The following is a 55,313-nucleotide window of genomic DNA, read 5'->3' on the forward strand; positions in this document are numbered from 1 at the left end:
TCTAATTTACAAATGAAAAATACCCTCAAATAAAAGGTGGCATTCTATAATGTCGCCTCATATTAAACTTTTGATGTCAAATCCAAAAATGATTTGTACATGGTACAGGCTCTAAAGAAGTTATCTCAGCCATCTACACTGCCATCAGCAACGCAGCCAAGGAGTACAAAACTAAACTTAAGAATGGGAAACATAGTAAGCTTACATAGAACAGATCTACTGCTTCTAGACCTGCTTTCAATGACAATGACAGCTCTATAACTCATATTTCTATGTGGATTTGGACGGGTCACCCAAAAAGTTACATATTGCAGCTTTAAATAGTAAATATTTTCTTCATCATTTATCATTACACACACATTTGTTTTAGTTAGTTATTCACACATTTATAAACAACTTTTGTAGTGCTTCATACCCAGTATGTTGAGGTTGAAGTGTTTGCTGCGGTCTCCTGCGCTGTTGTGTTTAATAATTCATGCATAGAGTAGTTATTTATAAATGTGAAAATACCTAGCTTACTAACATTTAACAAATGTGGGAGAAATGATTAATAAATGGTGAGCAAACTGTAAAGGCCTTACAAATGGTTTATTACGGAACACTATAAAGTGTTACCCATGATTGCATATTCTTGCATTTTACCCTCAACTACTTCACAATACACCATTGAGATAGACTTGGACGTTATCTGATATCATGCATTATTGTACATTTCAACTTTACACACTTGATGAAGGCGTTGTGTCCCAATTGAGCCACTAGAGGGAGATGTTAAACAACATATAGAATGAATCTTGACGTCCTCGGAATGTACTTTGGAATACTTCCTTTTTATCATTAAATAACATGGAACAACCACAGACTTTGGTATTTGCGGAATATACAAACCAAATTGACTACAATGTATTTTATAAAACAAGCTTATGCCTTCATATACCTTCTCCAAGTCATTCCATTCCAATCCATCCAAATCATTCTGCATCAACACCACATGTATCTATGATGACAACACTGGAGATGAATAATGTCAGTGTATTGTTACATGAAAGAAGCAATTACAACAAATGTATTACAAAACATATCAAACCTATGTGTGTCATATTTAGGAATAAAAGCATAGGAACTATAAACATCTTAACTTCAAAGTTAAAATAAGTTTAGCTGTTACTTTGAACCATGGTAAAGAAAGCATAAATTATTGGATTAGTTAAAGGAATTAGCAAGTGGCAGACAGTGTGATAAATAATGATAAATTGTCAATGAAAAAAATACATAAAAAATAAAATGGAATCCAACAACTTAGATAGGTGAAAACAACAATAGCTAGAGTTTTTGCTGCTTTTCTCTCTGACTTATTTGCCTGTACAGTTTTAACACCAGACACACTGGCAGCCTCTTTTGAAAATACCTTTCTGGCCTGTGATATGGCCACCACAAATATTTTCAAATAAAGTGTTATAATAATAGAGCACGGGGCAACCATTGTAATTACAAAGTCAATTCTATTACCCAAGACTGACCCTTCTACAGTAAAACATTCTTTCAAACACCTACTGGGTACCTGTACATTTACAAATATTTTTGCAATAGCAGCAATGTATATGATACAACAACACCAGTTAATGGATGTACAATACATAATTCTTGTCATTGTTATTTTAGAGTGGTACATTAAGGGATCACACACAGCAACATAACGGTCAATAGATATCAAGACCAAACTGCCCACAGATAAAGAAGAACACAAACAAGTGAAATAGAAATAAAACCCACAGAAATGTTTCCCAAAATTCCAGCATGGTTCCATTAATGCTACAGTCGTCAATGGTATCACAATCAGTCCCACCAGGAGATCTGCCACAGCCAGAGAGAGGATGAGCAGGTTGGTTGGAGTGTGGAGCTGCTTGAAGTGAGAGATGGAGATGATCACCAGTATGTTCAAAAATACTGTAACTGCTGAAATCAATGCCAAGAAGATGTACAGTGTTATGTAGATAGATGTCGATAGCAAAGCCTTTCTGCAAGAAGAGTTTCTGTCTTGAAAACAGTATTGAACATCTTCATGTGTCTCCATTTGTAATAAATGGTCCAAATGCTGAGGTCCTGCTCCTGCTTGGTCTTGTGTGTGACCCTGTCAGGTCAGCCTTCTGACAAACTCTGAGCTCTGCCTCTCTATTTATCTCTGAATGACTTAGACACACACTCCCCCTCCCCAGCGTCTCTCTGCACACTACACACACACACACACACACACACACACACACACACAAGCCCACAAATGAACAAATGGTTGGATAAACAAATGATTTGTCAAAACATGATGTAATGTATTACATGTTTGTATGTTATGGCACCTAGCCTGTCCTTCACTCTTACTGATAGTTAGAGATGAGAGAAAAAGGTACGTTTTATCAACTGAGGATTTAAATGGGGAAAATATAGTATGGGTGATGATTTGGTCACCCAAAGGCTATTTACATGGGAAATAGGATAACTGTTCAAGACTAACTGTTTTGATTAATGTCAGTGCTCAGATTGGACCATAATCCACAGCCTCAGGAGACATAGCCTCGAAGCTCGAGACTCCAAACAGAGGTTGTGTTTCTGATAAATGTTCTGACTTGCAACAAGCTAGCTATCATAAGACACAAAACTAACGGTGAGTGTAAGCAGCCAGCCAGCACCTCCCCTTCAAACCCCATCCTTAAACTCCTCCATCCTTCCAGTCGAGAGAACCAAACAAGATTTGGAAGGAAGGCCTTGAGAAACTACAGGACAGATCACGGCATATGTCATTTGGCCAGTGCATAAGAAAATTGATAGTCAGGCAGTTGATGAGATGGCATATCTTTATGGTGGATGCACTAATGGCATTTCCATAAGAACATTACATAGACTTGTAAAAATGTCCATCTAAACTGAATTATGAAGTAATTATTCAGGTTGATGGAGACAGTCACATTGTAGGGGACACATAATATTTGGCAGACATCACCTACAGTATTCTGACCCAGTCATCCCCCTTGATGTTTTTCAGCCAGCCTGCTACCTTGAGAGTAATGCCCCATGTAACTCTCACCGTTACCAATAAAGGGGAGGTTAGCAGTTTTGGGAGGTATGATCTTTGACCCTCTGTAACTTTCTCACTCATCACCCTGAGGACCAACCTGTATAGTCCACCACACCCTCTCTCATTAGCACCACCAGCTGTAGAGAGTTTTCTCCTAATTGTCTAATTGTGTTCCCGTACCCTATGTGAACTTGTCCATTCCCTTTGTGTGATTATTCTGATGAAGGCCATTGAAGGCTGAAACGTTTACCTCTTAACCTTGCTTAAATAAAACAAATCATTTTTAATGGCGAGGAAGTGTTGTGCCTTTTCCTTTGCAATGATGATTATATTTTTGCACCTCGACTCACGTTGGTTGGCCTCCTCTTCTTTCGATACAGTCATTATTTCTCAGCTTCATCAAGGTTGTCAAACATTTGATTAGATTTTTATTTTATAAATCTAGTTAGTTGCTGTTCTGTCAGATTCCAGAGGGTCCTGTTTGCGCTTACGATACCATATACTTTATTGTTCATTTACATGGAAATTCATTTAGAGACGTCAGCATAGAAATACACAAACACAACCCAATATATAACATGACGTAGGGAAAACTGGAACATTAGTACACAAGTCACACATTAACATATTCACATATTGAAACATACAGGGCTCTGACATAATGACACTTATATCACTCTACCAATGAAAGGTGTCAACCACACACTCAAATACATCTACTACATTTATATATATATACAGTGGGGGAAAAAAGTATTTAGTCAGCCACCAATTGTGCAAGTTCTCCCACTTAAAAAGATGAGAGAGGCCTGTCATTTTCATCATAGGTACACGTCAACTATGACAGACAAATTGAGAAAAAATTATTATTATATATTTTTACTTTTATTTCTACAGGGTGGGTCACCATTGAGACCAGGGTCTCATTTGCAAGAAGCCCTGTGAACATGAACATACAATAAATACAACAATATTAATCAAAACAAACACAATTCTCAAAAACTGGCCTAGCGGTTAAAATGTTGGGCCAATAATTGAAAGGTTGCTGGTTCGAGTCCACGAGCCAACTAGGTGAAAAATATGTTAACGTGCCCAAGGCACTTAACCCTAATTGTTCTTGTAAGTCGCTCTGGATAAGAGCGTCTGTTAAATGACAGACCAAAAATATATGATTTCACCTCTGCATGATTCCTAAAGAGCCTATTACATCAGCAAAACTCAACCTGTTACTGGGACTATATTGTCTCTACCGTAAGTGAACATCTCTTCAATGATATTAGTTTGACTTGTTTAAGTTTCTCACATCGAGGGTCCTGTTATTACTTGTAGTAATCATGGTCAAATTACCAACAGGGGTACCCCCATTGATTTTGTTAGGCACTCTAACTCAGATATCATATTCAAAACTGCAAACATTTCTCTTCACCCCTACGACAAAATGAGTAGAATTGCAGGAAACTTGCTTTAAAACTGCAACATTTTCTTTACTTCCCATGGCAAAATGTAGAATTGCAAGAATTTACAGTGCATTCGGAAAGTATTCAGACCCCTTGACTTTTTTCACATTTTGTTACGTTACAGCCTTATTTTAAAATTGATTAAATTGTTTTTCCTCCTCATCAATCTACACACAATACCCCATAATGACAAAGCAAAAACAGGATTTTTTTTTTTTATGTATAAAAATATAGAAATAGAAATATCACATTTATATAAGTATTCAGACTCTTTACTCAGTACTTTGTTGAAGCACCTTTGGCAGCGATTACAGCCTCGAGTCTTCTTGGGTATGACGCTACAAGCTTGGCACACCTGTATTTGGGGAGTTTCTCCCATTCTTCTCTGAGATCCTCTCAAGCTCTGTCAGGTTGGATAGGGAGAATCACTGCACAGCTTATTTTCAAGTCTCTCCAGAGATGTTAGATCGGGTTCAAGTCTGGGGTCTGGCTGGGCCACTCAAGGACATTCAGAGACTTGTCCCAAAGCCACTCCTGCGTTGTCTTGGCTGTGTGCTTAGGGTTGTTGTCCTGTTGGAAGGTGAACCTTCGCCCCAGTCTGAGGTCCTGAGCGCTCTGGAGCAGGTTTTCATCAAGGATCGCTCTGTACTTTTGCTCCGTTCATCTTTCCCTTGATCCTGACAGCTGAGTTCCAGAAATCAGACAGGGAAGCTATTCTGAAGTTGCCCATACCTGTATTCCAGCTGTCTCTTCAGATGTAGAAGACATACAGCAGTATGTGATCAGCTGAAGTGTGTACATGTGCACACTAAAAACCAAATGGTTCTACATGGTGCCAGATTAGGGTTCTTTGTCTTGTAACCATAGCGGATACCTTTTTGGTGCTATATGGAACCATTTTGGAAGGTTCACCCTATTTCTTTTTTAAATATTTTTTTCACCTTTATTTAACCAGGTAAACCAGTTGAGAACAAGTTCTCATTTACAACTGCGACCTGGCCAAGATAAAGCAAAGCAGTCGCGAAAAAACAACAACAACACAGAGTTACATATGGAATAAACAAAACGTACAGTCAATAACACAATAGAAAATCTATATACAGTGTGTGCAAATGTAGTAAGTTATGGAGGTAAGGCAATAAATAGGCCATAGTGCAAAATTACAATTTAGTATTAACACTGGAGTGATAGATGTGCAGAAGATGATGTGCAAATAGAGATATTGGGGTGCAAATGAGCAAAAATAAATATCAATGTAAATAACAATATGGGGATGAGGTAGTTGGGTGGGCTAATTTCAGATGGGCTGTGTATAGGTGCAGTGATCGGTAAACTGCTCTGACAACTGATGCTTAAAGTTATTGAGGGAGATAAGAGTCTCCAGCTTCAGAGATTTTTGCAGTTCGTTCCAGTCATTGGCAGCAGAGAACTGGAAGGAATGGCCCAAAGGAGGTGTTGGCTTTGGGGACGACCAGTGAGATATACCTGCTGGAGCGCATACTACGGGTGGGTGTTGCTAGTGATGACCAATGATCTAAGATAAGGCGGGTTTGCCTAGGTGATTTATAGATGACCTGGAGCCAGTGGGTTTGGCGTGAATATGTAGTGAACCTGTTCTCAACCAGCTTGTAGGGCATGTTTTGACAATAGATTTAGAAGTGGATATGAAAAAAAACATCACTTGAACCTGATTGGTCAACTCCCCCAGCCCTCCTGCATCAATTAACATAATATGTATGATTTTGGGTTGCTGCAGATCAGTGTTGTGGCACTCTAACTTTGCCCATTCAGAGGGCTGGAAGAAAACTCAAAATCAGTCACCAAAGTTGTTGTACAAAAGTCAGGAATTCAATTAGTGAGGGATTAATATAGCACCATTCCTGTCAGTAGAGACCTTGAATAGTAGGAATATGTAAATACAAAAGTTTCAATGTAAAAGGTTCAAAAGCAAGAATTTCGTAAAAATGTGCTTAACCAGCGGTTGATACAGTGCATTGGGAAATTATTCAGACCCGTTGACTTTTTCCACATTTTGTTAGGTTGCAGCCTTATTCTCAAATGGATTAAATAAATGTTTTTCCTCATCAGTCTACAAACAATACCCCATAATGCCAAAGCGAAAAACAGTTTTTTGCAAATTGTGGCAGATAAAAAAACAAGAACCTTATTTAGATAAGTATTCAGACACTTTGCTATGAGACTCGAAATTGAGCTCAGGTGCATCCTTTTTCCATTGATCATCCTTGAGATGTTTCTACAACTTGATTGGAGTTCACCTGTGGTAAATTCAATTGATTGGACATGATTTGGAAAGGTCCCCAAGAACACAGTGGAACAACCAAGACTCTTCCTAAGAGCTGGCCGCCCGGCCAAACTCAGCAATCGGGGGAGATTTGCCTTGGTCAGGGAGGTGATGGTCACAGAGCACCATAATTCCCCTGTGGAGATGGGAAGAACCTTCCAGAAGGACAACCATCTCTGCAGCACTCCACCAATCAGGCCTTTATGGTAGAGTGGCCAGACGGAAGCCACTCCTCAGTAAAAGGCACCTAAGGGACTCTCAGACCATGAGAAACAAGATTCTCTGGTCTGATGAAACCAAATTGAACTCTTTGGCCTGAATGCCAAGCGTCACGTCTGGAGGAAACCTGGCACCATCCCTGCGGTGAAGCATGGTAGTGGCAGCATCATGCTGTTGTGGGGATGTTTTTCAGCGGCAGGGACTGGGAGACTAGTCAGGGATCAAGGGAAAGATGAACGGAGCAAAGTACAGAGAGATGAAAACCTGCTCAAGAGCTCTCAGGACCTCAGACTGGGGTAAAGGTTCACCTTCCAACAGGACAATGACCCTAATCACACAGCCAAGACAACGCAGGAGTGAAGCCGGGATAAGTCTATGAGTAGCCCAGGCAGAGCCCTGACTTGAACCTGATCGAACATCTCTGGAGAGACCTGAAAATAGCTGTGCAGCGACGCTCCACATCCAACCTGACATGTGCGAAAAACCTCTCCAAAACACTGGAGGGAAGTACGTAGCTCAAACACCAAAACAGAAGAGCAATCACACACAAACACAGACACACACAACGAGAACTAAATAGGACACTAACGAGGACTAACTAGACACAGGTGTACAACATCAAGACAAAACCAAACGAACATGAAACATAGATCGGTGGCAGCTAGTACTCGGGGACGACGACCGCCCGAAGCCTGCCCGAACCAGGAGGAGGAGCAGCCTCGGCCCGAAACCGTGACAGTACCCCCCTTGATGCGCGGCTCCAGCCGTGCGCCGACCCCGGCCTGGGACGACCAGGAGGACGCGGAGCAGGGCGCGCGGGATGGTCCCGGTGGAACTCCGACAGGAGAGATGGGTCTAGGATGTCCCTCCGCGGCACCCAGCACCGCTCCTCCGGGCCGTACCCTCCCACTCCACGAGATACTGGAGACCCCCATCCGGCGTCTTGAGTCCAAGATGGACCGAACGGTGTACGCCTGGAGCCCCTCGATGTCCAGTGGGGGCGGAGGAGTCTCTCCTATCTCACCTTCCTGGAGTGGACCAGCTACCACCGGCATGAGAAGAGACACATGGAACAGGGGTTAATATTCTTATATTCAACAGGTAGATGTAACCTATAACACACCTCGTTCAATCTTCTCAGGACTTTAAAAGGCCCCACAAACCGCCGACCCAGCTTCCGGCAGGGCAGGCGGAGGGTAGGTTTCTGGTAGAGAGCCAGACTCGATCTCGGGTGCGTACACCGGCCCCTACTGCGGTGGAGATCGGGTCTGGCACTTTGCAATATGTGTTGAGATGAGTAAAAATGCTATGCAAATTGCCATTCTAATATGGTATCGCTGGTACGACCCTCTTGACTTCTCAAGTGCCTGGTAGAATAAACAGCAAGTTAAAGAAAAACACTATTGGAAATTCCTGTTTGAGTTGTTAGTAACAGGAATTTAAGATGAAATAATTGTTTCTACATGTTTTTCTAGAAGAGACAGTTAAAGAGATAAAGAACCATGATCGGAAGGTTCTAATTGAAACCTTTATGGTGCTTTAAAGAACCCTTTCCTAAGTTTCTATAAAGGTTCTGGGAACTAGTGACAGGTTGCCACTTATCAAACCCATCAAATATTTTGCATAGATGGAGCTCCAAACAGAGGTTGTGTTTCTGGAAAATGTTCAGCAATAAGCTAGCTATCATAAGATACAAAACTACCGGTGAGCGTTAAGTGCCAGCCCCTCGATTCAAATGCAAAATCTTATACTGAAGTTCTTTAGACTTCCAATACTCAAGACAATGAAATTAGATTTGGAAGGAAGGCCTTGATAAACTACAGGACAGATGACGGCATATGTCATTTGGCCAGTGCATAAGAAAATTGACAGTCAGGCAGTTGATGAGATGGCATATCTTTATGGTGGATGCACTAATGGCATTCCATAGGAACATTACATAGACTTGTAAAAATGTCCATCTGAAGTGAATTATGAAATAGTTATTCAAGTTGAGGGAGACAGTTACATCATTGGGACACATATTTGCCAGACATGACCTTGCAGTATTCTGATCCAATCATATTTTTTGTCTGGTTTGTTTTTCTCTCAGATTCCAGAGGGACCTGTTAGCACTAACATGCAAGGCTCTGTAATAACGACACATATATCACTCTACCAATTAAAGGTGTCAAACAACACACACACACACACACACACACACACACACACACACACACACACACACACACACACACACACACACACACACACACACACACACACACCACACACCACACACACAGTCAGTCAGTCAGTCACACAAACACACACACACACACACACACACACACACACACGATTCTCAAAAGCATATTGCATCAGCAAAACTCAACCTGTGCTTTGTGACTGATGTCACTGGGACTATAGTGTCTCTAGTGGGTACGTGAACAACTCTTAAATGATGTTAGTTTGACTTGTTTAAGTTTCTCACACCAGAGGGTCCTGTTATCACCTATATGCAAGGCTCTGGAATAATGAAATCTACCAATGAAAGGTGTTGGAGACACACAAATGCTTTACTCCAGGGCCCCAATAAGGCCCCAATACAACATAAACATTGGAAGTGAACCTGTGCACACCTCTAGTGTTTTTGTGTGCATGAACATGAGTACAACTTCCATTAGGACCCCCAGTCAGCCTGAGTACAACCCTCACCCCCTAAACAAGTCCCCCTGCACAGGTCAAGAATCCCACCTCTGAGTCATGACCCTGTCACAGATAGGATCTGAACCCTGGTATCCTGAGTGGAAAACAAACATCTGAACCAATTGGCCAAGAAGGAAGTACCTCTTGGACCGAGGGTGACACTGATTTTGAAGTACCAGGCAGGGCTACCTCATCACGAGAGCATGAGTCTGACTCACCTCTGTTACACATTTACATTTTAGTCCTTTAGCAGATGGGGGGGGTTGTGGCATTAATCAAGACACTCATGAAGAAGTAGGTTTTCAGACTACACCTCCCCCTAACCTCACTCAAGTCTCTATGCTAAAACCCTCTCTATAGTGTTTTAGACAAATAACAAACAATTCTACAAATACCGTTTTTATATGGACTCAGTGGAACATCCTGATTTCATGGGGGCATGATCCAGGATTAATACAGCTAAACAACGATCCAGGATCAACACTGTTATATGACGATCCAGGATCAACACAGATATATGACGATCCAGTGTTAACATTTACATCATTTAGCAGATGCTCTTATCCAGAGCGACTTACAAATTGGTGCATTCAACTTATGATAGCCAGTGGGACAACCACCTTTTTTTTTACTGCAGAGTGAAACAGAGAGGACAGAGAGGGATAACTTGTATGTCTGTTCTATGAAGTCAATTTCTAGCGGAACTTTCTGTGTTAGCTGATAGGTGTGTCTGTATTAAACTGAGTAGAGACCATCTGTCTAAATAATGCAGGAGACTCCTAAATATATCGGTTTTATTTATGAGTGATGAAATAAAAATAACATGGCAAATGAAACTTTCCTAAAATCCACCTCCACCAACCACTCTCTTAAATGTTATATAAATCCCCTTTTCACACCTCCTAATGTATTTCATCTGCAGCCACATTCATCCACCTCCATGTCCTGGTAGTGGCATAGGACTATGTTGTTGTTGTTGTCGTAGTAGAGCATGGAGACAGGTGACAGGTGGATGGGTACACTGCAGGGCTGGGGCGTGCTGCGGGGGTCCAGGGACTGTACCAGTGTCTGCAGGACGGCGTGGTTGGTGCAGTTCAGGCTCTCAGCGTGCCAGTAGTTGGCCAGTAGCTCTGCGGAGTGATGGTCCAGTCCTGCCAGCCCTTGAAGTCGATGTAGAGGCGGCTGGGTTTACACACATTGCTGGGCGTCACCGGGAGGTAGACGGCGCTCCTCTTCCGCCAAGAGCGGCACTGCAGAGGGTTCAGGGATACAGCCACCAGTGAGGCCTGGAACTCTGGGAGGGTTACGGTCGGCCTGAACGGGGCAACGTTCCCCCGGGTGGTGGGACATGAAGGTATCCGTGGTCAGGGTGTGGCTGCAGCTTCAGTACCAGTCCGTGTGACCCAGTTTACGCCAGTTCTCTGCCAGGGTTGTGAGGTCCAGGGTGAGGGATTTGGCTCTGGATCCTGCTGCGCCAACTAGGACAGCACCAGCCTGCAGTTGGCCTTGTGTCTCACTCCCCTCAGGGTTGCATGCAGCACCTTGTACAGGGACACACTGAGGACCTGTGGGAGTGGAACTTGATTTCCAGCTGCGCCAGAGAGAGTTGCTCCACTGGCTGCAGGACGGACATGTTGAAGAACAGATGTTTCTCCACACAGCCGTGGCAGCTGCCACTTCATCCTGACACCAGTCTACCTGCAGGGGACAGACAAAACAAGACATATTAGCTTTGGACTCTAGAACTAGGACCTAGATTTCAAATAACGGTATTTGGAATGTCACAGTCAATATAGGCCCAAAAAATGTTGGGGCACAAAAACAATGGGAGTGAATGAACTCCAGATGCAATTGTTTTCAAAAACCAAATGGAATCTCTTAAATACCATATTCAATACCATGTTCAAAAATGGATTGTGTATGCTTATGTATCTCAATAATGACTTGATATCAAATTGTAATTTTGAGAATATTTAAAATCCAGATATTCCTCTATCATCCACTGATCTTAAAGGGGCAATCTGCAGTTCAAACAACAACAAAGCGGGTACCACGCCACTTTTTTAGGTAAACAGCTTAAGGATGGGCTCGGGAAATGTAACCATTCTCACATTCATAAAATGGGCTATGCAAGGACTGACCATCCATGAAATCAAAATCATAGTTTTAAACCACATTCCAAAAATTACTGGGGGAGGGTGGGTACAACTCGAGATGCACACCCCTCCCCAGCATGAAACATATTTTCACATGACCCCTCTCCTTTTACTTGAAAAGTTACAATACCCTCCACCTTCATTGAATTAACTCAATCATGATTATGACCAGTAACAGTGAGACAGTAGGCCTACCTCCTTACTGTGATCAGGGTGAAAAAAATAAAATCACCTTTATAATAGAGCATTGCATCCATCTATCATCGTATTTGTGGGTCCTGGAAAAAAGGCCTTTTCTAAACAGATTTCATGTAATTCTGAAGAAATTAGCAGAATGTATTTTTTTAATACCACAGTTTTATCTGAACTAATAGTCGGCGGGCCAGAACATAATACAGTAACAGTGCAATTCATAGACCTAGACTGTTTTGAACAACATTTTTAACATATCTGGTTAAAACATAATCAATTCAATGACAATTACATAATCATTTATATAAAATCACAATGTCTCTAGGAAATGAGTTTTGTGCATTGATTGGGTAAAAACAGGGACCATATCCTACTTTTTATTAGTTCAAAACAATCAGCTTGTTGGCGCTCACAAAAAGACCCAAAAGAAAGGCGGATTTAGAAAACAGAAGTTTGAGGGAAGAACGGACAGAGACACATTACCTTTCCACCATAGACAGAGGCCCCACGCAGAACAATTTAAACTTAACTGATGGCTACTCTTCTGTGGCTTAACCCAACAAGAGGAGGTCACAAGTGCGTCCCTAAAAGCTGCCTGGGTTTAAAGATCGTCTCTTTTTACAGAAAGTGAATAGCTCAATTGATAGCGACAGAGTTACACATTGTAGACATATTAGATCACTTTCCAATAAAGGTAATTTGCTCAGCCTCTGAATGTCATGGAGATGAAACAGATAGAGATACCCTCATGAGCATCGGAGTCACGGCTTTCTTGCGCATTTTGCAGCTCATTTCTAGCAGAAAGCATCACGGAGGAAAGCGTCGTTATAGATCACTTTATATAATCAGAATCCGTTTTAGTTTCTTCAAAACCTTAAGCTAACAAGAGGTTGCTTTTGACATTTTCTTTATCAAAACGTAGGCTATGGCATACCCTCACATAGACCTACCCCCTCATTAGAACCCTGGTTTTAACTTCACACACCAAGCCCTTCATGGACACAGAGGTATTTAAGGAGTGGAGACACTATTGGAGGAATTGACCGACAAATCTATTGATAGTGTATAATTTCATCTGTCAAACAGGTAGGCATATCTCTTATTTCTTATATAGGCAGAAATAGGTTCTGAAACAAAGACCTCTTGTTGTTAGTTAATTCAAATTAAAATGAAGACAGTTGAAATGAATTACTCGACTTACCTAGTTTCAGCACATCGTCAGGACAGAACGGCTGACTCCAGTAAGACAAGAGGTGGCGGTCTGTGTATATTTGTAAACAACAGCTGGTGCATAAAATCTAATACTAAGGAAGTCTCAAGGTTTTGCTCGCCTGAGGTAGAGTATCTCATGATAAGCTGTAGACCACACTATTTACCAAGATACTTTTCTTCTATATTTTTCATAGCTGTCTATTTACCACCACAAACCAATGCTGGCACTAAGACTGCACTCAATGTATAAGGCCATAAATCAACAGGAAAACGCTCATCCAGAGGCAGCGCTCCTGTGGCCGGACTTTAATGAAGGGAAACTTAAATATGTTCTACCTCATTTCTACCAGCATGTTAAATGTGCAACAAGAGGAAGAAAAAAAAAACTCTAGACCACCTTTACTCCACACACAGAGACGCATACAAAGCTCTCCCTCGCCCTCCATTTGGCAAATCTGGCCATAATTATATCCTCCTGATTCCTGCTTACAAGCACAAACTAAAGCAGGAAGCACCAGTGACTCGGTCAATAAAAAAGTGGTCAGATGAAGCAGATGCTAAGCTACAGGACTGTTTTGCTAGCACAGACTGGAATATGCTTAGAAGAAATCCCGCTTAGAAGAAATCCCGCTATGCCCTCCGACGAACCATCAAACAGGCAAAGAGTCAATACAGGACTAAGATTGAATCGTACTACACCGGCTCTGACGCTCGTCGGATTGGCAGGGCTTAAAAACTATTACAGACTACAAAGGGAACACAGCCGCGAGCTGCCCAGTGACACAAGCCTACCAAAACTAAATCACTTCTATGCTCGGCTCGAGGCAAGCAACACTGAAGCATGCATGAGAGCACCAGCTGTTCCGGATGACTATGTGATACGCTCGTAGTCGATGTGAGTAAGACTTTTAAGCAGGTCAACATTCACAAGGCCGCGGGGCCAGACGGATTACCAGAACGTGTACTCCGAGCATGTGCTGACCAACTGGCGTGTCTTCACTGACATTTTCAGCATGTCCCTGACTGAGTCTGTAATACCAACATGTTTCAAGCAGACCACCATAGTCCCTGTCCCCAAGAACACTAAGGTAACCTGCCTAAATGACTACCGACCCGTAGCACTCACGTCTGTAGCCATGAAGTGCTTTGAAAGGCTGGGCATGGCTCACATCAACACCATTATCCCAGAAACCCTAGACCCACTCCAATTTGCATATAGCCCCAACAGATCCACAGATGATGCAATCTCTATTGCACTCCACACTGCCCTTTCCCACCTGGACAAGAGGAACACCTACGTGAGAATGGTATTCATTGAATACAGCTCAGCGTTCAACACCATAGTGCCCTCAAAGCTCATCACTAAGCTAAGGATCCTGGGACTAAACACCTCCCTCTGCAAATGGATCCTGGACTTCTGACGGGCCGCCCCCAGGTGGTAAGGTAGGTAACAACACATCTGCCACGCTGATCCTCAACGGGGGCCCTCAGGGGTGCGTGCTCAGTCCCCTCCACTCCCCTGTTCACCCACGACTGCATGGCCAGGCACGACTCCAACACCTTCATTATGTTTGCCGACGACACAACAGTGGTAGGCCTGATCCCCGACAACGATGAGACAGCCTATAGGCAGGAGGTCAGAGACCTGGCCGTGTGGTGCCAGGATAACAATCTCTCCCTCAACGTGACCAAGACAAAGGAGCTGATTGTGGACCACAGGAAAAAAAAAGAGACTGAGCACGCCCCATTCTCATCAGACGGGGCTGTAGTGGAACAGGTTGAGAGCTTCAAGTTCCTTGGTGTCCACATCACCAACGAACTAACATGGTCCAAACATCACTCGCAAGACAGTCGTGGAAGAGGGCACGAGCAAAGCCTATTCCCCCCTCAGGAGACTGAAAATATTTGGCGTGGGTCCTCAGATCCTCAAAAAGTTATACAGCTGCACCATCGAGAGCATCCTGACTGGTTGCATCACTGCCTGGTATGGCAACTGCTCGGCCTCTGACCGCAAGGCACTACAGAGGGTAGTGCGTACGGCCCAGTACATCACTGGGGCCAAGCTTCCTGCCATCCAGGACCTCTATACCACGCGGTGTCAGAGGAAGGCCCTAAAAATTGTCAAAGACTCCAGCCACCCTAGTCATAGACTGTTCTCTCTGCTACTGCACGGCAAACGGTACCGGAGCGCCAAAACTAGGTCCAAAAGGCTTCTCAACAGCTTCTACCCCCAAGACATAAGACTCCTGAACAGCTAATCATGGCTACCCGGACAATTTGCAATGCCCCCCCACCCCCACCCCGTCCTCCTTTTTTACTCTGCTGCTACTCTGTTTATTATTTATGCATAGTCACTTTAAATCTACCCACATGTACATATGACCTCAACTACCTCAACTAGCCGGTGCCCCCGCACATTGACTCTGCACCGGTACCCCCCTGTATATATAGCCTGCTACTATTATTTTATTTTACTGCTGCTCTTTAGTCATCTGCTTTCATTTTTTGCTTAACACTTTTTCTCCTTTTTTTTTCTTTGCATTGTTGGTTAAGGGCTTGTAAGTAAAGCATTCCATTGTAATGTCTACACCTGTTGTATTCGGGGCATGTGGCAAATACAATTTCATTTGATTTGATTTGATGTCTTGTCCACCTCCCGTTTGATTGTGCCGTAGCTGTGGCTTCACATTTCAGCACCACAAAGTTGTCACGGTTACTCAAATCTGGCTTATTGTGAAGTCAATAATTCTGATAAAAAAAGCCTCTATCATGGGCAATGAAACATGTTGGTTCTTGGCCTTTGTAGAGGCAAACATCAAAGGTGTGAGTGTTATGAAAATGAGCCCAGAGCAGACAGTGGCAACCCATGTGGGTACTGTGGCGTAGGCTAGTGTATAAGGAGAGTAGCCTACCAAAACCCCTTAATAGGGGAGACGATACAAGCAGACTGGGAAAGTTGTCTTCGATGGAATAAATTATATAGGAAAACCTGCAAAACGGCGAATGTAAACCAGGGAACAAACCACACTCCCCTGTGCCCACTAAATATCCACACAACCCTCCCCCAAGCAAAAAATAAGTTACACCCTCCTCCCCTATTTGGGGAGTAGCAGGGGGGAGTGGGGATCAGGTAGCTGACTAGTGGTGGCTCCAGGGGGGAGGAGGGAGCAGGTAGCTGACTAGTGGTGTCTCCAGGGGGGAGGAGGGAGCAGGTAGCTGACTAGTGGTGTCTCCAGGGGGGAGGAGGGAGCAGGCAGCTGACTAGTGGTGTCTCCAGGGGGAGGAGGTAGCAGGTAGCTGACTAGTGGTGTCTCCAGGGGGAGGAGGTAGCTGACTAGTGGTGGCTCCAGGGGAGAGCAGGTAGCTGACTAGGGTGGTGTCTCCAGGGGGAGGGGGGAGCAGGTAGCTGACTAGTGGTGTCTCCAGGGGGAGCAGGTAGCTGACTAGTGGTGTCTCCAGGGGGAGGGGGGCAGGTAGCTGACTAGTGGTGTCTCCAGGGGGGAGCAGGTAGCTGACTAGTGGTGGCTCCAGGGGGAGGGGGGAGTAGGTAGCTGACTAGTGGTGTCTCCAGGGGGAGGGGGGGGAGCAGATAGCTGACTAGTGGTGTCTCCAGGGGGAGGGGGGAGCAGGTAGCTGACTAGTGGTGTCTCCAGGGGGAGGGGGGAGCAGATAGCTGACTAGTGGTGTCTCCAGGGGGAGGGGGGGCAGTTAGCTGACTAGTGGTGTCTCCAGGGGAGGGGGGCAGATAGCTGACTAGTGGTGTCTCCAGGGGGAGGGGGATTAGGTAGCTGACTAGTGGTGTCTCCAGGGGGAGGGGGGGCAGATAGCTGACTAGTGGTGTCCCAGGGGGGAGGGGGGGGACAGGTAGCTGACTAGTGGTGTCTCCAGGGGGGAGGCAGGTAGCTGACTAGGTGGTGTCTCAAGGGGGAGCAGGTAGCTGACTAGTGGTGTCTCCAGGTGGAGGGGGGAGGAGGTAGCTGACTAGTGGTGTCTCCCAGGTGGAGGGGGAGTAGGTAGCTGACTAGTGGTGTCTCCGGGGAGAGCAGGTACTGACTAGTGGTGTCTCCAGGTGGAGGGGGGAGCAGGTAGCTGACTAGTGGTGGCTCCAGGGGGGAGGAGGGGCAGGTAGCTGACTAGTGGTGTCTCCAGGGGGAGGGGGGAGCAGGTAGTTGACTAGTGTGTCTCCAGGGGGAGGCGGGAGCAGGTAGCTGACTAGTGGTGTCTCCAGGGGAGAAGGTAGCTGACTAGTGGTGTCTCCAGGGGGGAGAGAGCAGGTAGCTGACTAGTGGTTTCTCCAGGGGGAGGGGGAGCAGGTAGCTGACTAGTGGTGTCTCCAGGGGGAGGGAGGAGCAGGTAGCTGACTAGTGGTGTCTCCAGGGGGGAGGGGGGAGCAGGTAGTTGACTAGTGGTGTCTCCAGGGGGGAGGCGGGAGCAGGTAGCTGACTAGTGGTGTCTCCAGGGGGAGAAGGTAGCTGACTAGTGGTGTCTCCAGGGGGAGAAGGTAGCTGACTAGTGGTGTCTCCAGGGGGGAGGGGGGAGCAGGTAGCTGACTAGTGGTTTCTCCAGGGGGAGGGGGAGCAGGTAGCTGACTAGTGGTGTCTCCAGGGGGGAGGGAGGAGCAGGTAGCTGACTAGTGGTGTCTCTAGGGGGGAGGGGGGAGCAGGTAGCTGACTAGTGGTGGCTCCAGGGGGGGGCAGGTAGCTGACTAGTGGTGGCTCCAGGGGGGAGCAGGTAGCTGACTAGTGGTGTCTCCAGGGGGGAGGAGGGAGCAGGTAGCTGACTAGTGGTGTCTCCAGGGGGGAGGAGGGAGGAGGTAGCTGACTAGTGGTGTCTCCAGGAGGAGGGGGGAGCAGGTAGCTGACTAGTGATGTCTCCAGGGGGGAGGGGGGAGCAGGTAGCTGACTAGTGGTGTCTCCAGGGGAGGGGGGAGTAGGTAGCTGACTAGTGGTGTCTCCAGGGGGGAGCAGGTAGCTGACTAGTGGTGTCTCCAGGGGGGAGCAGGTAGCTGACTAGTGGTGGCTCCAGGGGGGAGGAGGTAGCTGACTAGTGGTGGCTCCAGGGGGAGGAGGGAGCAGGTAGCTGACTAGTGGTGTCTCCATGGGGAGGAGGGAGCAGGTAGCTGACTAGTGGTGTCTCCAGGTGGAGGGGGGAGCAGATAGCTGACTAGTGGTGTCTCCAGGGGGGAGCAGGTAGCTGACTAGTGGTGTCTCCAGGTGGAGGGGGGATTAGGTAGCTGACTAGTGGTGTCTCCAGGGGGGAGGAGGGAGCTGACTAGTGGTGTCTCCAGGGGGAGCAGGTAGCTGACTAGTGGTGTCTCCAGGGGGAGGAGGTAGCTGACTAGTGGTGGCTCCAGGGGGGAGCAGGTAGCTGACTAGTGGTGTCTCCAGGGGGGAGGAGGTAGCTGACTAGTGGTGGCTCCAGGGGGAGCAGGTAGCTGACTAGTGGTGTCTCCAGGGGGGAGCAGGTAACTGACTAGTGGTGTCTCCAGGGGGAGGAGGGAGCAGGTGGCTGACTAGTGGTGGCTCCAGGGGGAGAAGGTAGCTGACTAGTGGTGTCTCCAGGGGAGGGGGAGCAGGTAGCTGACTAGTGGTGTCTCCAGGGGGGAGGAGGGAGCAGGTAGCTGATTAGTGGTGTCTCCAGGAGGAGGGGGGAGTAGGTAGCTGACTAGTGGTGTCTCCAGGGGGGAGGAGGGAGCAGTGGCTGACTAGTGGTGTCTCCAGGGGGGAGGGGGGAGCAGGTAGCTGACTAGTGGTGTCTCCAGGGGGGAGGAGGGAGCAGTGGCTGACTAGTGGTGTCTCCAGGGGGGAGGAGGGAGCAGGTAGCTGACTATTGGTGTCTCCAGGGGGGAGGCGGGAGCAGGTAGCTGACTAGTGGTGTCTCCAGGGGGGAGAAGGTAGCTGACTAGTGGTGTCTCCAGGGGGAGGGGGGAGCAGGTAGCTGACTAGTGGTGGCTCCAGGGGAGGGGGAGCAGGTAGCTGACTAGTGGTGTCTCCAGGGGGAGGGGGGAGCAGGTAGCTGACTAGTGGTGGCTCCAGGGGGAGGGGGGAGCAGGTAGCTGACTAGTGGTGGCTCCAGGGGGAGCAGGTAGCTCTGACTAGTGGTGGCTCCAGGGGGGAGCAGGTAGCTGACTAGTGGTGTCTCCAGGGGGGAGGAGGGAGCAGGTAGCTGACTAGTGGTGTCTCCAGGGGGAGGCGGGAGCAGGTAGCTGACTAGTGGTGTCTCCAGGGGGAGAAGGTAGCTGACTAGTGGTGTCTCCAGGGGGAGGGGGAGCAGGTAGCTGACTAGTGGTGTCTCCAGGGGAGGGGGGAGTAGGTAGCTGACTAGTGGTGTCTCCAGGGGGAGGGGGAGCAGGTAGCTGACTAGTGGTGTTTTCAGGGGGAGGGGGAGAAGGTAGCTGACTAGTGGTGGCTCCAGGGGGAGCAGGTAGCTGACTAGTGGTGGCTCCAGGGGGAGCAGGTAGCTGACTAGTGGTGTCTCCAGGGGGGAGGAGGGAGCAGTGGCTGACTAGTGGTGTCTCCAGGGGGGAGGAGGGAGCAGGTAGCTGACTAGTGGTGGCTCCAGGGGGGAGGCGGGAGCAGGTAGCTGACTAGTGGTGTGTCCAGGGGGGAGAAGGTAGCTGACTAGTGGTGTCTCCAGGGGGAGGGGGAGCAGGTAGCTGACTAGTGGTGGCTCCAGGGGGAGGGGGAGCAGGTAGCTGACTAGTGGTGTCTCCAGGGGGAGGGGGGAGCAGGTAGCTGACTAGTGGTGGCTCCAGGGGGAGGGGGAGCAGGTAGCTGACTAGTGGTGGCTCCAGGGGAGCAGGTAGCTGACTAGTGGTGGCTCCAGGGGGGAGCAGGTAGCTGACTAGTGGTGTCTCCAGGGGGGAGGGGGGAGTAGGTAGCTGACTAGTGGTGTCTCCAGGGGGGAGGGGGGAGCAGGTAGCTGACTAGTGGTGTCTCCAGGGGGGAGGAGGTAGCTGACTAGTGGTGTCTCCAGGGGGGAGGAGGTAGCTGACTAGTGGTGTCTCCAGGGGGGAGGGGGAATAGGTAGATAATAGTGAAGACATCAAAACTATGAAATAACACATATGGAATCATGTAGTAACCAAAAAAGTGTTAAACAAATCAAAATATATTTTATATTTGAGATTCTTCAAATAGCCGCCCTTTGCCTTGATGACATATTTGCACACTCTTGACATTCTCTCAACCAGCTTAATGAGGTATACACATGGAATGCATTTCAATTAACAGTTGTGCCTTCTTTAAAGTTAATTTGTGGAATTTTTGTATTTCTTAATACGTTTGAGCCAATCAGTTGTGTTGTGACAAGGTAGGTGGGTATACAGAAGATAGCCCTATTTAGTAAAAGACCAAGTTCATATTATGGCAAGAACAGCTCAAATAAGCAAAGAGAAATGACAGTCCATCATTACTTTAAGACATGAAGGTCGGTCAATCACGGAACATTTCAAGAACATTGAATGTTTCTTCAAGTGCAGTCGCAAAAACCATCAAGCGCAATGATGAAACTGGCTCTCATGAGGACCGCCACAGGAATGGAAGCCCCAGAGTTACCTCTGCTGCAGAGGATAATTCATTAGAGTTACCAGCCTCAGAAATTGCAGCCGAAATAAATGCTTCACAGAGTTCAAGTCACAGACACATGTCAACATCAACTGTTCAGAGGGGAGACTGTGTGAATCAGGCCTTCATGGTCGAATTGCTGCAAAGAAACCACTACTAAAGGACACCAATAATAAGAAGAGACCTGCTTGGGCCAAGAAACACGAGCAATGGACATTAGACAGGTGGAAAGTCCAAATTGGAGATTTTGGTTCCAACCGCTGTGTCTTTGTGAGACTCTGCATCAGATGACCTGGCCTCCACAATCACCCGACCTCAACCCAATTGAGATGGTTTGGGATGAGTCGGACGGCAGAGTGAAGGAAAAGCAGCCAACAAGTGCTCAGCATATGTGGGAACTCCTTCAAGACTGTTGGAAAAGCATTCCAGGTGAAGCTGGTTGAGAGAATGCCAAGAGTGTGCAAAGCTGTCATCAAGGCAAAGGGTGGCTATTTGAAGAATCTCAAATGAATCCCATGATTAGCTGTTCAGGAGTCTTATGTCTTGGGGTTAGAAGCTGTTAAGGAGCCTTTTGGACCTAGACTTGGCGCTCCGGTACCGCTTGCCGTGCAGTAGCAGAGAGAACAGTCTATGACTTGGGTGACTGGAGTCTTTGACCATTTTTTGGGCCTTCCTCTGACACCGCCTGGTATAGAGGTCCTGGATGGCAGGAAGCTTGGCCCCAGTGATGTACTGGGCCGTACGCACTACCCTCTGTTGCGCCTTGTGGTCGGATGCCGAGCAGTTGCAATAAAAGGCGGTGATGTAACCAGTCAGGATGCTCTCGATGGTGCAGCTGTAGAACTCTTTGAGGATCTGGGGACCCATGCCAAATCTTTTCAGTCTCCTGAAGGGGAAAATATGTTGTCGTGCCCTCTTCACGACTGTCTTGATGTGTTTGGACCATGATAGTTTGTTGGTGATGTGGACACCAAGGAACTTGAAACTCTCGACCCGCTCCACTACAGCCCTGTCAATGTTAATGGGTCCTGTTCGGCCCTCCTATTCCTGTAGTCCACGATCAGCTCCTTTGTCTTGATCACATTGAGGGAGAGGTTGTTGTCCTGGCACCACACTGCCAGGTCTCTGACCTCCTCCCTATAGTCTGTCTCATCGTTGTCGGTGATCAGGCCTACCACTGTTGTGTCATCTGCAAACTTAATGATGGTGTTGGAGTCGTGTTTGGCCATGCAATCGTGGGTGAACAGGAAGTACAGGAGGGGACTAAGCACGCACCCCTGAGGGGCCCCAGTGTTGAGGATCAGCGTGGCAGATGTGTTGTTACCTACCCTTACCACCTGGGGGCAGCCAGTCAGGAAGTCCAGGATCCAGTTGCAGAGGGAGGTGTTTAGTCCCAGGGTCCTTATCTTAGTGATGAGCTTTGAGGGCACTATGGTGTTGAATGCTGAGCTGTAGTCATTGAACAGCATTCTCACATAGGTGTTCCTCTTGTCCAGCAGGGAAAGGGCAGTGTGGAGTGCCATTGAGATTGTGTCATCTGTGGATCTGTTGGGGCTATATGCGAATTGGAGTGGGTCTAGGGTTTCTGGGATGATGGTGTTGATGTGAGCCATGACCAGCCTTTCAAAGTACTTCATGGCTACCGAAGTGATTGCTACGGGTCGGTAGTCATTTAGGCAGGTTACCTTTGCTTTCTTGGGCACAGCGACTAGGGTGGTCTGCTTGAAACATGTTGGTATTACAGATCAGTCAGGGAGAGGTTGAAAATGTCAGTGAAGAAACTTGCCAGTTGGTCCGCGCACGCTCTGAGTACACGTCCTGGTAGTCTGGCCCTGCGGCCTTGTGAATGTTGACCTGTTTAAAGGTCTTGCTCACATCGGCTACGGAGAGCGTGATCACACAGTCATCTGGAACAGCGGGTGCTCTCATGCATACTTCCAGTGTTGCTTGCCTCGAAGCGATCATAAAAGGCATTTAGCTCATCTGGTAGGCTCGCGTCACTCGGCAGCTCGCGGCTGGGTTCCCCTTTGTAGTCCGTAATAGTTTGCAAGCCCTGCCACATCCGACGAGCATCAGAGCCGGTGTAATAGGAAAATCATTGCTCCTATCATTGCTACGCATACGACACAATTAATCTTCTCCTTTCCCCCTTCTGATAACCAGGTGGCGAATCGCATCTCTGCATGTCTGGCAGACATATCAGTGTGGATGACGGATCACCACCTCAAGCTGAACCTCGGCAAGACGGAGCTGCTCTTCCTCAAGGGGAAGGACTGCCGGTTCCATGATCTCGCCATCACGGTTGACAACTCCGTTGTGTCCTCCTCCCAGAGTGCAAAGAGCCTTGGCGTGACCCTGGACAACACCCTGTCGTTCTTTGCTAACATCAAGGCGGTTACCCGATCCTGTAGGTGCATGCTCTACAACATTCGCAGAGTACGACCCTGCCCTTACACAGGAAGCGGCACACGTCCTAATCCAGGCACTTGTCATCTTCCGTCTGGATTACTGTAACTCGCTGTTGGCTGGGCTCCCTGCCTGTGCCATTAAACCCCTACAACTCATCCAGAACGCCGCAGCCCGTCTGGTGTTCAACCTTCCCAAGCTCTCTCACGTCACCCAGCTCCTCCGCACACTCCACTGGCTTCCAGTTGAAGCTCGCATCTGCTACAAGACCATGGTGCTTGCCTACAGAGCTGTGAGGGGAACGGCACCTCCGTACCTTCAGGCTCTGATCAGTCCCTACACCCAAACGAGGGCACTACGTTCATCCACCTTTGGCCTGCTGGCTCCCTACCTCTGTGGAAGCACAGTTCTCGCTCAGCCCAGTCAAAACTGTTCGCTGCTCTGGCACCCCAATGGTGGGAACAAGCTCCCTCACGACGCCAGGACAGCGTGGAGTCACTCACCACCTTCCGGAGACACTTGAAATCCCACCTCTTTAAGGAATACCTGGGATAGGATAAATTAATCCTTCTACCCCCCTTACCCCAGCCCCCCCATTTAAAAAATAAATAATAATAATAATAATTGTAAAGTGGTTGTCCCACTGGCTATCATAAGGTGAATGCACCAATCTGTAAGTCGCTCTGGATAAGAGCGTCTGCTAAATGACGAAAATGTAAATGTAAATGTATCAATTGACCAATTCGGGACATTTGGGCAGACTTGATACAAAATAGTCCAGTATTGCAATGCGTCACTGGATCAATCTGAAACTTTGCACACACACTGCTGTCATCTAGTGGCCAAATTCTAAATTGCGCCTCAACTGCAATATTATATTGTGGCCTTTAACTTGCAAAGACGATGGAACAAAAAAAAAAAAACCTCATGTTTTTTTGATTGATTTATCTTTTACCAGATCTAATGTGTTTTATTCTTCTACATTAATTTCACATTACCACAAACTTCAAAGTGTTTCCTTTCAAATGGTATCAAGAATATGCATATACTTGCTTCAGGTCCTGAGCTACAGGCAGTTAGATTTGGGTATGTCGTCCTAGGCGAAAATGGAAAAAAAGGGTCCGATCCTGAAGAGATTAAACAGCATGATCATTACACAGGTGCACCTTGTGCTGGGGACAAAAAAGGCAACTTTAAAATGTGCAGTTTTGTCACACAACACAATGCCACAGATGTCTCAAGTTTTGAGGGAGCGTGCAATTGGCATGCTGACTACAGGAATGTCCACCAGAGCTGTTGCCAAATAATTTAATGTTAATTTCTCTACCATAAGCCGCCTCCAATGTTGTTTTTGAGAATTTGGCAGTACGTCCAACCGGCCTCACAAACGCAGACCACATGTAACCACTCCAGCCCAGGACCTCCACATCCGGCTTCTTCACCTGCGGGATCGTCTAAATGGGGGATCGGGGGTGCTGAGGAGTATTTCTGTCTGTAATAAAGCCCTTTTGTGGGGAAAAACTCATTCTGATTGGCTGGGCCTGGCTCCCCAGTGGGTGGGCCTATGCCCTCCAAGGACCACTCATGGCTGCACCCCTGCCCAGTCATGTGAAATCCAAAGATTAGGGCCTAATTACATTTACAGTTGAAGTCGGAAGTTTACATACACCGTAGCCAAATACATTTAAACTCAGTTTATCACAATTCCTGACATTTAATCCTAGTAAAAATTCCTGTCTTAGGTCAGTTAGGATCACCACTTTATTTTAAGAATGTGAAATGTCAGAATAATAGTAGAGAGAATGATTTATTTCAGCTTTTATTTATTTCATCACACATTCCCAGTGGGTCAGAAGTTCACATACACTCAATTAGTATTTGGTAGCATTGCCTTTAAATTGTTTAACTTGGGTCAAACATTTCGTAGCCTTCCACAAGCTTCTCACAATAAGTTGGGTGAATTTTGGCCCATTCCTCCTGACAGAGCTTGTGTAACTGAGTCAGGTTTGTAGGCCTCCTTGCTCGCACACGCTTTTTCAGTTCTGTCCACACATTTTTTATAGGATTGAGGTCAGGGCTTTGTGATGGCCACTCCAATACCTTGACTTTGTTGTCCTTAAGCCATTTTGCCACAACATTGGAAGTATGCTTGGGGTCATTGTCCATTTGGAAGACCCATTTGCGACCAAGCTTTAACTTCCTGACTGATGTCTTGAGATGTTGCTTCAATATATACACATAATTTTCCTTCCTCATGATGCCATCTATTTTGTGAAGTGCACCAGTCCCTCCTGCAGCAAAGCACCCCCACAGCATGATGCTGCCACCCCCGTGCTTCACGGTTGGGATGGTGTTCTTCGGCTTGCAAGCATTCCCCTTTTTCCTCCAAACATAACAATGGTCATTTTGGCCAAACAGTTCTATTTTGGTTTCATCAGATCAAGGACATTTCTCCAAAAAGTACGATCTTTGTCCCCATGTGCAGTTGCAAAACGTAGTCTGGCTTTTTTATGGCGGTTTTGGAGCGGCTAAATCAAATACTAATATGAGTATGTAAGAAATCTACAGTTGTGCTTTGCTTTCAGCAAGCACATCTAATAATGTATTTCTTATTGAACGTACTAGACCCAATGCGTGTCGGAGGCTTCCATGGAAATAAACTAAGCTGGATGTAATTAGCTAAACCAGTTGGAGAAATCTGACCAATAATAGGAGGCCATGTTAAAATGTAGAAAATCCTGGTTATTTTTCCTACCTGTAAAACTGACCCTGATAAAGGCGTTTGGTTTTGCTTTGAACAATAGGGCCTAAATCATTTGTTTGTTTTACTTTCAGTCTTCAATTGAACCCCCTTGGTCGGACAGCGAGCAGCAGCATTCCTCCACAGGTGAGAACTAGGCTACCTGTGGAAAAACTGTAGGCTACTTACCCTCTTTTTATGTCCTTCTCCACGTCCCCTCTCTCTTCCTTAGTGATGTTCACTTCCTCACTGACATTAATGATGGCGTCTTGAAGTTGTTCAACCAACCTCTATTATATTTCGAAAAGAATGGTTCGATTAACTCTAGCATACCTGCAACTGCTAGTAGCCTGGTCTAATTGCTGTTGACGAGTAGCACTGGAAGAATTTGTCGACTACTTTACCTCAAGTTGTTTTTCGCTCAGGGAAGAAACGTCGGAGGGTGAAGTCAGGTCAGACAAACGCATCATGCTTCTCCTCGTGGTGGTTTCAGCTGTTTTCGAGCTGTCTTCAGTGTAGGGTCCTACGACTGTCTTCAGTGTAGGGTCCTGCGACTGTCTTCAGTGTAGGGTCCTGCGACTGTCTTCAGTGTAGGGTCCTGCGACTGTCTTCAGTGTAGGGTCCTGCGACTGTCTTCAGTGTAGGGTCCTGCGACTGTCTTCAGTGTAGGGTCCTGCGACTGTCTTCAGTGTAGGGTCCTACGACTGTCTTCAATGCTACAGGAATGTTAAATGCACCTGGAAGTTTTTGGAGGCATTCTGCACATTCTTAAACGTACCTGTATGCGGCGCTAAAAGAGCATCCTTACACACACACTATCTACTTGTTGCCAGAGCACATTTCATAGTGCATACCTTTACTGAGTTAGATTTGTATCTTTATTCTGTACGTGTGTCTACCACGATCTGTGCGTATATTAAACGTAACTCACAAATAAAACTACGATCTGTGAATATATTAAAATATTTTGTAAATAAAACCATAATCCGTAAATATGTCAAAATATTTCTCAAATTCACCATAACAAAGAAATACACCATCACAAAGAAATGCATCATTATTTTAAGGCAGGTCTTTAGAAACATAAAAAACCCTGAATTAATTGTATTTCAAAAGAACATCATATCGTATTTTAAGTTGTATTATGTTACTAGTCTGTTGCTTAGTAACCTATGGCTATGCTGCCGCAAATGCTCACATGTAGAACGCATTGAATAGCGGCTGTAATATTCAAAAAAAAAAAAAGGTGATCTTTTGAAATAGAGCCCATGCCTTAATTAGAAGTTGATTTAGAAACCATAGAACCTGCTCTTTCTTTCTTTCTTTGGGGGAAATCAAAGCGTCTAACCTGCATGAAGGACGATTTGAAGCGTCTTACCTGCATGAAGGACGATTTGAACAAGTTGCTTTTTTGTTAAGCTCTTACCCACGCTGCACTGCAGTCTCTTCATTCACAAGTCAATTGATAATATTGTCACCCATCAGACTATTGTCAATTTAATCAATCTTGTCTTTAGACTACATCTATTATTATATAGGCCTATGTGAAATGAGTTATGATATAGTTCAGGTGTAGTTTCTATGGGCCATTGTCAGATGGCAGCCAACTGGTGAAGGAAGGGGGGTCAAGGACAGGGGACATGACTTTGAAAATGGCTGAGTAGTTAACATTTTAAATTCATATGACCTCAAAATGATGCTCTCTCTTGAGTTTTTAGTTAGTTAATCTATGATGAATCTCTCCTCGTTCATCTTTCAGATACCCACGTGGGGGTTGTATGCTCCCTGAAAACCAATGAGTAGATGGAAGAGGCGGGACTTCCGGCGCATCAGGCGTCTCAAATAGAACCAAGTTGTAATGTTAGAGCTTTGCTGTTCACGCACGGTGTGGTGAAATGATTGAATAACACATAGGTTTGCAAGTCTGTCCTGTACTGTCCTCTATCCACCATTCATAGTGACAGTAGTGCTAGGTGGATAGTTTGTCCAGATCTGCAAAATGCTGACTAGCACGCATACCACACATCGAATCATTCAGGAACTGCACCACCTTTCAATATAGGTGGAGAGGCCATGGTGTGGCGTTGCGCATGAAAGAACAGTGAAGCCATGAGACACGCAGTTTAAAAAAACTCCCCTACTGATCTTGTTTAGGGGCAATACAGTTATCCAACCTAGACTAGCCTAATAACTGCATTATTGTTTTCAAGTGAGTACAAAATTCTACTCTAGGCTGTAAACTGCAGTGAAAATGTCATTTGAATAACGGTGCAAAAGCCCTGTGATTTGATTATTTAATTTCATTCGTTCCATTTGGATCAGTTGTGGGTCTACTCTTGACAGTAATAATTATTAATATAGCATCAAAATGTTGAAAATCTGATTTCCACCTAGATGATCTTTGTCTGCAGCCGGCTCTGACCGTAGTCCTAATGAAACAGGCAGGGAGAGCTGTGAGCTCGTCCGTGGTGGTCAGCTGAACCCTCAACCTTCTGGCCCGTAGCACTGCGTGTCATCGACTGTGCGACAAAAGCATGCTGAATAGACAAAAGTTGATATCCACATTCATAAACACAGGGTCACTACAGTTATTGTTATTTGTGATCGTGAAACATTATTCTGAGTTAATTATATGAGGGGGGAGGGTGTGCTCTTTGTTCTACGGTACAAGGGGAGTGTCGTGAAAATATGTTTTATGTTGGGGAGGGGGGTGCTTTTTTAAAATGACACGTCTAAACCCAACAATGCAGTAAGCAATATCCCTGTAGTAATAAAAATATCAAGGTAGAACAAAAACCCACAGTAAATAAAAAGCTAAATACAGGGTCAGTTCAAAAACCATATTAACAATGTGCAGGGATACTGGAGTGATGGAGGTAGATATTTATAGGGGTAAGGTGACTATATACAGGGTCAGTTCCAGTACCATATTAACAATGTGCAGGGATACTGGAGTGATGGTTTGGAGTGTTGGGTTGGAGTGTTGGGTTGGAGTGTTGGTTTGGAGTGTTGGGTTGGAGTGTTGGGTTGGAGTGTTGGTTGGAGTGTTGGGTTGGAGTGTTGGGTTGGAGTGTTGGTTTGGAGTGTTGGTTTGGAGTGTTTGGTTGGAGGGTTGGAGTGTTGGTTTGGAGTGTTGGTTTGGAGTGTTGGTTTGGAGTGTTGGTTTGGAGTGTTGGGTTGGAGTGTTGGGTTGGAGTGTTGGTTTGGAGTGTTGGTTTGGAGTGTTCGTTTGGAGTGTTGGGTTGGAGTGTTGGTTTGGAGTGTTGGGTTGGAGTGTTGGGTTGGAGTGTTGGGTTGGAGTGTTGGTTGGAGTGTGGTTTGGAGTGTTGGTTTGGAGTGTGGGTTTGGAGTGTTGGTTTGGAGTGTTGGTTGGAGTGTTGGTTTGGAGTGTTGGTTGGAGTGTTGGTTTGGAGTGTCTGGTTGGAGTGTTGGTTGGGTTGGAGTGTTGGTTGGAGTGTGGTTTGGAGTGTTGGTTTGGAGTGTGGGTTTGGAGTGTTGGTTTGGAGTGTTGGTTGGAGTGGTGGTTTGGAGTGTTGGTTGGAGTGTTGGTTTGGAGTGTTGGTTTGGAGTGTTGGTTGGAGTGTTGGTTTGGAGTGTTGGTTGGAGTGTGGTTTGGAGTGTCGGTTTGGAGTTGTCACGCCTGACCTCTAGAACTCTAGTTAGTTTGGTCAGGGTGTGCATGTTTAGTTCTAGGTTGTTGTATTTCTATGTTTGGCCGGGTATGATTCCCAATCAGAGGCAGCTGTCGCTCGTTGTCTCTGATTGGGGATCATACTTAGGGCAGCCCTGGATGCAGTCCTTGTTTGTGGGATCTTGTTCCTGTTCGGCTGGTCCTCTGTAGCTCAGCTGGTAGAGCACGGCGCTTGTAACGCCAAGGTAGTGGATTCGATCCCTGGGACCACCCATACACAAAAATGTATGCACGCATGACTGTAAGTCGCTTTGGATAAAAAGCGTCTGCTAAATGGCATATTATTATTATTATTATTATATTATTTCTATAGCCCATAGGACTTTCACGTCACGTTGTTTTGTATGTTTATTCTATATAATAAACATGTACGCTTCACGCTTGCACCTTGGTCCGACCCCGTCTCTCAATGTGGGTGACAGGAGTGTTGGTTTGGAGTGTCGGTTTGGAGTGTTGGTTTGGAGTGTTGGTTTGGAGTGTTGGTTTGGAGTGTTGGTTTGGAGTGTTGGTTTGGAGTGTCGGTTTGGAGTGTCGGTTTGGAGTGTCGGTTTGGAGTGTCGGTTTGGAGTGTGATTCACAAGCAAGGATGTTTTTTTGGGGTCTGGAAGATGGTGAAGGACGAACTGGGAAAAAGTGGAACCGGTCAGAGACCAGGAGCTGTATGATGTTGATTTTGTGTGTCAAAAGCGTAAAAGGAGAAAGCTCTGTGGCTCAACAAGATGGCGACGTATGATGTTTTCAGAGTAGGGCACCGGTTAAAGGTGTCATCTCTGGTGTCTCGTTGGACATAGAGGCTGTGTGGTTTAGGGTTAACATTCCAGGAGGGGTAGACGCACGTCGCTTCAATCACATGATAGACGGAAAGAAGGAGCAAAGCCTGTCAGTTTTACTGTCGTTTGATGAAATTGTTCTCCCAACTTAGTTAAAACTTCGTTTTTTATTTTTATTTCATCTTTATTTAACCAGGTAAGCCAGTTGAGAACAAGTTCTCATTTACAACTGCGACCTGGCCAAGATAAAGCAAAGCAGTGCGATAAAAACAACAACACAGAGTTACATATGGGGTAAAACAAAACATAAAGTCAAAAATACAACAGAAAATATATGTACAGTGTGTGCAAATGTAGTAAGTTATGGAAGTAAGGCAATAAATAGGCCATAGTGCAAAATAATTACAATTTAGTATTAACACTGGAATGATAGATGTGCAAGAGATGATGTGCAAATAGAGATACTGGGGTGCAAATGAGCAAAATAAATAACAATATGGGGATGAGGTAGTTGGGTGGGCTAATTACAGAAGGGCTGTCTACAGGTGCAGTGATCGGTAAGCTGCTCTGACAACTGATGCTTAAAGTTAGTGAGGGAGATAAGTGTCTCCAGCTTCAGAGATTTTTGCAGTTTGTTCCAGTCATTGGCAGCAGAGAACTGGAAGGAATGGCGGCCAAAGGAGGTGTTGGCTTTGGGGATGACCAGTGAGATATACCTGCTGGAGCGCAGACTACGGGTGGGTGTTGCTATGGTGACCAATGAGCTAAGATAAGGCGGGGATTTGCCTAGCAGTGATTTATAGATGGCCTGGAGCCAGTGGGTTTGGTGACGAATATGTAGTGAGGACCAGCCAACGAGAGCGTACAGGTCACAATGGTGGGTAGTATATGGGGCTTTGGTGACAAAACAAATGGCACTGTGATAGACTACATCCAATTTGCTGAGAAGAGTGTTGGAGGCTATTTTGTAAATGACATCGCCGAAGTCAAGGATCGGTAGGATAGTCCGTTTACGAGGGCATGTTTGGCAGCATGAGTGAAGGAGGCTTTGTTGCGAAATAGGGAAGCCGATTCTAGATCTAACTTTTTATTGGAGATGCTTAATGTGAGTCTGGAAGGAGAGTTTACAGTCTAACCAGACACCTAGGTATATGTAGTTGTCTACATACTCTAGGTCGGACCCCCGAGAGTAGTGATTCTAGTCGGGTGGGCGGGTGCAAGCTGCGTTCGGTTGAAGAGCATGCATTTAGTTTTACTAGTGTTTAAGAGCAGTTGGAGGCTACGGAAGAAGTGTTGTATGGCGTTGAAGCTCGTTTGGAGGTTTGTTAACACCGTGTCCAATGAAGGGCCAGATGTATACAAAATGGTGTCGTCCGCATAGAGGTGGATCCGAGCATCACCAGCAGCAATAGCGACATCATTGATATATACAGAGAATAGAGTCGGCCCGAGAATTGAACCCTGTGGCACCCCCATAGAGACTGCCAGAGGTCCAGACAACAGGCCCTCCGATTTGACACATTGAACTCTATCTGAGAAGTAGTTGGTGAACCAGACAAGGCAGTCATTTGAGAAACCAAGGCTATTTAGTCTGCCAATAAGAGTGCGGTGGTTGCAGCAAAGGGTGCAGAGCTGGTGGCCGGGGTAGTGGTAGCCAGTGGAAAGCATGGCCAGCCGTAGCAAAATGCTTGTTGAAATTCTTGATGGTGACAGTGTTTCCTAGCCTCAGTGCAGTGGGCAGTTGGGAGGAGGTGCTCTTATTCTCCATGGACTTTACAGTGTCCCAAAACTTTTTGGAGTTAGTGCTACAGGATGCACATTTCTGTTTGAAAAAGTTAGCCTTTGCTCTCCTAACTGATTGTGTATATTGGTTCCTGACTTCCCTGAAAACTTGCATATCGCGGGGGCTGTTGATGCTAATGCAGTATGCCACAGGATGTTTTTGTGCTGGTCAAGGGCTGTCAAGTCTGAGGGAAAACCAGGGGCTATATGTTCTTAGTTCTGCATTTTTGAATGGGGCATTATTTTTAAGATTGAGAGGAAAGCACTTTTAAAGAACAACCAGGCATCTACTACTGACGGAATGAGGTCAATATCCATCCAGGATCCCCGGGTCAGGTCAATTAGAAAGGCCTGCTCGTTAAAGTGTTTTAGGGGTCGTTTGACCGCGGACCCATTACGGATGCAGGCAATAAGGCAGTTATCGCTGAGATCCTGGTTGAAGACAGCGGAGGTGTATGTAGAGGATACATTTGTCAGGATGATATCTATGAGGGTGCCCATGTTTACAGATTAAGTGTTGTACCTGGTAGGTTCCTTGATAATTTGTGTGAGATTGAGGGCATCTAGTTTAGATTGTAGGTTGGCTGGGGTGTTAAGCATATCCCAGTTTAGGTCACCAAGTAGTACGAACTCTGACGATAGATGGGGGGCAATCAGTTCACATATGGTGTTCAGGGCACAGCTGGGGGCTGAGGGGGGTCTGTAGCATTACATTTAACATTTTAGTCATTTAGCAGACGCTCTTATCCAGAGCGACTTACAGGAGCATTTAGGGTTAAGTGCCTTGCTTAAGGGCACATCGACAGATTTTTCACCTAGTCGGCTCGGGGATTAGAACCAGCGACCTTTCGGTTACTGGCACAACGCTCTTACCCACTAAGCTACCTGCCGCCTAGGAGGTCCTGTCCGGTTGACAGAGAGGTAGATAGCCGGGAGATGGGCCTGGCTCGAGGCTAGCTCAAGGCTAACTGGTGCTTGCTAAGGGGCAGCGGTAATTAGCCAATGACAACAGCCATTCGGTTGCCTCTAGCTAGTTGCGATGATCCGATATGCTCTGGGTCGATTGCACGCTGTGCAGACTGGCCGACAAATTGTCCAGGCTAGAACTAGAGCTGGCTGGTGGGTAGTGCAGGCCACGGACAATGGTGAAGACGCTAACAGTGGCTAATAGTAAGTAGCTAGCTAGCTGGCTACAACAGCCATTCGTTTGCAGCTAGCTAGTTGCGATGATCCGGTGTTAGAGGTCCAGTGATTCCGGCAGAATATCCGATATGCTCTGGCCATTCGGTCTACCACAGCCATTCGGTTGCAGCTAGACTAGTTTCAGTTTAAGGTTCTTGATAAAAGTTATAAATAAATAATATAATCCTTTCCACGTTGGGTGAGGCGGGTTGCAGGGAAGTATATTTAGTTAAAGAATGAAAAGTAAAAAGTAAAATTGAGAAATATATACAAAATAGACAAATAACAAAAAAAACTGTCTATTTACACGAGGACACGACAGAAATACGACCGCACTGCTACGCCATCTTGCATACAACCTGGTGCGTGTTTGGGAGGGGGATGAGTGGAAGACAGCATTATGAATACCTGGTGATGCCGTACGGGTTGATGAATGCTCCATCTGTCTTCCAGTCCTTTGTGAACGAGGTGTTTCTGGACATGCTTGGTCGCGGTGTGGTGGTCTACATCGATGACATCCTGGTGTATTCCGCTACGCGTGCCAAGCATGTGTCCCTGGTTCACAAAGTGCTGGCCCGACTGTTGGAAAATGACCTTTATGCCAAGGCAGAGAAGTGTATGTTTTTCCAGCAGTCCGTCTCCTTCCTCGGATACCGTATTATCACCTCAGGTGTGGAGATGGAGGGAGATCGCATTTCAGCCGTGCGTAATTGGCTGACTCAACCACGGTTAAGGTTGTGCAGCGTCCTTGGCTTCGCCAACTACTATCGGAGTTTATCCGGGGATTTGGCAAGGTCGCAGCTCCCATTACATCCCTGTTGAAGGGTGGGCCGTCCCGGCTCACGGTCTGCTGAGGCTGACCTGGCCTTCAGCAAACTGCGGGGGTCTGTTCACCTCATCCCCAGTACTGGCCCACCCCGATCCATCACTACCGTTCAGTAGTGAAGGTGGATGCGTCCGAGGTAGGGATAGGCGCTGTCCTATATCAACGCTCGGGCACACCACCCAAGCTCCGCCCCTGTGCCTTCTTCTCTAAGAAGCTCAGCCCGGCGTAGCAGAACTACGACGTTGGTGATCGGGAGCTGTTGGCTGTTGTCCGAGCTTTGACCGTGTGGAGGCATTTGGCTCGAAGAAGCGAAACACCCTTCCTCGTCTGGTTGGACCACCGTAACCTGGAGTACATCCGGGCAGCGAGGAGGCTGAATCCTCGCCAGGCCAGGTGGGCCCTATTCTTCACCCGGTTTGATTTTACACTGTCATACATTCCGGTACGAAGAATGTGAAGGCAGACGTACTGTCCTGGCTGTATGACACAGAGGGAGATGCCCAGAGACAACACCCCCATACTCCCGGCCTCTTGCATTGTGGCCCCGGTAGTGTGGGCGATGGAGCGGATATAGAGCAGGCATTACACACAGATCCATCTCCACCTCAGTGTCCAGCTGGAATGCGGTACGTGCCTGCTCTTATCCGTGATCGTCTGATCTTCTGGGCACACAAGTCACCCTCCTCTGGTCACACAGGTATCAGTGCGCTGCCTGATCGGAAAGTACTGGTGGCTTACCTTGGCTAAGGACATGAGGGTGTACGTCTCTCTAGGGGTGCCAGAGGATATAGTGTCCGACCGAGGTCCCCAGTTCACGTCCAAGGTTTGGAAGGCATCATGGAACGTCTGGGGGGTCTCGGTCAGCCTGACCTCTGGGTTCCACCCATGCTGTGATTTTGGGAATATTTCTGTGGGTTTTATTTCTATATCAGTTGTTTGTGTTCTTCTTTATCTGTGGGCAGTTTGGTCTTGATATCTATTGACCGTTATGTTGCTGTGTGTGATCCCTTAATGTACCACTCTAAAATAACAATGACAATAATTATGTATTGTATATCCATTACCTGGTGTTGTTGTATCATATACGATGCTGCTATTATAAATTGTTTGGTAAATGTACAGGTACCCAGTAGATGTTTGAAAGAATGTTTTATTGTAGAATAATTAAATTGGGTTAAAATCATTGGCCTTGTATTTTCAATGGTTGCCCCGTGCTCTTTTATTATAACACTTTATTTGACAATATTTGTGGTGGCCAGATCACAGGCCAGAAATGTATTTTCAAAAGAGGCTGCCAGTGTGTTAAAACTGTACAGGCAAATAAGTCAGAGAGAAAAGCAGCAAAAACTCTAGCTATTGTTGTTTTCAGCTTTCTAAGTTGTTGGATTCCATTTTTGTTGATACATCTTTTTTTGTGTGTGTGTGACAATTTATTATTGATCACCGGCTTTCTGCCACTTGTTAATTCCTTAATTAATCCAATAATTGATGCTTTCTTTTATCCATGGTTCAAAGTAACAGCTAAACATATTTTAACTCTGAAGTTAAGGCATATATTCCTATGTTTTTATTCCCTAGTTTGACATAGTTATGTTATACTGTTTTGTTGTAATTGCTTGTTTCATGTAACAATACACTGACATTACTCATCTCAGTGTTGTCGTCATACATATATGTGGTGTTGATACAGAATGATTTGGATGGATTGGAATGGAATGACTTGGAGAAGGTATATGAAGGCATAAGCTTGTTTTATAAAAGACATTGTAGTCATTTAGGGTTGTATATTCCAAATACCAAAGTCTGTGGTTGTTCCATGTTTTTTAATGATAAACAGTATGTAAGTATTCATTTTGAGGATGTAATGTATCATTATGCACTGAGTGTACAAAACATTAGGAACAAGTTCTTAATATTGAATTGCACCCCCTTTCGCCATCAGAACAGCCTCAATTCGTCGGGGCATGGACTCTACAAGGTGTCGAAAGCGTTCCACAGGGATGCTGGACTATATTGACTCCAATTCTTCCCACAGTTGTGTCAAGTTGGCTGGATGTCCTGTAGGTTGTGGACCATTCTTGATACACACGGGAAACTGTTGAGCGTGAAAAACCCAGCACCGTTGCAGTTCTTGACACACTCAAACCAATTCCCTGGCACCTACTACCATACCCCTTTCAAAGGCACTTCAATACTTTGTCTTACCCATTCACCCTTTGGAATTGCACACATACACAATCTATGTCTCAATTGTCTCAAGGCTTAAAAATCCTTATTTAACCTGTCTCCTCACCTTCATCTACACTGATTGAAGTGGATTTAACAGGTGACATCAATAAGGGATTATATAAATTTCACCTTGATTCACCTGGTCAGTCTAAATCATGTTCTGTACACTCAGTGTATATGTTGTTTAACATCCCCCTCTAGTGGCTCAAATAAGACACAACACCTTCAACAAGCGCAGTAAATATGAAATATACAATACTGCATGATATCAGATAACGTCCAAGTCTAACTCAATGGTGTATTGTAGTAAGTAGTTGATGGTCAAATGTATGAATATGCGTTACACTTTATAATACTCTTTAGAAGTAAACCATTTGGAAGGCATTTACAGTTTGCTCACCATTTACATTTTAGTCATTTAGCATTTACAGTTAGTGAGTGCATACATAATTTATTTTTCATACTGGCCCCCCGTGGGAATCGACCCACAACCCTGGCGTTGCAAACGCCATGCTCTACCAACTGAGCTACATCCCTGCCGGCCATTCCCTCCCCTACCCTGGACGACGCTGGGCCAATTGTGCGCCGCCCCATGGGTCTCCCGGTCGCGGCCGGCTACGACAGAGCCTGGATTCGAACCAGGATCTCTAGACCATTACGCCACTCGGGAGGTTATTATTAATAATTACGCCCACATTTGATAAATGTTAGTAAGCTGTAGGTATTCTCACATTTTTAAATAACTACTACAGCATATGCATTAATTATTCAACACAACAGCGCAGGAGACTGCAGCAGACACTTTAACCTCAACATATTGGTTACTTTTTTGTAACTTTTTTATTTTTTTTAACTTAAGTTAATTTAGTAAATATTTTCTTAACTCTATTTTCTGAAAAATGCATTGTTGGTTAAGGGCTTGTAAGAAAGCATTTCACGGTAAGGCCCACGCCTGTTGTATTCGGCGAATGTTACAAATACAATATTATTTTATTTTATTTGATATGAACACTACCAGTACTCTCCTACCACTACTCACAACATCCCTGCTGCCAGGTCAGGGGTCAGGGGTCACGCCAGAGCAGCTCCCTCTGACGCTGTAGAGTCTGAATGAATATAGAGATCGGGTAACACTTTATAATAACACCTAGTAGTAAAGTATTTATAATGGATTAGTAAATAGTTTATTCATCATTCATTTATCATTACTCCCACATTTGTTTTATCAAGCTAGTTATTCAAACATTTAGAAACAACTTTTATAGTATGTAATAATGATTTATAAGATCATTCATAAGATGTTTAATAAATGTCCTTATAAACCATTTACAAATCATTAAAGTATTTTTGCAGACCCTAATCTAAAGTGAGGACTATTCATACTTTCTTAATGCTTTATAAATGTTTTGAGTGACCAGTGTAATTTCTCACAAAAAGATGGACATGCCATTGGTAGACATTCCAGCAGTACCTGATGCTCCTTAAGGTCTCAAAATGACCTAGAACATATCAATGGTTAAACAATAAGCACACAACACAGAGGATGTTAAAGGAAATATAGTGAATTTTTTTCCCCAAAACAGTCACACTGTTGTAGTAGTGTGCTGAAAGTGGTAGAAGTAACATGTTTTGTCTGAAATGCTAACGTTTGTGTTTGTTGGCAGTGTCTACCAAAACCAAAGGGTGGATTGTAGTCACTCATTAGAGCAGTTCATAGACTGCTTACAGGGTAAGGGAACCAATATCTAAATACATAATTTAACTGAACATTATGTTTAAAAGGTTACTAGTTTTAATACACTACAAGTGAAGTTGTCCACATACTTATGACTTCTTCAAATGGGGGGACTAGATACATAAGGTGTTTTCGTTTTTTAATGGTAAAACAGATATGTATGAATATACCCTCAAAATAAAGGTGACATTCTATATTGTCGCCTCATGTTAAACATTTGATCTCAAATCCAAAATACTGGAGTAAAGAGCCAAATGTAAAAACCGTTTTACTGCAGAGTTTTACACCCACTGGGCACACACTGGTTGAATCAACTTTTTTTCAATGAAATTACGTTGAACCAACGTGGAGTATACATTGAATTGACATCTGTGCCCAGTGGGCAGAGATTTCTTTCAGTATGTGCAGTGGCCATAGGAAGGCAGTATAATTCACAATCTGAAACAGAGGGATAACTTGACTCATTCTACATGAAATAGAAGTATGTCTGTTCTATGAAGTCAATTTCTATCTTCACTTTCTGTGTTCGGTGAAAAGTGTGCCGGTATCAAACTGAGAAGAGACCATCTGTCTGAATAATACCAAAGCCTTTTCATCACAGGAAACAACCAGAATTTATGGCTTTTATTATGAATGATCAAACTTTACTTAAATGTACTCCACCAACCAGCCACTTTCTTCAAGTTAATGTTAATCCCCTTTTCACACCTCCCAAAGTATTTCATCTGCAGCCACATTCATCCACCACCATGTCCTGGTAGTGACGTAGGACTATGTTGTTGTTGTTGTCGTAGTAGAGCATTGAGACAGGTGACAGGTGGATGGAAACGCAGCAGGGCTGGGGCATGCTGCGGGGGTCCAGGGAGTGCACCAGTGTCTGCAGGACGGCGTGGTTGGTGCAGTTCAGGCTCTCGCTCAGTGGGAACGGGCACTCTCCGTGGCAGTAGTTGGCCAGGTAGCCCTGCGGAGCGATGATCCAGTCCTGCCAGCCCACATCCTTGAAGTCGATGTAGAGGCGGCGGGGCTTACACACGTTTCTGGGCATCACCGGGAGGTAGACGGCGCTCCTCTTCTGCCGAGAGCGGCACTGGAGCGGGTTCAGGGATACAGCCACCAGTGAGGCCTGGAACTCTGGGAGGGTTACAGTCGGCCTGAAGGGGACAGCCTTCCCCCGGATGGTGGGACATGAAGGTGTCTGTGGTCAGGGTGTGGACTGGATGTGGCTGCAGCTCCAGCACCAGTCTGTAGTTATGACCCAGTTTACACCAGTTCTCTGCCAGTACCGTGAGGTCCAGGGTGAGGTATCCGGGCTCTGGTTCCAGCTGCACCAACTCGGACAGCACCAGCCTGCATTTGGCCTCGTGGCTTTCTGCCCTCAGTGTGTCCCTTGTACAGGGACACGCTGCGGGCCTGTGGGACCAGGGGGAACCTTGGCGTGCGGAACACGTCCCACTGGAACTCTATTTCCAGCTGCGCCAGAGAGCACTACTCCACAGGCTACAATACAGATGTTTCTCCACACAGCCCTAGAAGATGCTGCCCCAGCCTGACACCAGCAAACCTGCAGGGGACAGACAAAACAAGACATATTAGGTTTACACTCCTGAAGTAGGACCTAGATTTCAATTGACAGTATTTGGATTGTCACAGTCAATATAGGCCTTTATCTACAATAAACAAACCAAATGCTCTCTGACTTTGTCCCCCTCGTTTCTTTTTCATTTATTTAAATGTTGGCCCAAAAACAACAGGAGTGAATGAACTCCAGATGCAATTGTTTTCAAAAACCAAATGGAATCTCTTAAATATCATACATGTTCAAAAATGGATTGTGTATGCTTATGTAGTTCAATAATGACTTGATCTCAAATTGTAATTCGGAAAACATACAAAAAAAAAAAAAAAAAAGATATTCCTCTGTCATCCACTGATCTTAAAGGGGCAATCTGCAGTTCAAACATCAACAAAGCGGACATCCCGCCAACTTTTTAGGTAAACAGCTTAGGGATGGGACTGGGGAAATGTAACCACTCTCAAATTCACAGAGGGTCTATAGATGCAAAGACTGACCTTCCATGAAATCAAAATGATAGTTTTAAGGGACCAACTCAAGATGTTATTTTAAAAAATGCAACTCCCTCCCCAGCGTATTTTTTTTTTTTTACATGACCCTCAACTTGTACTTGAAAACAGTTACAATACCTCCCCCTTCATTGAATTAACTTAAAATCGTGATTATGACCACAGTAGACAAAGTAGGGCAACTCATTACTACGATCAGGGGGTGAAATAAAATCACCTTTAAAATATCATCATCATCGTATTTGCAGGTCCTGGAAAAAAGTTGTTTTATTAACTGATTTCATGCAATTTTTGTAATTTTACATGACAATATATATATATTTTTTATACCACCGTTTTTCTGAGCTAATAGTCGGTGGGCCAGAACAATACAGTTGAAGTCGGAAGTTTACATACACCTTAGCTAAATACATTTAAACTCAGTTTTTCACAATTCCTGATATTTAATCCTAGTAAACATTTCCTGTCTTAGGTCAGTTAGGATCACCACTTTATTTTAAGTGAAATGTCAGAATAATAATAGAGAGAATGATTTCTTTCAGCTTTTATTTCTTTCATCACATTCCCAGTGGGTCAGAAGTTTACATACACTAAATTAGTATTTGGTAGCATTGCCTTTAAATTGTTTAACTTGGGTCAAACGTTTTGGGTAGCCTTCCACAAGCTTCCCACAATAAGTTGGGTGAATTTTGGCCCATTCCTCCTGACAGAGCTGGTGTAACTGAGTCAGGTTTGTAGGCCTCCTTGCTCGCACACACTTTTTCAGTTCTGCCCACACATTTTCTATAGGATTGAGGTCAGTGCTTTGTGATGGCCACTCCAATACCTTGACTTTGTTATCCTTAAGCCATTTTGCCACAACTTTGGAAGTATGCTTGGGGTCATTGTCCATTTGGAAGACCCATTTGCGACCAAGCTTTAACTTCCTGACTGATGTCTTGAGATGTTGCTTCAATATAGCCACATAATTTTCCTTCCTCATGATGCCATCTATTTTGTGAAGTGCACCAGTCTCTCCTGCAGCAAAGCAACCCCCAGCATGATGCTGCCACCCCGTGCTTCATGGATTGGATGGTGTTCTTCGGCTTGAAAGCTTCGCCCTTTTTCCTCCAAACATAACGATGGTCATTTTGGCCAAACAGTTCTATTTTTGTTTCATCAGACCAGAGGACATTTCTCCAAAAAGTATGATCTTTGTCCCCATGTGCAGTTGCAAACCGTACTCTGGCTTTTTTATGGCGGTTTTGGAGCAGTGGCTTCTTCCTTGCTGAGCGGCCTTTCAGGTTATGTCGATATAGGACTCGTTTTACTGTGGATATATATATACTTTTGTACCTGTTTCCTCCAGCATCTTCACAAGGTCCTTTGCTGTTGTTCTGGGATTGATTTTCACTTTTCGCACCAAAGTACGTTAATCTCTAGGAGACAGAACGCGTCTCCTTCCTGAGCGGTATGATGGCTGCGTGGTCCCATGGTGTTTATACTTGCATACTATTGTTTGTACAGATGAACGTGGTACCTTCAGGCGTTTGGAAATTGCTCCCAAGGATGAACCAGACTTGTGAAGGTCTACAATTTTTTTTCTGAGGTTTTGGCTGATTTCTTTTGATTTTCCCATGATGTCAAGCAAAGAGGCACTGAGGCCTTGAAATACATCCACAGGTACACCTCCAATTGACTCAAATGATGTCAATTAGCCTATCAGAAGCTTAAAGGCACGGTCAACTTAGTGTATGTAAACTTCTGACCCACTGGAATTGTGATACAGTGAATTATAAGTGAAATAATCTGTCTTTAAACAATTGCTGGAAAAATGACTTGTGTCATGCTCAAAGTAGATGTCCTAACCGACTTGCCAAAACTATAGTTTGTTACAAGAAATTTGTGGAGTGGTTGAAAAACAAGTTTTAATGACTCCAACCTAAGTGTATGTAAACTTCCGACTTCAACTGTACTTCAACAAAGTACTGAGTAAAGGGTCTGAAAACGTATTTAAATGTTATATTTCAGTGTTTTGTTTTTAATCATTTTTTTAAAATATAAAAACTGTTTATGCTTTGTCATTATGGGGTATTGTGTGTAGATTGATGAGGGAAAACATGTTTTAAAATCAATTTTAAAATAAGGCTGTAACGTAACAACATTTTGAAAAAGTCAAGGGGTCTGAATACTTTCCGAATGCACTGTAATTTCTTGCAATTCTACACATTTTGCCATGGGGAGTAAAGACAATGTTGCAGTTTTAAAGCAAGTTTCCTGCAATTCTACTCATTTTGCCATGGGGCTGAGAATATTTTTTTGCAGTTTTAGAGCTAATTTCCTGCAATTCTACTAATTTTGTCGTAGGGTGAAGATAAATGTTTTCAGTTTTGAATATGATATCTGAGTTAGAGTGCCTAACAAAATCAATGGGGACCCCCAGTTGGTAATTTGACCATGATTACTACAAGTTTAGACTGCTGGCTATACTAATTTACAAATCTAAAAATTTTTTTAACTGACATAACAAGGGAAAAACTGCTGATGCACAACGAAATTTCACAATTTTATGAAATATTTATTTTATATTATTTAATATTTTTATTTTAATGTGTATTCTACTATTCTGACTCTTACCATCAAGTTGAGACCCTGACTGAGTTCTGTGGGGATTTATTTTCTCATAACTGGATGGGATGACTAACTTAGAAAGAATGCATTAATGATTAAAACGTAGAAGGTTTGTACTGTGCTGATATGGATTGTTTCACATAACAAGCTGTGATTCATGTGAGGAACGTTAGGGGGTAGGGATGAGATAAGAACTTGTGTCTCAAAATACTAGACTACACTGCTTCTTTGTGATCTGTGAACCGTCCAAGGGCGTGTACTGCAAAAGTGCTGACTTTCTGGATAAGTTGCAAAACAACTTATGCCTGGCAACAGTGGAGCGCCAAGGGGATGGGACCAGCCTGTGCGCCAACGGATTGGCTGAGTAAGTCTAAACCACGCTCAGTCTCTACTCTGATTGGCCAGCAGGGGAGCGGGAACTATCTCTGTCAGAGTATTTTAAGAAGAACTCATAACAATGGCTTAGTTCTCTGAGTGCCCTGCGACGTATTTCAGTGGACCCGTATATACGAACATCATATTTACCATTCAAGTGGTTTGCATTAATTAAAATCCTAGTCTATTTTAGAAGACGTGTATTGACCTCTTTTGTTCCTAATACCAGATTTGAATTGACGCAACTCAACAGTTCCTAATCATATAATGAAATAATATATATATATATTTTAAGATGAGATCCGCATAAGGTGAAACAGAACCATTGAGGAGCATCCTGCATCGTGGTAAAAAAAAATGCATAGTACATACTGTTCAATGATGTCTGAGGGGGAAAAACGAACTTCCTTGTTTGAAGTAACTTTGTTGTTGTAATATCGCAAACGGAGTTGGCAGTTTCACCGCTATGGTTTCCAGCTTTAAAGGATAATTTCACTGGAAAACATGAATCAAAGTGTCACCTGCCACATCATCATATGATGCAAAATTAATCATATGATGCAAAAACGCATCATCATGATGATGTGGCAGGTGACACTTTGCTTCTTGAAAGTCCACTATCTTAGAAACTTGACAACAGACATGCAAAAACACACCCGCCCAGCGGTCACATGGTTGAAGGACGGTCGACTAATCACAGGCCAGTGTGGGGCTCAAGTGCTGAACAAGGGGCGTCTGCTGCAGATAAAGGACGCCAAGGTGTCGGACACAGGACTCTACACGTGTGGCTGTGAATGTGGCGGGACAGGCCAACTGCAAGCATGACATCAACATACATGGTGAGACTCACCAACGTACCATAACATAACATAGAGAGTGGGAGGGGCTATCCTCTATGAAATGGAGTATATGTCAGAAAATAAAACTTCAAATCACCTACACCTGCTAATCTGATCTATAGTATGATGTCTTCATGCCTTCATGTTTATCTGCCATTTGGGTCCACATTCTGTACGTGATGTGTTTGTATATGTGTTGTGACGTCACGAGAGGCTACACAGCTTTCAGCGGGATTGCTCAAGTAGTGCAAGGAGACAAGGTTCAAACAAAACAAGGATTTTATTATAGGTCTGGGGAAATTAACGAAAATATAACAAAATTCTGTTCTCTTGTGGCTCTTTAAGGGTTAACAGTTCAGGGATGTCTCTTCCACATCCAAAATCATAATTCTCACTCGCTCAGATAACTTTTCCCCCAGCCTTACTGTAGTCCACGTTGCAGCTAGTGGCCAACCCAGCAAAAAGTCCTTCCAAATGTCTCTCACGTATTTCCACAGGTGCATATATCCAAAGGTGAGTATTTCCCAAAGGTAAGTATCTCCAAATCCTTATATTCCTCATGGAAGTGGACGTGCAGCACTCTTGTCCTCCAGAGAGCCCAGGTTGGAGACTGTGTCTCTTCACCCCCACACACACTCTCAGTGTGTCTCTTCCTCCCAAACCTTCAGCTCATCAGCTCCTCATTTGTTTCAGCTGCGTGGGAAGATTGGCCATAGAGGGGTGGAGTTCCCGACCATACCAGCAGATGGAGCCATAGCTGTCTGGGTTTGCAGCCACCTCAGGGGATGTAACGTCCCTCCAGGACACAGCCTCTCGTGACATCACACATCCCCCTCCTCGGGACCGACGTCCTCGTCGGGGTAAAGGCAGCGAAGAAGGCATCACGCCGGGAGAGGCGTCCGCATTGCCGTGGTGCTTGCCAGACTGCTCTCTCTTCAACTCCTCCAACTCTAGGACCAGGGACTCAGCCTCCTGTTGTCTCTCCTTGAGTTTCTTACTGAACGCATCAGCCTTGGTTTTAGCAGAGTTTAGCTTCTGTTGAGCAGCTTTCAGTTCCTTCTCTCTCTCTGCCTCCGCATTCTTCATCTTGTTCTCCAACACCTTGTACTTCTCCTCTGCCTTCTTCTGGACCTCCTTACTCCTGCGCAGGGTCTCCTCACACTCCTCGATGGTCCTGCGCAGCCTCTCCAGCTCCTCCTGTTGCTTAGGGAAGGAGCTCTGTTGGAGTTTAGCCTGGAGGATATCTAACTCTTCTGTCTTCATGTCTAACTGTTGCTTTAACAAACGCATACCTCTCAGCGGTCCCCTTCAGACCAGACAGTTCTTTGTCCAGATTCTGTAGCTCCGTCTCTGTGTCGGTCTGGGCACCTGCCATCCCTATCAGAGCCCGGGCGGGAGTGAGTAATTCGGAGGATTGCACGGAGCCTTCCCAGGATGAGTCTTGCCTCTCCGTTTCCGAGGTACTCGGGTTATCCTCTCCTGAGACTCTCTCCAGAGTGGGTAAAAGGCTGGGCAGTCTCGTCCAATTAGGGACAGGGACGGGGAGGGGAATCAACCACCCCCGCCGTCGTGTGTATGGTTCCCCGTGTGCTGGTCATTGTAAGTTCAGTAATGGGGTATTCTCTGGTGTCCCCATGGACACAGGAAACTGGGAGGACTTTCCCCGGGGTCAGACCACGTTGGGCCCACCAAATCCTTACGCACCAGGGTGGCCCGGCTACCAGAATCCAGTAAGGCCTCCACATCATGGTGATTCACAGTTACCGGGCAGGTGGGGGGGTCGATCTGGGCCGCCATCTCACGACTCCCAAGAGCGAGGCAAAACGGTGTGTGGGTGCTGAGCTGGAGGACTCCGCAGTGGGCATAGGTTCATCGGCTGGTTTCCCACACTGCCAGGAGATATGTCCCATCTCCCCACACCGGTAACACTGTCGAGTTTCCCCCTCCTGGTGTACTCTTCTTGGACCCGCCTGGTTTCTGGCTCCCCCTGGAGCCGGGATAAGTCCTGACGTGGCTGAGTTCGAGACCTTGGGGTCCTTTGGACGGGTTCTTCCCATTTGTGGTGGGGCCGCACTCCTGGGGTCTTTTCGGGAAGCATTCAGCATCTCCGCTGTGGCCTGGTACTTTTCCACAGCTTCCACGGTCAGATCAGCCGTGGTCAAGGCCTGTTGACTGATGAACCGTTTTGCCTCATAAGGCAGGGGCGCGTAGGTAACGATCCACCACAACGGCCTCCACCACCGCCGCTGCTGTATTCCTCTGCGGATCCAGCCATTTCCTTGCGATTCGGACAAGTTCATGCATCTGCGCCCGAGGAGGTTGGTCTGGTTGGAAGGTCCAGCTGTGAAAGCGCTGGGCCATACCAAACTTTGTGAGTCCATATCTGCTGAGGATCTCAGACTTCAGGGCATCATAGTCAGTAACCTGGTCAGGGCCCAGGTCCCGGACAGCATTCAGCGATTCCCCGGTTAGAAAGGGGGCTAACAGACCAACCCACTGTTGCTTGGGCCAGGCTTCCCCTAGTGGCCGTGGCCTCAAATGCATGCAGGTATGCCTCAATGTCATCGGTAGCTCCCATCTTAGATATAAAGTCACTTGCCTTTATTGGGCGGGTATTTTGGACCACCCTCTGTCTCTGCAACTGCAATTCTCTCTGCCTTCAGAAGGTTGGCTTTCTTTTGCTCCTCCAAGAGAGCCACGTTTGCTTGCATCTGGGCTTGCTGGCCAGCAACAAGGGCTTTCAATATGTCCTCCATTTCAGTCGCGGGGAGCCTACGGCCAACTTGGAAAACTGGGTGATCAAACCTTCGGTATCCTCCTCTGACATGCACTATTAACGCTTGAGCGTGCCCGTATTCTCCACCATCTGTGACGTCACGAGAGGCTACACAGCTTTCAGCGGGATTGCTCAAGTAGTGCAAGGAGACAAGGTTCAAACAAAACAAGGATTTTATTATAGGTCTGGGGAAATTAACGAAAATATAACAAAATTCTGTTCTCTTGTGGCTCTTTAAGGGTTAACAGTTCAGGGATGTCTCTTCCACATCCAAAATCATAATTCTCACTTCGCTCAGATAACTTTTCCCCAGCCTTACTGTAGTCCACGTTGCAGCTAGTGGCCAACCCAGCAAAAAGTCCTTCCAAATGTCTCTCACGTATTTCCACAGGTGCATATATCCAAAGGTGAGTATTTCCCAAAGGTAAGTATCTCCAAATCCTTATATTCCTCATGGAAGTGGACGTGCAGCACTCTTGTCCTCCAGAGAGCCCAGGTTGGAGACTGTGTCTCTTCACCCCCCACACACACTCTCAGTGTGTCTCTTCCCTTCCCAAACCTTCAGCTCATCAGCTCCTCATTTGTTTCAGCTGCGTGGGAAGATTGGCCATAGAGGGGTGGAGTTCCCGACCATACCAGCAGATGGAGCCATAGCTGTCTGGGTTTGCAGCCACCTCAGGGGGATGTAACGTCCCTCCAGGACACAGCCTCTCGTGACATCACAGTGTGTTAATATACGAATGTGTTTTGTCCCTCCAGACTCCCCCAGGATCTGTGGTCAGAACCAGGTCCCAGAAAATGTGAGTGTGGTGGTGAACAACCCCGTGTCTCTAACCTGTGAGGCCTCTGGCATCCCTCTTCCTGCTATCACCTGGCTGAACGATGGAAACACAGCAGCACAGGAGATCCGCAGCAGACACTTCCAACCTCAACGTACTGGGTATGAACACTACCACTGCTCTCACTACCACTACTCTCACTACATCACTGCTCTCACTACCACTGCTCTCACCACTACCACCTCACTACCACTGCTCTCACTACCACTACTCTCACTACCACTGCTCTCACTACCACTACTCTCACTACCACTACTCTCACTACCACTACTCTCACTACCACTGCTCTCACTACCACTACTCTCACTACCACTACTCTCACTACCACTGCTCTCACTACCACTACTCTCACTACCACTGCTCTCACTACCACTACTCTCACTACCACTACTCTCACTACCACTGCTCTCACTACCACTACTCTCACTACCACTGCTCTCACTACCACTACTCTCACTACCACTACTCTCACTACCACTACTCTCACTACCACTACTCTCACTACATCACTGCTGCCAGGTCAGGGGTCACACCAGAGCAGCTCTCTCACGTGCTGTTGAGTCTTTTGGTATGTAAGATATGTCTAAATTGATTCTTGATCATAATATATATGTGTCGATCCTGGATCATGCCCCATGAAATCAGGATCTGCCAACTAAGAGAGGATATAAAAAAAAAGAAAAGACATTTCAGTTCTGTACTTGTGAAAATGTCTTGTTATTTGTCAGAACACTATAGAGAGTGGTGTAGGATTGAGACTTGAGTGAGGTTATGGGTAGGTGTAGTCTGAAAACCTACTTCTTCATGGTAGCCCTGCCTGGTACTCAAAATCAGTGTCACCCTCGGTCCAAGAGGTGCTTCCTTCTTGGCCTATTGGTTCAGATGTTGGTTTTCCACTCAGGATACCAGAGGTTCAGATCCTATCTGTGACAGAGTCATGATTCAGAGGCAGGATAACTACAAACTAAAGCAGGAAGCACCTGACTCGGTCAAAAAAAAAGTGGTCAGATGAAGCAGATGCTAAGCTACAGGACTGTTTTGCTAGGACAGACTGGAATATGTTCTGGGATTCTTCAGATAGCATTGAGGAGTACACCACATCAGTCACTGGCTTCATCAATAAGTGCATCTATGACGTCGTCCCCACAGTGACTCATGCGTACATACCCCAACCAGAAGCCATGGATTACAGGCAACATCCGCACTGAGCTAAAGGGTAGAGCTGCCGCTTTCAAGGAACGGGACTCTAACCCGAAACTTATAAGAAATCCCGCTATGCCCTCCAACGAACCATCAAACAGGCAAAGCGTCAATACAGGACTAAGATCGAATCGTACTATACGGCTCCGACGGCTCGTCCGGATGTGGCAGGCTTGCAAACCACACAAAAGACAATAGAGGTGTACTCAGGTTCACTTTGAATGTTTATGCTGTATTAGGACCTTACTGAGTAAAGCATTTGTGTTTCTCCAACACCTTTCATTGGTAGATTTCCTTAGAGTTTTGGACCTCATTATTCCAGAGCCTTGCATACAGGTAATAACAGGACCCTCGATGTGAGAAACTAAACAAATCAAACTAATATCAATAAAAAGAGATGTTCACTTACAGGTATAGACAACCTGTAACAGGTTGAGTTTTGCTGATGTAATATGCTCTTTAGGGAATCATGCAGAGGTGAAATCATATTTTTTTGGTCTGTCATTTAACAGACGCTGTTATCATTATTTTTTCACCTAGTTAGCTCATGGATTCGAACCAGCAACCTTTCCAATTATTTGCCCAACATCTTAACCTCTAGGCTACCTGCCGCCGGTGTTTGAGAATTGTGTTTGTTTTGATTAATATTGTTGTATTTGTTGTATGTTCATGTTCACAGGGCTTCCTTGCAAATGAGACCCTGGTCTCAATGGTGACCCACCCTGTATAAATAAAAGTACAAAATATATACTTATTTTCCACCATATTTGCAAATAAATTCATAAAAAAATCCTACAATGTAATTTTCTGGATTTTTTTTCTCAATTGTCTGTCATAGTTGACGTGTACCTATGATGAAAATGACAGGCCTCTCTCATCTTTTTTTAAGTGGGAGAACTTGCACAATTGGTGGCTGACTAAATACTTTTTTTCCCCCACTGTATATATATATAAATGTAGTAGATGTATTTGAGTGTGGTGGTTGACACCTTTCATTGGTAGAGTGATATAAGTGTCATTATGACAGAGCCCTGCATGTTTCAATAGTGAATATGTTAATGTGTGACTTGTGTACTAATGTTCCAGTTTTCCCTACGTCATGTCATATATTGGGTTGTGTTTGTGTATTTCTATGCTGACGTCTCTAAATGAATTTCCATGTAAATGGACAATAAAGTATATGGTATCGTAGCGCTAAACAGGACCCTCTGGAATCTGAGAGAACAGCAACTAACTATATTTATTAAAATAAAAATATAATCAAATGATTGACAACCTTGATGAAGCTGAGAAATAGATGACTGTATCGAAAGAAGAGGGAGTGTGCTCAACCAACGTGAGTCGAGGTGCAAAAATGTAATCATCATTGCAAAGGAAAAGGCACAACACTTCCTCATGGCATTAAAAATGATTTGTTTTATTTAAGCAAGGTTAAGAGGTAAACGTTTCAGCCTTCAATGGCCTTCATCAGAATAATCACACAAGGGAATGGACAAGTTCACATAGAGTACGGGAACACAATTAGACAATTAGGGGAGAGAAAACTCTCTACAGCTGGTGGTGCTAATGAGAGAGGGGGTGGTGGACTATACAGGTTGGTCCTCAGGGTGATGAGTGAGAAAGTTACAGAGGGTCAAAGATCATACCTCCCCAAAACTGCTAACCTCCCCTATTATGTAACGGTGAGAGGTTACATGGGGCATTACTCTCAAGGTAGCAGGCTGGCTGAAAAACATCAAGGGGGATGACTGGGTCAGAATACTGTAGGGTGATGTCTGCCAGAGAAAAGCAGCAAAAACTCTAGCTATTGTTGTTTCACCTATCTAAGTTGTTGGATTCCATTTTATTTTTTATTTACTTTTTTTTTCATTGACAATGTATCATTATTTATCATCAGCTGTCTGCCACTTGTTAATTCCTTAATTAATCCAATAATTTATGCTTTCTTTTATCCATGGTTCAAAGTAACAGCTAAACTATTTTAACTTTGAAGTTAAGATGTTCATAGTTCCTATGTTTTTATTCCTAAATATGACACACATAGGTTTGATATGTTTTGTAATATACACTGCTCAAAAAAATAAAGGGAACACTTAAACAACACAATGTAACTCCCAAGTCAATCACACTTCTGTGAAATCAAACTGTCCACTTAGGAAGCAACACTGATTGACAATACATTTTCACATGCTGTTGTGCAAATGGAATAGACAACAGGTGGAAATTATAGGCAATTAGCAAGACACCCCAATAAAGAAGTGGTTCTGCAGGTGGTGACCACAGACCACTTCTCAGTTCCTATTCTTCTGGCTGATGTTTTGGTCACTTTTTGAATGCTGGCGGTGCTTTCACTCTAGTGGTAGCATGAGACGGAGTCTACAACCCACACAAGTGGCTCAGGTAGTGCAGCTCATCCAGGATGGCACATCAATGCGAGCTGTGGCAAAGAAGGTTTGCTGTGTCTGTCAGCGTAGTGTCCAGAGCATGGAGGCGCTACCAGGAGACAGGCCAGTACATCAGGAGACGTGGAGGAGGCCGTAGGAGGGCAACAACCCAGCAGCAGGACCGCTACCTCCGCCTTTGTGCAAGGGAGGAGCAGGAGGAGCACTGCCAGAGCCCCTGCAAAATGACCTCCAGCAGGCCACAAATGTGCATGTGTCTGCTCAAACGGTCAGAAACAGACTCCATGAGGGTGGTATGAGGGCCCGACGTCCACAGGTGGGGGGTTGTGCTTACAGCCCAACACCGTGCAGGACGTTTGACGCATTTGCCAGGAGAACACCAAGATTGGCAAATTCGCCACTGGCCCTGTGCTCTTCACAGATGAAAGCAGGTTCACACTGAGCACATGTGACAGACGTGACAGAGTCTGGAGACGCCGTGGAGAACGTTCTGCTGCCTGCAACATCCTCCAGCATGACCGGTTTGGCGTGGGTCAGTCATGGTGTGGGGGTGGCATTTCTTTGGGGGCCGCACAGCCCTCCATGTGCTTCGCCAGAGGTAGCCTGACTGCCATTAGGTACCGAGATGAGATCCTCAGACCCCTTGTGAGACCATATGCTGGTGCGGTTGGCCCTGGGTTCCTCCTAATGCAAGACAATGCTAGACCTCATGTGGCTGGAGTGTGTCAGCAGTTCCCTGCAAGAGGAAGGCATTGATGCTATGGACTGGCCCGCCCGTTCCCCAGACCTGAATCCAATTGAGCACATCTGGGACATCATGTCTCGGTCTCCATCCACCAACGCCACGTTGCACCACAGACTGTCCAGGAGTTGGCGGATGCTTTAGTCCAGGTCTAGGAGGAGATCCCTCAGGAGACCATCCGCCACCTCATCAGGAGCATGCCCAGGCGTTGTAGGGAGGTCATACAGGCACGTGGAGGCCACACACACTACTGAGCCTCATTTTTGACTTGTTTTAAGGACATTACATCAAAGTTGGATCAGCCTGTAGTGTGGCTTTCCACTTTAATTTTGAGGGTGACTCCAAATCCAGACCTCCATGGGTTGATAAATTTGATTTCCATTAATAATTTCTGTGTGATTTTGTTGTCAGCACATTCAACTATGTAAAGAAAAAAGTATTTCATAAGATTATTTCATTCATTCAGATCTAGGATGTGTTATTTTAGTGTTCCCTTTATTTTTTTGAGCAGTGTATTTGTTGTAATTGCTTCTTTCATGTAACAATACACTGACATTATTCATCTCAGTGTTGTCATCATAGATACATGTGGTGTTGTTGCAGAATGATTTGGATGGATTGGAATGGAATGACTTGGAGAAGGTATATGAAGGCATAAGCTTGTTTTATAAAATACATTGTAGTCAATTTGGTTTGTATATTCCAAATACCAAAGTCTGTGGTTGTTCCATGTTATTTAATGATAAAAAGGAAGTATTCCAATAGTACATTCCGAGGACGTCAAGATTCATTCTATATGTTGTTTAACATCACCCTCTAGTGGCTCAATTGGGACACAATGCCTTCATCAAGTGTGGTAAAGTTGAAATGTACAATAATGCATGATATCAGATAACTTCCAGGTCTAACTCAATGGTGTATTGTAGTAGTTCATGGTGAAATGTAAGAATATGCATTTATGGATTAAAACTTTAATGTTCAGTAATAAACCATTTGTACGGCATTTACAGTTTGCTCACCATGTATTAATCATTACTGACAGATTTGTTAAATGTTAGTAAGCTAGGTATTTTCACATTTATAAATAACTACTAAAATGCATTAATGATTCATAGTGTCAGATTGCTGCCAGGTCAGGGGTCAGGGGTCATGCCAGAGCAGCTCTCAGATGCTGTTGAGTCTGAATGAATATAGAAATTGGGCACCACTTTATAATAACACCTTGTAATAAATAATATTTAATGGATTAGAAATAGTTTATTCATTTATTCATAATTACTCCCACATTTGTGTTAGTAAGCAAGTTGTTGACACATTTATAAATAACTTTATAGTATGTAATAACATCCTTCATAAGATGTTTGATAAATGTCCTTGTAACCCATTACCAATCATTGGCAAAGTTGTGTTGCAGTCCCTAAAGCGAGGACTATTCATCCTTAATAAACGTTGAGTGACCATTGTAAATTCTCACAAAAAGATGGACATGCCATTGGTAGACATTCCAGCAGTACCTGATGCTCCTTAAGGTCTCAAAATGACCTAGAACATATCAATGGTTAAACAATAAGCACACAACACAGAGGGATGTTAAAGGAAATATACTGAACATTTTATTCCAAAAACAGTCACACTGTTGTAGTAGTGTGCTGAAAGTGGTAAACGGTGTTTTGTCTGAAAATGCTAACATTTGTAGTTTGTTGGCAGTGACTACCAAAACCAAAGGGTGGATTGTAGTCACTCATTAGAGCAGTTCATAGACTGCTTACAGGGGTAAGGGAACCAATATCTAAATACATAATTTAACTGAACATTATGTTTAAAGGGTTACTCCCTTTAATACACCACAAGTGAAGTTATCCAAATTCTTATGCTTCTTCAAATGGGGGACTAGATACATAAGGTGTTCTAATTTACATATGAAAATACCCTCAAATAAAAAGGTGGCATTCTATAAAGCGCCTCATATTAAACATCTGATGTCAAATCCAAAAATGATTTGTACATGGTACAGGCTTAAAGAAGGTAACTCAGCCATCCCCTACACAGCCGTCGGCAACGCAGCCACAAGGAGTACAAAACTAAACTTAAGAATGGGAAACATAGTAATAGCTTACATAGAACAGATCTACCGCCAGACCTGCTTTCAATGAGAATGATGTGTCTATAACTCATATTTCTATGTGGTTTGGACCGGGTCTATGCAAAAAGTTACATATTGCAGCTTTAAAAATAGTAAATATTTTATTCATAATTTATCATTAAACACACATTTATTTATAGTAGCAAGATTCACCACATTTATAAACAACTTTTTTGTAGTGTTCATACCTAGTAGTGGAGGTTGAAGTGTTTATACATCTCCTGCGCTGTTGTGTTTTATCATTAATGCATAGAGTAGTTATATATCAATGTGAAAATACTCAAAGCTTACTAACATTTAACAAAATGCGGGAGTAATGATTAATAAATGGTGAGCAAACTGTAAATGCCTTACAAATGGTTTATTACGGAACACTATAAAGTGTTAACCATGATTGCATATTCTTGAATTTTACCCTCAACTTCTTACACAATACACCATGAGATAGACTTGGACGTTATCTGGTATCATCATTATTGTACATTTCAACTCTACCACACTTGATGAAGGCGTTGTGTCCCAATTGAGCCACTAGAGGGAGATGTTAAACAACATATAGAATGAATAAGTTGACGTCCTCAGAATGTACTATTGGAATACTTCTTTTATCATTAACATGAACCACAGACTTTGGTATTGGAATATACAACCCTAAATGACTACAATGTCTTTTTTATAAAACAAGCTTATGCCTTCATATGCCTTCTCCAAGTCATTCCATTCCAATCCATCCAAATCATTCTGTATCACCACCACATGTATCTATGATGACAACACTGAGATGAATAATGCCAGTGTATTGTTACATGAAAAGAAGCAATTACAACAAATGTATTACAAAACATATCAAAACCTATGTGTGTCATATTTATGAATAAAAGCATAGGAACTAAGAACATCTTAACTTCAAAGTTAAAATAAGTTTAGCTGTTACTTTGAACCATGGATAAAAGCATAAATTATTGGATTAATTAAGGAATTAACAAGTGGCAGACAGCTGAAGATAAATGATAAAAATTGTCAATAAAAAAAACTAAATAAAAAAAAATGGAATCCAACAACTTAGATAGGTAGGAAACAACA

The 55,313-nt window shown here is 44.8% G+C and overlaps 2 pseudogenes; both read right to left on the reverse strand.

Moving 5' to 3' along the window:
* Positions 1-10,628: 10,628 nt before the first annotated feature.
* LOC121561912 lies at positions 10,629-13,637 on the reverse strand (annotated as a pseudogene).
* Positions 13,638-38,943: 25,306 nt separating this feature from the next.
* On the reverse strand, positions 38,944-43,632 carry LOC121561911 (annotated as a pseudogene).
* Positions 43,633-55,313: the final 11,681 nt, after the last annotated feature.

This window comes from Coregonus clupeaformis, unplaced genomic scaffold (assembly GCF_020615455.1).
Source record: "Coregonus clupeaformis isolate EN_2021a unplaced genomic scaffold, ASM2061545v1 scaf3122, whole genome shotgun sequence".
NCBI classification, from domain to species: Eukaryota; Metazoa; Chordata; class Actinopteri; order Salmoniformes; family Salmonidae; genus Coregonus; species Coregonus clupeaformis.